This window comes from Mustela erminea, chromosome 7 (assembly GCF_009829155.1).
Source record: "Mustela erminea isolate mMusErm1 chromosome 7, mMusErm1.Pri, whole genome shotgun sequence".
Taxonomy (NCBI): domain Eukaryota; kingdom Metazoa; phylum Chordata; class Mammalia; order Carnivora; family Mustelidae; genus Mustela; species Mustela erminea.
In genome coordinates, this window is record NC_045620.1 from 26,760,577 (window position 1) to 26,832,665 (window position 72,089).

Sequence of the window (72,089 nt, forward strand, 5' to 3'; positions counted from 1 at the left end):
TCCAGTGCCATGCAAGCTTGTACTAGCGCCAACTGTTGCCTACATTGTTGTTTATGTAATGATGCAAAACGGCGGAACATAAGGATAATGAAGCTATGTCAATCTTATCTGCTTAACTCTTTCCACGGATTAGCAGCAATAGAAAGGTCATTATAAGCCACGGAGGTTATGCAAAGTCCAGAAAGTGATTGGATGCATCCGGTCGTCAATAGTTTCTGGAGAATGTCCACTTGTTACAGATGTGGTGAGAGCTACAGCCGCTGCCGTTGCTGCAGCTGCAGAGGCTGCTACAGCCGCAATAATGGCTGCAGTGATCCCAAAGTCTCTTTTATGTCTTGAGAGCAATACAGGCGAATTGTTAGGATTTGCAGAAACGGGCATGGGAATGAAAGTAGGTATACAGGAGGGAGGATGGCGGACTCATTCGTCAGTGGCATGGAGAACGGCCAGGCTTTCACTATTGCCCATTGGTGCATCTGTTGAAGGGATGCTGGTGGCGCCAGGATTGCTATCAGGCCAAGCATCAGGACGGGGCGGGCCTTGTTGATCGATTCTTCTAATCAGTCGCTCCGGGACCCAGATAGGCACTTGGGCATCCTGTGGAAAAAGACAAACAGAACCTCGGTGCCATCTTAGGACCAGGTCAGGGCCTCTCCATTGGCCCGTGAGTATATCCTTCCACTTTGCCTGGGCTAGAGTGCGTTCGGTAACCGCCGCATGCCTGTCTGCTGCAGATGTACCATTATGGTCCAAGGACAAAAAATTTAAAATGTAAAGGGTGAGAGATGTAAGATCACGGGGTGACTTGTAGTCATCCCCTATTCCCCCTTTTCTTATTTTTTGTAAGCATCGTTTGAAGGTGCCATTGGCGCGTTCAATTATTCCTTGACCTTGTGGATTGTAAGGTATACCTGTAGTATGGACTATACCAAATTGACTTAGGAATTGATGGACAGATTTTGATGTATATGCAGGTCCATTATCTGTCTTTATTTGTTTTGGGATACCCCAATCTGCGAAGCATCGTAGGCAGTGTGTGATGACTTGTTTTGAATTCTCCCCTGTGAGGGGAGTAGCCATTATGATACCCGAATAAGTGTCCACTGATATATGTACGTACTTTTGTTGCCCGAATTCAGGTACATGTGTGACATCCATTTGCCATAGGTGATTAGCTTGAAGGCCTTTGGGATTTACCCCTAAGGAAGGCTGAGGGAGTAATGTGGCACAATTCCCACAGGTCCTTACTATATCTCTTGCCTGTTCTTTGGTGATATGGAATCTATATCTTAAGGTATTAGAATTCACATGCCATTTGCTATGGAACAGCTTCGCCTGTTCTAAGGTAGGGCAAATGAGTTGGAAACGACTATTGTGGTCTGCTAGAGCATTGCCCTCGGATAATGGTCCTGGTAGGCTCATATGGGCTCTGATGTGATCTATAAAAAATCGTGCAGTGCGCAGTTGCACAACCTCTTGTAGTTGCCTTAAGATCCATGGAATAGGTGAATCACTTAAGGAGAGGATGGCTGTTTCAATATTTTTTGTTGCATTTACCACATATTGACTATCAGAAATAATGTTTAGGGGAGTGTCTGAAAATCTCTGGAGCACTAGGAGCACTACTAGTAGCTCTACTTGTTGAGCCGACCTGGCAGGAACTATGACTGGGTTCACTATTCCATTTATGATATAAGCTCCTGTGCCCTCTTTACTTCCATCTGTAAAGACAGTAGAGGCTTCTTTTAGTGGTGTTGATCTACTAATTTTTGGTAGTATGAATTCAATACCCTTTGTGAATTCTATAAGTGGGTGTGAAGGATAATGATTATCAAATTCTATTGAGTAAGAGGTGGTCAGTATCGCCCAATCATCTAGGGTAGCACATAGTAGGCGAATCTGTTCCTTAGTATACGGCACGATGCAATTGTCAGGTATGATTCCAAGAGTAGAAATACAAACAGTGATCAATTTGTTAGCTAGCATGGCTACTGCAACTGGATATGTTGTGATTATCCGAGGAAGAGTGTTTGGGAGGTACAGCCATTGTAAGGGCCCACCTTGCCATAGCACTCCAGTAGGTGAAGAAGGGGATGGAATCACTATGGCTTGGACTATCTGGTTAGGATCACATCTATCTGCTGAAGTCAAGGCAAGCCTGTCCTCCACAATTTTCAAAGCCTGTTTCGCCTCCAGAGTAAGGCTCCTAGGAGAGTCTAGACGGGCATCACCCTTCAGAATATCAAACAATGGTTGTAATTCTCCTGTAGTTATTTTCAGGTAGGGTCGGATCCAATTTATGTCCCCCAATAACTTTTGGAAATCATTGAGTGTTTGTAATTTGTCAGTTCTAATGGAGGCTTTTGAAGGTTTTACCATGGTATTGTATAGTTTCATGCCTAAATAGTCTTTGATGTTGGAAGTCTGTATCTTTTCGGGGGCTATAATTAACCCCCATGAATTTAGCTCCTTTTGTAACATTACTAAGGCTTCCGAAACTGTAGTAGAGTCAGATCCACACAACAATATGTCATCCATGTAATGGTAACACATTAAATCAGGGTAAGTCTCTCTAATAGGCTGTATGGCTTTAGAAACATATAATTGACACATAGTGGGGCTATTAGCCATGCCCTGAGGGAGGACAGTCCACTCATATCTTTGGTTAGGCTCTGCATGATTAATAGAAGGTAGGGTAAAGGCAAATTTAATTGTATCCTCAGGATGCAGAGGGATAGAGAAAAAGCAATCTTTTATGTCGACCACTATTGATGGCGTTTCTCGGTAAGGCGGTTATTATGGGTAATCCCAGCTGTATTGGTCCCATGTTCTGCATTTGCCTATTAATTTCTCTAAGATCATGTAAAAGTCTCCATTTACCAGATTTCTTTTTAATAACAAAGATAGGTGTATTCCAAGGTGAGGTAGAAGGTTTCATATGGCCCGCCTCTAACTGTTCCTGTACCAGGGCTTTAGCAGCTGATAGTTTTTCACTAGTAAGGGGCCACTGAGGCACCCAGCAGGGTGTATCTGTCTTCCACGTTATTTTCATTGCCTCAGTGGCCCTTACCGAAAATCCAGGCCTTGCCCCTTATATTCTGAGGTGAAAGGGATGGTGTCTATTTTACCTTGCTCCTGTTTCCCTAACCCTTTTCCTGGTATGTATCCCATTTTTTGCATCATAGCTATTGATCGGGGGCTGTATATAGTTTCAGTTGTCAGGCGGACGCTCATCTGTTCCAAAACGTCTCGTCCCCAGAGGGAAATAGGAATATTGCAGACATAGGGCTGAAAAGTTCCCCTATGGCCTTCGTCATCCTCCCACTCAAGGGTAGCTGCGCTTTGATCAGGACTTTGAGCGATTCCTAAACCCCTGAGTGTTTGTTTTGCTTGTGTTAGGGGCCATCTCGGAGGCCACTCTTGTTGGCTGATGATGCTCTTATTGGCGCCCGTATCCAGTAACCCTAAAAATTTCCTTCCTTGCACTTTGAGGGTAATTATGGGCCTATCAGTCATATCCAGGGTCAGGCATGTTAAGTCAACTCCCGTAGACCCCAAACCTCTCGTACCTTTTTCTTTTCCTTTACTGGGAAAGGCTTCATGATGGCTAGGGAGTATGAGAAGTTGAGCTATCTGATCTCCTGGGCTAATTGCAGTAACTCCCCTTGGTGAAGACACCAGTATCTTGATCTCTCCCTCATAATCTGAATCTATTACCCCAGGGTGAACTATCAGACCTTTGAGATAAGTGGAGCTTCGGCCAAGTAATAAACCTACAGTACCATGAGGGGGGCCCCCTCTTAGATCAGAGGCCAATGCTTGAATGCCCATCTCCGGAGTTAGGACCATTCGGGCGGCTGCTCTGATATCGAGCCTTGCTGATCCAGAGGTTGCGCGCCTTTCTCCGAGGGAGGATACCATGTCCTGGGCATTTGCGTTAGTGCCCCATATATTTGTGTTGGGCCCCGGGGCGCGGGGCCCTGCTTCCCGTTTTTTGAGTAATTGGATTGAATCCAGTTATTCGGTGGCAGGGGATTTCCTTGAATATCTCTCTGGGACCTACATTCATTAGCCCAATGATTCCCTTTACGGCAACGAGGGCACAACCCAGGTGCGGGCTTGACTGGTCTAGGAGGTCCTTTACCCTTTGGACAATCCCTCTTAAGATGACCGTCCCTTCCACAAAGGAAACAAGCCTTGGAAGAACTCCTGGTTCCTCCATTGAAACTTCTTATCCCTTGGGCTACTGCTGCTGCCACAACTTGGCCCTGAACAACTGTATCAGTGATGTCTCGACACACTTTGATATATGTAATCAGGTCCTTAGAATTCCAAGGGCGGATAGCCTCTTTACACCATTTATTTGCTTGTTCATAGGCTAATTGTTTAACAAGGGGCATTGCTTGGTCCACATCCCCAAATATGCGGCTTGCTACTTGGAGCAGACGATCTACAAAGTCAGCATAGGGTTCATTAGGCCCCTGCAACACCTTGGAAAGTTGTCCCTGCAAATCGCCAGAACCCTGTATGGTCTTCCAAGCCCTAGTGGCTGCAGCTGCTATCTGTACATACACCCCTGGGGGGTATCCAATCTGATTGTTTTGTCCCACAAATTGACCTCCTCCCATGAGCATGTCAATATTCCAGTGGGGATTCCCTGACGCGGCGTTACGCCGGGCAGTTTCTGAGCTACACTCTTGCCAAGCAGTTTTCCATATCAAGTATTGTCCACCAGACAGAGTTGCTTTTGCCATGTTAGTCCAATCGTCTGGGGTAAGGTTCATGCTACCGACTGCTTCCAAAAGTGAAAGTGTATAAGCAGCCTGTGGCCCATAAGTAGTGACTGCTTCCTTAAACTGTTTAATAAGTTTGAAGTCTAGTGGTTGATGAAACCTCTGTTGATTTTGATCTTCTAACACTGGGTATGCAAGAGGGGAGGGTTTAGTAAAGTCCGTAATGTCCCTCCATCCTGCATTTCTACATTCTGGACAACCGCATGCCCCTCGGGAGCATGAAGTGTTATATGGTGGCGGCCATTCTGCAGGTGGCGCTATAGGCCTACATTCAGGGGTAGGAATTCTTGACCTTCTGACAGAGGGCGCTAGGGAGTCATATTTTTTCCTGGCTTCTTTGTATGTCTTTCCCTTTAAAGGTTCATTAGGGACTTCCTCTTTTAACTTTAAGTGTGTCATGGCTTCGCCAAGCTCATCTTCAGAGGAGCTCTCCTCTGAATTTTCTCCCCCTCTGCTAGATCCTGCCTTAGAGGCTTCTCTGACCTGCTCCTCGATAACATTTTTAACCGTTTTATGGTTAGAGTCTAGCGGAGTGCCGTCAGCCTTAAGCACCTTCGTCAGTAATCCTCCCATCTTAGTAAACTTTGATCCCATTATTTCTTGTCCTATGCCTAGGAACCCTTTTACTTCTCGTCCTATACTTAGGAACTTTCTCACTTCTCGTCCTATACTTAGGAATTTTCTCACTTCTCGTCCTATACTTAGGAACTTTCTCACTTCTCGTCCTATACTTAGGAACTTTCTCACTTCTCGTCCTATACTTAGGAACTTTCTTATCTGAAATTTTGTGCACACTTACCGGATCGTTGCGTTCACTGAGCACTCCTCGGTGTAGGTTTCAGGTTTCCCAGGTTTCAGCACCACTTGTCGCTCTCGCCAGCAAGAACGACCAGGAGACCTCAGCGAAGCAAGCTTTATTTCTGGGTAGCTGTTGGGATCTCTCTCTCCCCCGCCCGTGCATGTCTATATATACCAAGATTGCACAACCAATCACTCGCAGCCACATAGATACAAAATCTTAAGTTCCGCCTACTGGCTCGCATCCAGCCGCCATCTTAATGGCGTGTTTACTTTCGGGCACCGAAAAAGTCATGCGGCGCCCGAGGCCCCCACGGGCCCAGCCGGAGCAGCTCCGCATCGTCGCCACCTGGCAGCAGCGATGGCTTGAGGCAGCGGCGGCGGCCGAGGCAACGAGCGGGCACGGCGGAGCCCAAAAGCATCACCGCGCATGCGCTACAAGCCGCTCGGGCACCGACATCTTTGATTTTGTTATTAATTGGTTTATATAGTTTGCTGCTCCCACGTTGGGGGCATAGATATTTAAAATTGTTAGATCTTCTTGTTGGACAGACCCTTTGAGTATGATATAGTGTCCTTCCTCATCTCTTATTATAGTCTTTGGCTTAAAATCTAATTGATCTGATATAAGGATTGCCACTCCTGCTTTCTTCTGATGTCCATTAGCATGGTAAATTCTTTTCCACCCCCTCACTTTAAATCTGGAGGTGTCTTCGGGCTTAAAATGAGTTTCTTGGAGGCAACATATAGATGGGTTTTGTTTTTTTATACATTTTGATACCCTGTGTCTTTTGACAGGGGCATTTAGCCCATTAACATTCAGGGTAACTATTGAGAGATATGAATTTAGTGCCATTGTATTGCCTGTAAGGTGACTGTTACTGTATATGGTCTCTTTTCCTTTCTGATCTACCACTTGTAGGCTCTCTCTTTGCTTAGAGGACCCCTTTCAAGATTTCCTGTAGAGCTGGTTTGGTATTTGCAAATTCTTTCAGTTTTTGTTTGTCCTGGAAGCTTTTAATCTCTCCTTCTATTTTCAATGATAGCCTAGCTGGATATAGTATTCTTGGCTGCAAGTTTTTCTCGTTTAGTGCTCTGAAAATATCATGCCAGCTCTTTCTGGCCTGCCAGGTCTCTGTGGATAAGTCAGCTGCCAATCTAATATTTTTACCATTGTATGTTACAGACTTCTTTTCCCGGGCTGCTTTCAGGATTTTCTCTTTGTCACTGAGACTTGTAAATTTTACTATTAGGTGACGGGGTGTGGGCCTATTCTTATTGATTTTGAGGGGCGTTCTCTGAACCTCCTGAATTTTGATGCTCGTTCCCTTTGCCATATTGGGGAAATTCTCCCCAATAATTCTCTCCAGTATACCTTCTGCTCCCTTCTCTCTTTCTTCTTCTTCTGGAATCCCAATTATTCTAATGTTGTTTCGTCTTATGGTGTCACTTATCTCTCGAATTCTCTCCTCCCCTCGTGGTCCAGTAGCTGTTTGTCCCTCTTTTGCTCAGCTTCTTTATTCTCTGTCATTTGGTCTTCTATATCACTAATTCTTTCTTCTGCCTCATTTATCCTAGCAGTGAGAGCCTCCATTTTTGATTGCACCTCATTAATAGCTTTTTTGATTTCAACTTGGTTAGATTTTAGTTCTTTTATTTCTCCAGAAAGGGCTTTTATATCTCCCGAGAGGGTTTCTCTAATATCTTCCATGCCTTTTTCGAGCCCGGCTAGAACCTTGAGAATTGTCATTCTGAACTCTAGATCTGACATATTACCAATGTCTGTATTGATTAGGTCCCTAGCCTTCGGTACTGCCTCTTGTTCTTTTTTTTGTGTTGAATTTTTCCTTCTTGTCATTTTGTCCAGATAAGTGTATATGAAGGAGCAAGTAAAATACTAAAAGGGTGGCAACAACCCCAGGAAAATATGTTTTAACCAAATTAGAAGAGATCCCAAATCGTGAGGGGGGAGAAAGGGGATAAAAAGAGGTTCAAAAGGGAAGAAAGAAAAAAAAAGAAAAAAGAAAAAAAAAGAAAAGAATTTAAAAAAAACAAATAAGAAAAATATAAAAAAGAAAAAATATATATATTAGATAAACTGGTTAAAAAACATTAAAAAAGAAAAAGGTAAAAGTTAAAAAAAAAATTTTACCAGAAGGTGAGAAAAAAAAAACAAAAAATGAAAAAGAAAAAAATTAAATTAACTGCAAGACTAAAAAAAATCACAGGGAAAAATCCATGAGTTCCGTGCTTTGCTTTCTCCTCCTCTGGAATTCTGCTGCTCTCCTTGGTATTGAAACCGCACTCCTTGGTAGGTGAACTTGGTCTTGGCTGGATTTCTTGTTGATCTTCTGGGGGAGGGGCCTGGTGTAGTGATTCTCAAGTGTCTTTGCCCCAGGCGGAATTGCACCGCCCTTAGCAGGGGCCGGGCTGAGTAATCTGCTCGGGTTTGCTGTCGGGAGCTTTTGTTCCCTGAGCGCTTTCCGTAGAGTTCCGGAGGACGGGAATACAAATGGCGGCCTCATGGTCTCCGGCCTGGAGGAGCCGAGAGCCCAGGGCCCCACTCCTCAGTGTGCCCTCAGAGAACAGCACCAGTTACTCCCGTCTGCCTGACCTCCGGCCGCGCTCCGAGCTCACTGAGCCTGCGACCGGTTCAAGGTAACACCGAGCTGTGAGCTTACTGTCGGCTCTGTCTCTGTAGCCAGCTTTCCTGTTCCAATACCCACAAGCTCTCTGACACTCAGACACCCCTGATCCTTCTGTGACCCTGCGGGACCTGAGGCCACACTGACCCCGCATGGGCTTCGCCCCGGTTTAGCCTCTGGAGCGATGTCCCTCAGCGGAACAGACTTTTAAAAGTCCTGATTTTGTGCGCCGTTGCTCCGCCGCTTGCCGGGAGCCGGCCCCTCCCCCCGGGGTCTATCTTCCCGTCGCTTTGGATTCACTTCTCCGCCGGTCCTACCTTTCAGAAAGTGGTTGTTTTTCTGTTTCCAGAATTGCTGTTCTTCTTCTCTTCGATCTGCCGATGGATTTTCAGGTGTTTGCAATCTTTAGATAAGCTATCCAGCTGATCTCCGGCTAGCTGAAGTAGTCTCAGCCTGCTACTTCTCCGCCATCTTGACTCCTCCCTCATTTGTATAGTTTTTTTTTAAGATTTTTAAAATTTGTTTTTTACCTATTTTCAGCATAACAGTATTCATTATTTTTGTACCACACCCAGTGCTCCATGCAATCCATGCCCTCTATAATACTCACCACCTGGTACCCCGACCTCCCACGCCCCCCCCCGCCACTTCAAACCCCTCAGATTGTTTTTCAGAGTCCATAGACTCTCATGGCTCACCTCCCCTTCCAATTTCTCCCAACTCCCTTCTCCTCTCTAACTCCCCATGTCCTCCATGCTATTTGTTATGCTCCACAAATAAGTGAAACCATATGATAATTGACTCTCTGCTTGACTTATTTCACTCAGCATAATCTCTTCCAGTCCCATCCATGTTGCTACAAAAGTTGGGTATTCATCCTTTCTGATGGAGGCATAATACTCCATAGTGTATATGGACCATATCTTCCTTATCCATTCGTCTGTGGAAGGGCATCTTGGTTCTTTCCACAGTTTGGTGACTGTGGCCATTGCTGCTATAAACATTGGAGTACAGATGGCCCTTCTTTTCACTACATCTGTATCTTTGGGGTAAATACCCAGGAGTGCAATGGCAGGGTCATAGGGAAGTTCTATTTTTAATTTCTTGAGGAATCTCCACACTGTTCTCCAAAGAGGCTGCACCAACTTGCATTCCCACAAACAGTGTAAGAGGGTTCCCCTTTCTCCACATCCCCTCCAACACATGTTGTTTCCTGTCTTGCTAATTTTGGCGATTCTAACTGGTGTAAGGTGGTATCTCAATATGGTTTTAATTTGAATCTCCCTGATGGCTAGTGACGATGAACATTTTTTCATGTGTCTGATAGCCATTTGTATGTCTTCATTGGAGAAGTGTCTGTTCATATCTTCTGTCCATTTTTTGATATGATTGTCTATTTTGTGTGTGTTGAGTTTGAGGAGTTCTTGATAGATCCTGGATATCAACCTTTTGTCTGTACTGTCATTTGCAAATATCTTCTCCCATTCCGTGGGTTGCCTCTATGTTTTCTTGACTGTTTCCTTTGCTGTGCAGAAACTTTTGAATTTGATGAAGTCCCAAAAGTTTATTTTTGCTTTTGTTACTGTATAGTTTTCTAAACCTGCACTAGTAGGAAATGTGTTGCTAAAGTAGCACATCTCCCAGAATAATTCTCCCCAAACCTTCTCCAAGAAAAATGGCCACTGAGATCAATGGACTAGAGACATCTTCCCAAAGAGCAGAACAGAGAGAATACAAACTAAAGAATTCTCTACACTGGTAGGAAAGAAACCCTTGCTGTTGTCCATCAGGATGATGCTATATGCTATGTTATCTCTACCTTTTCTCCTCCTTGCTGATTCTAAATGAAATTGTATTTTAGTTATTCTATTATTCTCCTATCACTGTATATTGCTTGTCTGTGAGTAATTAAACTTATCTAAGATATGGGGATGAAAATCAGCTACCCTTTGGATGGACTGAAGTGATAGACACAACACTCAGAGATCTTAGACTTAGATGAATGCAGTAAATGGAATAGCCCTCATTATTTAAATTACTTTATTCATACTTAGAAGTGAACACATGTCTACCCTGGTCTAGCAGGGTAGAGAGCCAAAGTAGAGAAAGCACAGATTATTCTCACCAGCAGTCTACAGCCTACAGAAGGCATCACATGGGATGAGATAGAACATGCTGTGTCTCTGAATTCCATGTGGGAGTAAAGTGGGTAACTTCAAATTTCCTGTGCCTACCTACGTGGTGCAAAGTCCACAGTTCAGGCGTTTAGGAACACACTTCATATCATACCATCTGTTCTAGTTTGGTGCATAAGAATCCAAGTCTCTGAGGAAGGTGACATAGTGTGCAACTTACTGGACAAAGAGCTTTGTCTGCCACCTCTTATGGGAAGTCTGGCCATGAAGCTCCTCCTGATCATTGCAATTCTGCTGTTCCAGAAGTCCAAAGGTAATCCAGAGCTTTCCGGAAATAGAGTATTTCCAAGAAGAAAGGGAATTTCATACTTCATGGTAGTTAGGAGATAGGGCCCCTTGGAATGCTTGAACTCTACCCAGTGTTGCCAGAAATTTCCTCCTCCTGATGCCTTCTACCACAGCACAGTTCTTTTATTTTTTTTAATAACCACTGTACTGTTCTTAAGAAGTAGTATTTACAAAGTTGAAAAGAGGCCATAGGGCACCTGAGTGGCTTAGTGGGTTAAAGCCTCTGCCTTCAGCTCAGGTCATGATCTCAGGGTCCTGGGATCGAGTCCCGCATCAGGCTCTCTGCTCAGCAGGGAGCCTGCTTCCTTCTCTCTCTCTGCCTGCCTCTCTGCCTACTTGTGATCTTTCTCTGTCAAATAAATAAATAATCTTAAAAAATAAAAAAAGAAAATAGGCCATAATTTTCTTCTGAGAAGGTGTCATTATAAAAAGGAATGAGCCCAATATCTAGGAATGCCTTTATTTATTTGGACACAGTTTTTATTTACACCCAGCCATGTTTTCATCCACTCCAACATATATTTTAGTCTACAGAGTATAAATAGTGAAGGAAGCACAAACTTTGGAGTCAGGTTTAAGAAATATGCTTTCAATGTCTACTAGTTTGTCAACCTCAGATAAATGGTAAAGCCTCTCTAAGCCTGTTTCCTCATTTATGGAGGTAATGACACATGGATCCTGGAGGCTTTACTAAATAAGATTTGTAAGTCATCTAGCATAAGGCTTGACACATACTAAGAACTTAAAATTTAGTTTTTCTTCCTCTTTCAAAAGCAGGTCTCTTATATTTGACTCTTCTTACAGAATTAGTAATGGTCTGTCCCTGGCCCATCAAACTCCTAGGAATCAAAGAAAGGAGTTCTAGAATCTGGAGTTAGAGGCAGCATCTTTGCTGGCCTCAGAAAAAAAAAGAAAAAAAAAAACCTGATGCTCTTGGTGGAATCCATCTAGGCTCTATCTCAGGGGACTGTACAAGCCCAGAGCCAAAATCTGAACATCTTAACTCCGTAGATCACTGAATGTATTTAGGATCACTAAAGAAAAGAATATATATCAAGGGGAGCAAAGTTCTGGGACTGAGAAATTCTGCTTCTAGAGGGGGAAGGAAAATGAGGACTCAGAGAGAGTTAAACAAGTCCAAGATTATTGTGATGACACAGAAGCCAAAGAAAGATATGCAGTGGCAAAAACGTACAATGCTGAGAATTCAAAGGGGAAAATTATAAAGGAAAAAATAACTGGACAATAAGACAGTCATTCTAGACCATGGTAATGAGTATGAACCCAAAAGCATAATCTGACTCATATATAAATACATAGGAACAAATTGTTCTCTGGGCACTAGAGGTGGGGCAGTAGTAAAAAGGTAGTGCCCTGGGAGCATTCAAATGGAGATAGATGTGTTGAGGTTCCCAGATGGGAGTATACAGTTCCATAGCCTGAAATCAAAGTTTTAGTTCCTTCATTTTTCAAAACAAGATCTGATGCTCTCGACGAAATCCATCAGATATAGGATGGAAATTCAAAACCCAAGAGAAAATAAATATGAGTGATCAATTATACATAAACACTGAGGTTTACCTTCTCGGAGCATCCTTCTTAGGATCTTATTATGAGTATATGCCTGTGGATCTCCCATACACTTAACCTCTATAAACATCATCTGTCTTCCCCATTACCAAAGTTTCCTTTTAGTTTCAAACATTAATCTTGGCCTTTTCTTTATATGCACAGTAGCTGAACAACTTAAGAGATGCTGGGGTGAATATATACAAGGATATTGCAGGAAAATATGCAGAATAAGTGAAATACGTCAAGTACTATGTGAAAATGGAAGATATTGTTGCCTCAATATCGTGGAATTGGAAGCACGTAGAAAAATTACAAAGCCACCTCCTCCAAAGCCAAGAACATATGCAATGACTTTCCCTCAATATGATGATACACTTATAGAAGATTATCTAAGACCGAAGGCAAATTCTACATAAATCCAGCATAATTTTCCTTTCCTTTATTTCTCACCCTACTCCAATAAAGGTGAAGATCTCCACATCTTTTCCTTTCTTTTTCCTTGACCCCCCCCCAAATGACCTTACATCAGATTCTAATAAAGCTGTCTGTTTTCTGACTCGTTTGTTCTTTAAGAGACTGAGCACTCAATATACCAAGGGATGAATTGATAAGGACAATTCAGAATCTCCCCCCTTGGAAATGGGATATAATCAGCACACTAAAAAATCTGTAACATGGAAGACTGGAACAAGAAACTCAGGAAAGTTGTCATGGAATTCAAGAGAGGGAAAGGTGAAACCAAGTATTCAGGGAAAATCACAAGTGAGTTTAAGATTATAGTGGTGACTTCTGAAATGTGTAGGATTTCAACCAGTGAGTGTTCATGAGAAGACAGTTTGCATGAACAGAATAAAATCAACAAATGTGGGGCACCTGGGTGGCTCAGTGGGTTAAGCCTCTGCCTTCGGCTCAGGTCATGATCTCAGGGTCCTAGGATCGAGCCCCGCATCGGGCTCTGCTCGGCAGGGAGCCTGCTTCCTTCTCTCTCTCTCTGCCTGCCTCTCTGCCTACCTGTGATCTCTCTGTCAAATAAATGGATAGACTCTTTTTTTAAAAAATCAACAAATGGGAAGAAATTGTAACAAACAGGACATTTCAGGAAAATATACATGCACTTTGTTTGGTTGATGAATGGAGTTCCCAATCATGGAGCTCTATGAGGAAATCTAATTTCTTCAGCTTCTGTGTAAAAGCAGCAAGCTGGAAAGATAGAATTTCACTATCTGGAGCACGCTATATAAGGTATAGGCAGAAATAAACATGTAACTCCAAGACAGAAGTTTTTAGTTGTTCCTTTGTTGTTGATGCTTTGTATGTTACCACTAGTAATGGATCCTTTTGGTGATTGGAGCTCTTTGGAGTTTGGAGGAAATGTAAAGGATTTAGAAATTGGTTTCAATTGCAGTATTGCATGAGACTTTATTGCCATCTAGATAAGCAAGATGGCATAATGATAATCCATGTAAATAGTCCACCTAACTCTTAAAGATATAGCTTCTGGATATGATTAACATGAAAAATTTCCTTTTCAACTACATTTCGCACTCATTTACAGTTTTGTTTCTTATGTCATTTCACCAAGGTAACATCCACCACACAGATTTGTGGCATTTGTTCTCTTAATTACTTCTTACCTCCTTTTCTAGGGTTGGGGCAGAGAATATACATGATGAGCCCAGAGTATCTTGTAGTGTCAGAAAGCAAGGAAGTGCTTTAAAAATCAGAAGGCTGGGCAAGTTATTGAGACACATAAGTCACACTGAATGAATTTTGAGTGACCAAAGTTGGGACAATTTGAGCAATAAAATAACATAGCTTTGTATTATAAAACAATATAGAAATAAATATCCATGAGTCCATACAGATCTGAAAAATAACTAAACAAAATAAATTGGTGAGAAAAGACAGATTTCCTGTACAGAAGAACTCCAAGTAATTTATGTTGATACTCCCTCCTCAAGGAGGTGGAGCTTTGCCTCTCTCCCTTCAGTGAGTGCTGTGTTTAGTGACTTGCCTCCTAATGGTAGAGTATGGAAAGTGGCAAAAAGGTAATTTTACAATGGATAACCTTCAGATTCTATGGAGAAATCATGTTCATAGCATGAGCAAGTGAAATGATGTAATAAGAATGGCATTTCGCCTTTGCTGTCTTCCTCCCTAAAATCCATAACCCCAGTCTAACAATGAGAAAAGTCTTCAGAAAAACCCCAATACAATGGCATTCTGCAAAATATCTAACCAGTACTCCTCAAATCTGTCAAATTCATCAAAAACAAATTTCTGAGAAACTGTCAAAGACCAGAGAAAGATAAGGAGACATGACAACTAAAGTAATGTGATATCCCAGATGAACTCCTGAATAGGAAAAGGACAGTAAGGAAAAACTAATGAAGCTGGAATAGTGTAGAGCTTAGTTAATAGCAATGTACTTAGCTGTGACAAATGTACCATGGTATGTAAGATGTTAATAATAAGGGAAACCAGTTGATGAATACACAGAAGCTCTCTGTACTATCTTTGTATCTCTTCTATACACATAAAACTGTTGTTTTTTTTTTAAGTTCATTAGATTTTAAAAATTAAACACAAAATCAGTTTGGTCATACTCTCTTTTTCTCATATTTATCTAAGAGATTCTCATGTTATTTCTTTATTGAATGTTTGATAGAATCCACTGAGATTCAACTTCTTATAGGAAATTTTAAAATTATAGGTTAGGTTTCTTTAAAAGTTAAAGGACAATGGCAAATTTTTAGTCAACTCATATTTTTGCTTTTATTAGTTCTCCCATTTTATTAAGGTTTTTAAACCTGTATCAGCCTAAAATAATTATATTCCTTTTCTTTTTAATGCCTATAGGATATGTAGTGATGTCTCCTTTTCCATTTCTGATATTGTTTATTTATAACTCTTCTATTTTTTTTTCTTGGTAAGTCTATTTACTTATTACTTTGAGTATTCTTTTAAAAAACAAATTTTCTTTGCTAATTTTTATTCTAGTTTCCAGTTCTTTAATATCTTCATTAGTGCTTTTTTTTCTTTTTTTTAAAAGATTTTATTTTTTTATTTGACAGAGAGATAGAGAGCACAAGTAGGCAGAGAGGCAGGCAGAGCTCCATTCAGAGCGAGAGGGAGAAGCAGGCTCTCCATAGAGCAGGGAGCCCAATCTGGGGCTCGACCCCAGGACCCTAGGATTGTGACCTGAGCCAAAGGCAGCTGCTTCACTGACTGAGCCACCCATGCGCCCCTCGTTTTTCAAAAACTTCACATGCTATAAAATTCACTGTTTTAGGTGTATAATATAATGCCTTATTTCTACTCTTTTGGTTTTAATATGTTCTTATTTTTTCTAATATTAGGTGATGTTAGGTGATGTTTATCTCTCTTAGTTTTAACCTTTCTTCATTTCAAATATGAGTATTTTATAAACATATATTTTTATCCCCATCAAATATGAGTATTTTAAAGCTATAAATGTCCTCCTATACACAGCTTTAGCAGTGTCCCAGAAGTTTTTGGCAAATAGTACCTTCATTAATATGTTATGAACCTTCTCACTTTACTTAGGTAAGTACACAAATAGAACCTTGATGATATTAAGACAATGAAGACTAATTTTCTCAATTAGTTATAGTTACATATATAGTAAGATTACTTTGATGATATATAAACCAAGTCAAACAACACAACTTGAAAAAAAAAAAACCAAAAAATAACCTACACAGAAACTTTTACACACTTGTCCCTCACACAATTTGTTCTCAACACGATCCTCTGTCTTGCCATGAGATTTTGTATGGCTTAAAACTGACAATTACTTTTTTTTTCTTTTTTTTTTTAAATTAAATTAATTTATTTATTTTCAGCATAACAGTATTCATTATTTTTTCACTACATCCAGTGCTCCACGCAATCCATGCCCTCTATAATACCCACCACCTGGTACCCCAACCTCCAATCCCCCCGCCACTTCAAACCCCTCAGATTGTTTTTCAGAGTCAAGAGTCTCTCATGATTCACCTCCCCTTCCAATTTACCCCAACTCCCTTCTCCTCTCTAACTCCCCATGTCCTCCACGCTATTTGTTATGCTCCACAAATAAGTGAAACTATATGATAATTGACTCTCTCTGCATTGGCCTCTGTTATGTTCTTCTAGCCCTGGGTCTCTTAAATCAGTAAATTTTAAAAATATATACTTTTTTATTTACAAAATTTGCCAATTATCACCATCATTTTTTTTTTTTTACTCTCTCTGCTGGACTTATTTCACTCAGCATAATTTCTTCCAGTCCCGTCCATGTTGCTACAAAAGTTGGGTATTCATCCTTTCTGATAGAGGTATAATACTCTATCCCCAGGGGTACAGGTCTGTGAATCACCAGGTTTACACACTTCACAGCACTCACCAAAGCACATACCCTCCCCAATGTCCATAATCCCACCCCCTTCTCCCAAACCCCCTCCCCCCAGCAACCCTCAGTTTCACTCGACAGTTTTTTAATCATATTCATATTGTTATGATTTCCATAATCCCATAATTATTTAATATTCAAAATATATAAGGAAATCATACAACTCAATAGGAGAAATTCAAACAACCCAATTTTTAAATGTACAGAATACCTGGATGCACATTTTTCCAAAGGCATACAAATGACCAACATGTACAAGAAAAGGTATTAAACATCACTAATTATCAGGGAAATACAAAACAAAACTATAATGGGATATCATTTCACTCCTGTTAGAAGGACTACCATCAAAAATATGAGAGATCCCAAGTACTAGTAAGGATATGGTGAAAAAGAAATCCTTGGGTAACTGTCTGTGGAGAGTCAAACTGGAATAGCCACCATGGAAAACAGTGTAGAAGAGAACTATTATAGAAGGTTCCTCAAAAAATTAAAAATACAGACAGTTAGTAGCTGCATTTGTGATGAACATAGTAAAATGTATAGACTTATTAAATCACTAAGTTTGTACATCTGAAACTAATGTAACATTGTCAACTATACTCAAAATAAATTAGGTAAATAAACCTAGCAAAATTCTATATATTATTATAAAAATAATAAAATAAACAAATTTTAAATTAAAAAGAGCTACAATATTGCTAGATCAACAACTACTTCTGGGTATATATGCAAAGGAAATTCTAAAACTATCTTAAAAAGACATCTACACTTCCATGTTCACTGAAGCATTATTTACAATAACGAAGACATGAAAACAACCTAAGTACCTGTCAAAGGATAAACGAATAAAGAAAATGTGATACAGATGTAAATATAGATACACACACACAACGGATTATTACTCAGCCTTAAAAGAAGAATAAATTTCAATTTTAAAGATACAATTCAAATCCAGAAAACCGGGGGGTATAGCTCACTGGTAGAGCATCTTTAAAAATAAGGAAATCCTGCCTTTTGCAACAAAGCAGAGAGGCCTCAAGGGAAATATCCTAAGTGAAATAATTCACAGAAAAAGGCAAATTCCATATGATCTCATTTATATGTAGAAACAGAAAAAGCCAAACTCATAGTTACAGAGAAGAGAATGGTAGTTTCCAGGAGCTGGAGGGAATGGAGAGATGCTGGGTACAAACTTTCAGTTTTAAGATGAATAAGGTTGGGGCACCTGGGTGGCTCAGTGGTTAAGCGTCTACCTTAGGCTCAAGCCATGATCTCAGGATCCTGAAATGGAGCTCCGCATCAGGCTCTCCACACAGCAGTAAATCTACTTCTCCCTCTCCTTCTGTGATCTCTCTTGCTTTCATTCCCTCTCTCAAATAAATAAAATCTTTTTAAAAATGAATAAACTCTGGGGATATAATATAATATACAGCATGGTGACTATAGTTAATAATACTGCGATACATACTTGCAAATTGCTTCGAGAGTAGATCATAAATGTTCTCACCACAAAAAATAATAATAAAAATGATGTGAGGTTATCGAGGTATTAACTAACCTTATTGTGGTAATCCTTCTGTAAAATATACATGCACCAAATCATCACATTGTGCACCTCAAGCTTACACAATGTTAGCTGTCAATTCTATCTTTTGTTGAATCTTTTTTTTTTTAAGATGTCTGTCAAAAATATTTGACAGAGATCACAAGTAGGCAGAGAGGTAGGCAGAGAGAGTGGGAGAAGCAGGCTCCCTGCTGAGCAGAGAGCCAGCTTCGGGGCTCAATCTCAGGATCCTGGGATCATGACCTGAGCTGAAGGCAGAGGTTTTAACCCACTGAGCCGCGCAGGTGCCCCTGTCAATTCTATCTTAATAACACTGAGGAAAAAGAGAAACTGGGCAGTAGGAGGTACCTGAAGAGCATCTCAAAGAATGACGCATGTACCACACAGACAAGCTAGAATTTAAATACCTGCCACACAAAAGACATCAATTACCTCACAGAGCAAGAGCGTGGTGCAGTGTTGCCCAGTCACATAAAGAGAAATTTACTCTTTCCTTCTCCCCTCCCCAGTGACAGTAATCTGTGGAAGATGGAGTAGAATAGGGTAGGGGGGAGTCCCTGGCATAGTTGATACCCAGAGTGGGTCACTTTTCATTGTCATACAACAAAATCTGTCTACAATAATTGTATAAAATTAGTAATAATTTCCTTGATTTATTTTTTAATTTTAAAATAAGACCTAAAAGAAGAATAAATTTCAATTTTTTTTTAAAGAATAAATTTCAATTTTAAAGATACAATTCAAATTCAGAAAAACAGGGGTATAGCTCAGTGGTAGAGCATTTGACTGCAAATTCAAAAAAATACTTCGTATATGAATTGAAATTAGTAATAACCATGCAAAAATATTACAACTTGCATTCTCTTTCACCATTTGAATAAACATAAATTTGGTCACATAGAGTGACAGAACTGAATTAACTAACTCTAGTACTATTCCTTCACCTTTACAATCACTCTGGTATCACTGATGAGTTCAAATCCACTATTTACAGAAACACATGGTACTTGAAGGTTTGGAAACATGAATGGGACCTGAAGCAAGTTGAATCACTATGAACTGATTTTTAAAACAAACACGTATATCTGAATCCACCTGTGTCGATGCAGGCTGTAAAACCTGGAATTCTTCAATTAACCTCCCTGTAGAATACAATATATATTAAAACATTTTTAAATGTGCGAATTTGGTGTGCACATATTATTAAAACATATATGTTATTTAGAGAACAGTCTGAGGACTGACATTACCAGACATACAGATTTACTATAGAGCTAAAATCAAGGCAGTGTCGTATTATTGAGAAAGATAAGTAGACCAATGGAACAGAATAGAGAGCCTAGAAACAGACCTACATAAATATAGTCAACTGATCTTTGACAAAGGAGGGAAATCAATTCAATGGAGAAAAGATAGTTCCTTCAACAAATTGTGCTGGACAACTGGACAGCCACATGCAAGGAAAGAAAAATGGAGTAACAGGGATTGTGGGCAGAGAACAGGACGAAGGATTATGTTGGAGACATAGGCAGAGACCAACAGACTAATAGGCAGAGATTAACAGATCATTTTAATGTTTAACTGAAGAGGAATAGGAAGCCATTAAGTATTTTAAGCATGCAATGATGTGGTCAGGTCTGCACTTTTTTAATGGTTCCGTACTGAGTACATAAAATGCATTGAAACTGGGAGTGGATAGGGAGAGAAAAAAAAAAGGTATTACAGTGGGCCAGGAGAGAGGGGGTTTGGACCAAAGTTAAGATAGCAAAGATTGCAAAGTGGATAGATTTGAGAGGTATTTTTAGCTGTAATTTATAGTAGTTGCTTATTCATTGGATGTGTGTTGGGCCCCAAGAGGCTAAGATGGCGCCGGGTGGCCTTCTCTTCCGGATCGGGAACCCACATGGCCGACCACAAAGGCGCCAAAGTGGCGGTTTCGGTTTCCCATCAGTTTCGTTTCCTCGAGTCTCCACCCCCTGCAGGGCATGTCTCTCCCAACTCCCGCTGACACGGCACATCCCCATTGGCCCCCACTTTGCTGACCTCACTTCCCTTCCCTCACCCCATATAAGCCGCTGCCCTGCTCAATAAAGCGAGATCCTGCTTCGACAGACCTCCCGAGCCCGGTGTCTTCTGTGGGTGCGTTCCGGGTTCGCGACACTCGCCATCCCGCTCAGCCCCAAGGAGAGGCCTCCGGCTGGCCCAGGCGCCTCCTCCCCTCCGCGGGGAGCCCAACAGATGTGGTGGGAGGGAGGATGACTTTATGGTTTCAGCCCACAGTGACATGAGAAAATGAATGACAATAATGTCATTTCCTGAAGGATAGTATGTGTCCTTGTGTTGTCTCATTATCACAACACCAGCTTCTGATTTAAGCCCCTTAAATGAGTTCTGGAAGCCATGGATTGAACCAGTGGTACAGTTTAACAATTATGGCACATATAGTTGAAAAGTGAAGCTCAGTGAGATCCTGACAACACACCAAGCGGACAACAGGATCCTACATTCAGAGTACACAGTAAGTCTGTGGAAATCATATATAAATCCTCCTTTGTTTCACTGACAATAGACGGTACTGATCCTGCTTCCTTAAAATACAGTCACCCAAGTCACCTACAGTCCACAGACTTGCTACAATTGCATGCCCCAAATTACTCTCTCCCTCTCTTAAACCCATTCCTAGAGGGAAAGGAGACTATATCTTCTCTATAGCTGGAGATGTGGTGTGATCAGGGCTGAGATGGCTCTGTAGCTGAGACATTGCCCTAAGAAATATTGATCTTTTCCTTGAACTGTAAACCAAGAGCACTGTCTCCCTGTTTTCTTCAAAAAACAAGTACTGTAGGTTATAGTGCAGTGTCTTCTCACTGTACACCTGTACTGTCTCTAGTGGTATCTCTAAGTCTAGGCCAATTACTCTGCTTCTGTCCCTGAAAATCTACCTAGCTGCACCTGCATGAAAGGAAGAGGTACTGCTCCTGAATTCTTATCTAAAAACTGGTGTAATGGACAACTATCAGGTTTTTGGCTTCTCAACACTTTTTCAACACAATTCTTATTTTAGTTGTAGGAATGGGTCCGTACAATCCATAGTAGCTCCTAGGGTATAAGCATGTGACCTGGGCTATTTATTACCAATAATGGTGTCATGAACATTCATGTACAATCTCTGGAAGTATGTTTTCGTTTTTCTTGCATATATAACTAGAAGTGCAACTTTTGGATAATATAGTAAATCTTTGTTTAACATTTGAGGAACTACCAGAATGTTTCCCAATATGGCTGCACCATTTTATATCCCACCAGCGGGGTATGAGTGTTCCAGATTCTCTACATGCACATTAAAACTTGTTATTATCTGCCTTTCTGATTATGGCTATCGTAGTGAGTATGAAATGGTATATCATTATGGTTTTGACTTGCATTTATCTGATGACTAGTGATGTTGCATTTTTTTCATGTGTGTATCGGTCATTTGTATATCTTCTTTGGAGAAATGTCTCTCAGATCTTTCATCTTTTTTTTTTTTTTTTTGCTTTTCACATGGTATATGTTTATTAGTTTGTACAAATACATTCTCATATTATAAAAGCAATTTAGTGGAAGAGTCTTTTTGATACTTGAATCATTTAAAGTAACACAAACAGAGCCACACATTTTTTTTTAAATATTTTATTTATTTATTTGACAGACAGAGATCACAAGTAGGCAGAGAGGCAGGCAGAGAGAGAAGGAAGCAGGCTCCCTCCTGAACAGAGAGCCCGATGCGAGGCTCGATCCCAGACCCTGGGATCATGACCTGAGCCGAAGGCAGAGGCTTAACCCACTGAGCCACCCAGGCACCCCCACACATTTATTTTTTATTTTTTTAAAGATTTTATTTATTTATTTGACAGAGAGAGATCACAAGTAGGCAGAGAGGCAGGCAGAGAGAGTGAGAGGGAAGCAGGCTCCCTGCTGAGCAGAGAGCCCAATGCAGGACTCGATCCCAGGACCCTGAGATCATGACCTGGACTGAAGGCAGCGGCTTAACCCACTGAGCCACCCAGGCGCCCCACATTTTTTTTTTTAATCTTCATTTGGATAACAAAAAGAGACACACTAAACAACAAAAAAGGTTTTCCTTTCTTACAAATGACACTAAAGGGGACCCAATTCAGTTTTCTTTTTAAAAGCCTCCAAGGGACGTCTGGGTGGCTCAGTTGGTTGAGCAGCTGCCTTGGGCTTGGGTCATGATCCCAGCGTCCTGGGATCAAGTCCCACATCGGGCTCCTTGCTTGGCAGGGAACCTGCTTCTCCCTCTGCCTCTGCCTGCCATTCTGTCTGCCTGTGCTCTCTCTCCCTCTCTCTCTGACAAATAAACAAAATCTTTAAAAAAAAAAAAAAGAAAAGAAAAGAAAGTTACAGGACGAGTGCCTGGATGGCTTAGTGGGTTGGGCCTCTGCTTTCAGCTCAGGTCATGATCCCAGGGTCCTGAAATCGAGCCCCACATCCAGCTCTTTGCTCAGCAGGGGGCCTGCTTCCCCTCTCTCTGCTTGTATCTCTGCCTACTTGTGATCTCTCTCTCTCTCTGTCAAATAAATAAATAAAATATTTAAAAATAAATAAATAAATAAATAATTTTTAAAGAAATAAAAGCCTCCAAAGACAAAAGCAACTTAAAATCTAATTAAAATGAATATTACTCAGCCATCAGAAAGGATGAATGCTTACCATTTACAATGACATGGGTGGGACTGGAGGGCATAATGATGCTGAGTGAAATAAGTCAATCAGAAAAAGACAATTATCATATGGTTTCACTCTTATGTGGAATATAAGAAACAGCACAGAAGATCATAGGGGAAAGGACTAAAGACTGAATGGGAAGAGAGGGAGAAAAACCATGAGAGACTCTTAACTATAGGAAACAAACAGGATTGCTAGAGGGGTGGTAGGGAAGGTGGGGTAACTGGGTGATGGACCTTAAGGAGAGCATATGATATGATGAGCACTGGGTGTTATACATAACTGATAAATTATTGAACACCACATCTCAAACTAAAAAAATAAAAAGTTAAAAATAATTTAAAAATTTTAAAAATAAAATGAATAAACACTTTGTTTCCTAAACTGCCAGTCTCCAGCACCATTTTGTGTTTTCTGTTCTTTCAATGCACGTTCTTGTCTGTTTCTTTTCTTGCTCTTTTTCCTTGTCCAGCTGCCCCATTTTTATCACCTTCATAATCGTGATCACATTTCATTTTCTTGCCCTGAAACTGAACTTTTCCTTTACCCATCCTAGACAGCTTTATTTCCTTTTCTTTATCCTTTAAATCTGAGACCTTTAGGCTTCCTTTTGTTTAGGGATTCTTGCTGATTTATGAGTTTTTTCAATGCTTCTTGTTCCATTTCTTCCTTTAGTACATCCCAGGTCACTTTTTTTTTTTAAGATTTTATTTATTTACTTGATAGAGAGGGAGCACAAGCAGGCAGAGACAGAGGGAGAAGCAGGCTCCCCGCTGAGCAGAACACTCAACGTGGGGCTTGATCCCAGGATCCTGGGATCATGACCTGAACCGAAGGCAGACACTTAACTGACTGACCCACCCAGGTGCCCCATCCCCAGGTCACTTCTTTGTTCCTTTATTGTACATTACCGTTATTTGCACCTTTGGCTTTATCCAATGCTTCCTTAGTTCTTTCATCAAGTAGAATTATTCCCTCTTTTGCTCCTCTAACAAAGTCTATCCATTTTATTTCACCATGATTTAAGAGAAAGATGCGCAAATCTTCTCTAAAGGTCTCATCATCTAAGTTCCCCCAAAATTTCAGCAAGCATCCAATACTTTTTTTTTAATTTAATTTTGTGTGTGTTTCAAAGTTCATTGTTTATGCACCACACCCAGTGCTCCATGAATCTGTGCCCTCATTAATACCCACCACCAGGCTCATCCAACCCCCCATCCCCCTCCCCTCCAAAACCCTCAGTTTGTTTCTCAGAATCCACACATGGTTTCTCATGATTTATCTCCATCCAATCCTTTCTGCTAGAGATTTCATTTCAGCATTTCCTGCTATCTTTCATTTTTCTTCTTGATCTTGTTTAGCATATAGTTTACTTCACTTTGTTTTCTTTCTTCTTCCTCTTTTTCGTCTTCCTCCTCTTCCCCACCTTCCTCCTCCTCGGCATCCTTCTCCTCCTCTCCCTTCCCCTTTTATTTCTCTTCCTTCTGCCTCTTTTTTTTTTAAGATTTTATTTGAGAGAAAGTGAGAGAGATCATAGAAGGAGAAGGAAAAGGAGAAGCAGACTCACCACTGAGGAGGGAGCCCAACACAGAACTCAATCCCAGAACCCCAAGATCATGAACTGAGCCGAAGGCAGATGCTTAAGCAACTGAGCCACCCAATCACTCCTTCCTCTTCCTCTTCTGCTTCTGTTACTTCTCTTTCTGAAGCAGTCAAGTCCCTGTCTTTTGGCCAGGGGTTCTAAACAAACTTCTTAGATTCAATTCTATCAAACACAGCATATATTGATCCCTTAAATACTGCATGCAATGATCTTTTCATCTGAATATTTAGTATTTGACCTTTATCCCTTTCCACTATTATGTCATCAAGCACTGAATCAGTTGGGAAGCTTTTAATGTAAACACATCCTTTTTTTTAACATCATTTTTATACTTATCCATTACTTGCGGGTAAGGTTTGCTTGGTGAACTTCTGATTTTAGTTTTAGCTTCATTTATTTCCATGAGTCCTGCCTTTGATTTGCTCAGTGCTTCCACTATTACATTAAAGTTAAATAGGTAGATGAATTTTATCATTATATTTAAAGGTAACCAACCCTCATCTGGTTTGATCTGTGCCTTTAAAGTTTTATCACGTGGCAAATTGAATCACCAAAATCATACTCAATTTGATGAGTTTGGCCTCCAAAGCAGCCATTTTTTTTTTCATTATCACCATTTTCCTCCATTTTGGCTATCTTTAAGGTCCTGCTCCACAGAGCCAAAATCCCTAACAGTGACAGCAGATTACAATGTATTGACTTCCCAGCATTACCAGCTGGCCCAATGTGCAAAAAGATAAAGGTTATTTTCCGTCCATTTTTTAATTGGGTTGTCTTTTCATTATTGAGTTGTAATAATTCTTTATATATTCTACATACAAGTCCCTTATCAGATAAATGATTTGCAAAAATTTTCTGCCATTCTGTGAATTACCTTTACACTTTCTTCATGGTGTCCTTTGAAGCCCCAAAGATTTTAATTTGAATAATGTCTAATATTCACTGTACACTTTTTAACTTTTTAAAATAAAGATGGGGAGACAAGATGGCAGGGAAGTAGGAGGAGGCGCCATTTCAACCTGTACCCTAAAGTGAGCTGATTACCTACCAAAGAACTCTGATCACCCAAGAAATCAGCCTGAGATCAGAATTATACACGTCTGGATCTCTACAGGGGCAGAAGATGCCAGTGGGCAAGTAAAGCAGAGTGAGAATGTTGGACTAATATGAGAAGATAAACAAAAGGGGGAGGGAGCCACCAGAGGTGACCAATTGGAAAGTAATACCCCAGCATGAGAGTGCCCTGCATCTGGGGACCAGCATGAACTTGGAGTCTGGTTGAAAGCACTCAAAAAGAGCAAAGGATCGTGGGGGGAAATTGTGGGAATCGGGGTAATAGGGACAGGGGCTTAAGTCCCCAGACCCAGGTTAGCCACCCCTGGCACTGAACTAAAGAGAATGCAATGGAGAAACCAGGTCTTGGTCCCTCAGCCGCCAGTGCGCCCAAGAACATGTGGGGTCCGGTTTCCGTGAGGGGCTGGGAGCCGTGCCATATGGCAGAACACTGCGCCGTGCTATCAGAGCCTGAGACGCACGCGCCCACACCTCCCCTGAGAGAGGTGCGAGAAGGCCCAGTCTGGTGCTCTTAGACCGGCGCCATGCTATCAGAGCCTAAGATGCGCGCACCCCGCACACACACCCCCTGGGAGAGGTGCACGCAGGCACCAGCCTGGTGCTCTCAGACCCAGAAAGACCAGGCACTCTCAGCCCAGGCCAGCAGGAAAATCTCAGTGTGTGATCGCTGCTTGGAACCTCTCTGGAGGTCTGGAGCAGCCCAAACAGCTGCCGCTGCCGTTGTTTTGGGTACAAGCAGGAGCTCCTGTGTCCCCAGGGACCGCGACTCAGAACCTGCTCTGCCAGCAGCAGAGGGGGAACTTATGCGCTCTGTAGCATCCACAGGGGAGCAGACTGAGGTTTCTCTCTGAAAGGGAGGTCGGGGTGCAGTTTGCTTTCCTCTAAACCTCCAAAAACCATCAAAAGCTGTCAAGGCGAGAGAAAACAAATGAACAAACATAAAAACCTCCAGAGAACAAAAGCCTGAAAAACCAATTTCCTCAGAACCCACCCCCTTGAGGGAGGTGGGAGGACTTAACTCAGGGAACATCATTGACTGAAAACCCACGTGGCAGGCCCCTCCCCCAGAAAACCAACCAGGAAAAAAAAAAAGAAAAAAAAAGAGACGACAAGAGAACCACCACCACTACTTCATAGATACAACTTTTATTTTTAACTCGTTCCCACAATTCTGGTTCATTTTTCTTTATATAGGTAATTTTTTACCATTTTTACCTATTTACCATCACAGTGAGATGTCCAGTACATCAAATTCCATAATAACTTTTTAACCTGAACTTTTTGATATATATACCCGTGTTTTTCTTTTGCTTTTCTATTTTTTAAATTTTTTTTAAATTTTAGTTTACTCTAGTTTATTCTTTTTTATTTTTATTTTCTAATATTCATATAGAGTTAAACTTCAAGGTAATCCCCTTTCCCCAATCAATGCTACCCCTATAGGTAAACCAATTTTTAATCCCCCTTTATCTTAGGAAAGTTGAGTCCTTTAACAAAGATATCAAGATACACCCAGGAAGAATCAAAATAACCTTCCTCTCACACACTGAGAATTTATAACCACTCTCCCATCTTTTTCTTCCACCAGTGTTTCTGTGTATTTATGTTTGTCCTGATGGTATATAAATCTTATACTTGGGGTTCTTTTTGATGAGGTTCTTCCTTTTTTTGCTTTTATATATATACATTTTTTTCTCTTGTCATATACTTTTATCAGTCTTTTTTGTTTGTCTGTTTTTGTTTGTATACTTCATAAATCTTACCTTGGGGCCCATTTGGGCTGAACCTTCTCTTTTATCTTCCCTTTTTTTCCTGTCTCTCTCTCTCTTTTTCTTTTCTTTTTTCTCTCATTTGGGTGGGGAATCCTGATTGCTCAGAAGCATTGCAGGGTGCACCTTGACTGCACCACAGTCGATACATCCAGCTACATCTGTTCAGTCATCTCCCACCAAAATGACTAGGAGGAGGAATGCCCAACAACAACAAAAATACAGAGGATGGACTTTCTGCAACAGAGCTAACGGCTATCAACATAGACAATATGTCGGAAAGAGAATTCAGGCTAACAATTATCCAGGCAACAGCTAGGTTGGAGAAAGCCATGGATGACCAAACAGAATTGATTAGGGCAGAACTGAAAGCCACCAGGGATGAGGTTCACAATGCTCTCAATGAGTTCCAATCTAATCTAAATTCTCTAAAAGCTAGGGTACCTGAGAGTGAAGATAGAATTAGTGATCTGGAGGACAAACAGAGAGAAAGGATCAGGAGGAAACCTGGAACAAACAGCTTAGAAGCCACAAAAACAGAATCAGGGAAATAAATGATGCCATAAAACATTCCAAAGTCAGAATTTTTGGAATCCCTGAAGACGAGGAGAAAGAAAGAAGTTTAGAAGATATAGTGGAACAAGTCCTCCATGAAAATTTTCCCAATCTCACGAATGGAACCAGCGTTCATGTACTAGAGGCGGAACAGTTTCCCCCCAAGATTATAGATTCTTGAAAGTCCTCAAGACACCTAATAGTAAGAATGAAGAATTATAATTGTAGGCAGACCTTCTTGAAAGCAACTAGGACAAAGAAGCTCCTTATGTACAGAGGAAAGCCCATCAGAATAACGTCAGACCTGTACACAAAGACCTGGCAAGCCAGAAAGGGCTGGCAAGATATATGCAGGGCACTAAATGAGAAGAACATGCGGCCAAAAATACTTTATCCAGCAAGACTGACATTCAAAATGGATGGAGAGATAGTTTCCAAGACCAGCAAGGCTTTAAAGACTATGCAACCACCAAGCCAACACTGCAGGAAATATTAAGGGGGGTTCTATAAAAGAGAAAAAATCCTAAAAATATCATTGAATAGAAATATAGAGACAATCTACAGAAAGAAAGACAGATTTCAAAGGTAACACGATGTCAATAAAAATGTATTTATCAATAATCACTCTCAATGTGGATGGCCTAAATGCACCCATAAAACGACACAGGGTTGCAGATTGGATAAAACGACAGAACCCATCCACATGTTGTCTACATTTTGAACCTAAAGATACACCCAGACTGAAAGTGAAGGGATGGAGAAGCATCTTTCATGCCAATGGGCCTCAAAAGAAGGCTGGGGTAGTGATTCTCATATCAGATAAATTAGATTTTAAACTAAAGACTGTAGTCAGAGATACAGAATGACACTACATAATCCTTAAAGGGACTATCCACCAAGATGATCTAACAATTGTAAATATGCACACCCCCAATATGGGAGCAGCCAATTACATAAGAAAACTATTAATCAAGATAGTCATATTGATATTAATACATTAATAGTAGGAGATCTTAACACGCCTCTCTCAGTAGTAGACAGATCATCAAAGCAGAAAATCAATAAAGAAACAAGAGCATTGAATGACACATTGGACCAGATGGACCTCACAGATATATACAGAACATTCCACCCTAAAACAATACTCATTTTTCTCAAGTGCACATGGAACATTCTCCAGAATAGACCACATACTAGGTCACAAATCAGGACTCAACTGATACCAAAAGACTGAGATTATTCCCTGCATATTCTCAGATCACAATGCTTTGAAACTGGAGCTCAATCACAAGGAAAAGTTCAGAAGGAACTCAAACACCTGGAACCTAAAGACCACCTTGCTTAAGAATGCTTGGATCATACAAATTTTAGGATTATTTGCTCCAACTCTTCCAGTTCTTTGAAAAATACTGGTGGTATTTTGATCGGAATGGCATTAAAAGTATAGATTGCTCTAGGCAGTACAGACATTTTGATAATGTTTATTCTTCCAATCCAAGAGCATGGAATGGTCTTCCATCTTTTTGTGTCTTCTTCAATTTCTTTCATGAGTGTTCTGTAGTTCCTCGAGTACAGTTCCTTTACCTCTTTGGTTAGGTTTATTCCCAGGTATCTTATGGTTCTTGGTGCTATAGTAAATGGAATCGATTCTCTAATTTCCCTTTCTGTATTTCCATTGTTGGTGTATAAGAAAGCCACTGATTTCTGCACATTGACTTTGTACCCTGCCATGTTGCTGAATTGCTGTATGAGTTCTAGTAGTTTGGGGGTGGAGTCTTTTGGGTTTTCCATGTAAAGAATCATGTCATCTGCGAAGAGAGAGAGTTTGACTTCTTCATTGCCAATTTGGATACCTTTTATTTCTCTTTGTTGTCTGATTGCTGTTGCTAGGACTTCTAATACTATGTTGAACAAGAGTGGTGAGAGTGGGCATCCTTGTCGAGTTCCTGATCTCAGCGGGAAGGCTGCAAGCTTTTTCCCATTGAGGATGATATTTGCTGTGGGTCTTTCATAGATAGATTTTATGAAGTTCAGGAATGTTCCCTCTATCCCTATACTTTGAAGCATTTTAATCAGGAACGGGTGCTGGATTTTGTCAAATGCTTTTTCTGCATCAATTGAGAGGACCATGTGGTTCTTCTCTCTCCTCTTATTAATTTGTTCTCTCACATTGATTGATTTGCAAATGTTGAAACATCCTTGTAGCCCAGGGATAAATCCCACCTGGTCATGGTGGATAATCTTTTTAATGTGCTATTGGATCCTGTTTGCTAGGATCTTATTGAGAATCTTAGCATCCATATTCATCAGTCATATTGGTCTGAAATTCTCCTTTTTGGTAGGGTCTTTGCCTGGTTTGGGGGTCAGGGTAATGCTGGCTTCATAAAAAGAGTCTGGGGGCGCCTGGGTGGCTCAGTGGGTTAGGCCGCTGCCTTCGGCTCAGGTCATGATCTCAGGGTCCTGGGATCGAGTCCCGCATCGGGCTCTCTGCTCAGCAGGGAGCCTGCTTCCTTCTCTCTCTCTCTCTGCCTGCCTCTCAGTGTACTTGTAATTTCTCTCTGTCAAATAAATAAATAAAATCTTTAAAAAAAAAAAAGAGTCTGGAAGTTTTCCTTCTGCTTCAATTTTCTGAAACAGCTTCAGGAGAATAGGTGTTATTTCTTCTTTGAAAGTTTGGTAAATAAAACTGGGGGCATCACGTTACCTGATTTCAAGCTTTACTAAAAAGCTGTGATTGCCAAGACAGCATGGTACTGACATAAAAACAGACACATAGACTAGTGGAACAGAGTAGAGAACCCAGATATGGACCCTCAAGTCTACGGTCAAATAATCTTTGACAAAACAGGAAAAAATATACAGTGGAAAAAAGTCTCTTCAATAAATGGTGCTGGGAAAACTGGGCAGCTATATGTAGAAGAATGAAACTCGACCATTCTCTTACACCGTACACAAAGATCAACTCAAAATGGATAAAAGACCTCAATGTGAGACAGGAATCCATCAGAATCCTAGGGGAGAACATAGGCAGTAACCTTTTCAGTATCAGCCACAGCAACTTCTTTCAAGATACGTCTCCAAAGGCAAAGGAAACAAAAGCGAAAATAAACTTTTGGGACTTCATCAAGATCAAAAGCTTCTTCCCAGCAAAGGAAACAGTCAACAAAACAAAGAGGCAACCCACGGAATGGGAGAAGATATTTGCAAATGACAAAAGGTTGATATCCAGGATCTATGATGAACTCCTCAAACTCAACACACACAAAACAGACAATCATATCACAAAATGGGCAGAAGATATGGACAGACACTTCTCCAATGAAGACATACAAATGGCTATCAGACACATGAAAAAATGTCCATCATCACTAGCCATCAGGGAGATTCAAATTAAAACCACATTGGGATCCCACCTTACACCAGTTAGAATGGCCAAAATTAGAATGGCCAGTTAGAATGGCCAAAATTAGCAAGACAGGAAACAACATGTGTTGGAGGGGATATGGAGAAAGGGGAACCCTCTTACACTGTTGGTGGGAAGTTGGTACACTGCAAGTTGGTGCAGCCACTTTGGAAAACAGTGTGGAGATTCCTCAAGAAATTAAAAATAGAGCTTCCCTATGACCCTGCCATTGCACTCCTGGGTATTTACCCCAAAGATACAGATGTAGTGAAAAGAAGGGCCATCTGTACCCCAATGTTTATAGCAGCAATGGCCACGGTCGCCAAACTGTGGAAAGAACCAAGATGCCCTTCCACAGATGAATGGTTAAGGAAGATGTGGTCCATAGACACTACGGAGTATTATGCCTCCATCAGAAAGGATGAATACCCAACTTTTGTAGCAACATGGACGGGACTGGAAGAGATTATGCTGAGTGAAATAAGTCAAGCAGAGAGAGTCAATTATCATATGGTTTCACTTATTTGTGGAGCATAACAAATAGCATGGAGGACATGGGGAGATGGAGAGGAGAAGGGAGTTGAGGGGAAATTGGCAGGGGAGGTGAACCATGAGAGACTATGGACTCTGAAAAACAACCTGAGGGTTTTGAAGGGGTGGGGGGTGGGAGGTTGGGGGAACCAAGTGGTGGGTATTAGGGAGGGTACATATTGCATGGAGCACTGGGTGTGGTGCAAAAAACAATGAATACTGTTACGCTGAAAATAAATTTTAAAAAATATATGTGAATAAAAGAAAAAATACACACATACACACACACAAATAAAGATAGGTTTTGTGCAAACTCTGGGTGATATTCTGTGTGTCTGCTGGTCATTAATTGCATGTTACTTAAAATGTTTTTTTGAAGATGGAGGGAACTTTCTATTCTTAACCAAAGGATATAGATACATTGCTAAATTTATATTTTATTACTTCAAATTGGTTAACTATATTTTACTTTCACTACAAATTGTAATTTAATTTGTAGAAGTTACAAAAAATTCGCCTTCCAACTTTTACCCGGTTGAAAGTAAAAAAAAAAAAAAAAAAAAATGCTCAAAGAGAGCTATCATATCATTTCTGTGCTTCCATTTTTCCATTAGATAGGGATTTCAGATGTGCCTAAGTCTTACTCATCCTGATTCTTGGACTCAGGAAATACTATTTAAAGACGTCTGGGCTTGGGGCACCTGGGTGGCTCAGTGGGTTAAGCCGCTGCCTTCGGCTTAGGTCATGATCTCAGGGTCCTGGGATCGAGTCCCGCATCGGGCTCTCTGCTCAGCAGGGAGCCTGCTTCCTCCTCTCTCTCTCTCTCTGCCTGCCTCTCTGCCTACTTGTGATCTCTCTCTGTCAAATAAAAAAAAAATCTTTAATAAAGACATCTGGGCTTTTCATATTTATCTGACATGCATTATTTGGAAGGATTTTTTTAATATCTGAATTATTATCCCTTATAATTATTTTCCACTAACCCAATTGTGTTTCCTAATATTTATTAGCTATTTTTTAAAAGTTTGAAAAGTACCAAAATGAGGTAATAAGTACCTACATATTCCTAAGTGTCTCCAAGTACATGAAGCTAACTTAGAACTTATATGTGAATACAAAATATCATCATAAAGTTGCTTTGAACATGGCCTCTATTAAGTACCTGGGAATTTCTAAAACTAGTTGTTGAAGTGGGTCTGAATCACTGCCACTGTCATTATCCTATTCTTCACTAATTAATTTTTACTAATGAGCAAACCCTGTTTGTACCTCTGTGCCTGAAAACTTTCCCTACATATAATTTTCATATCTGGGATATGAGGTCATAGGAAACATATACCAACTCAAGCCCATTTTAGAAAAGAAGGACCTAATTATAAGAAATTTTAGCAAATACATGAAGCCTAAAGGACTAGAACCAGTAACTAGAAATCTCTCTCCCTCTCCCACTTTCCTTCTCTCTCCCTCCCTCTCACTTTCCTTCACTCCTTCTCTCTTTCCCTCCATCTTTTCCTATTCATCAGTTTACCAGGACCCACCTTGGAAAACTGAAGAAGTTCAATCTCTATGTACACATCTGTCATCCATCCCGGTCCAGTTACTTGTAGCCAAAATAATAAGGTTTTCTGGCCTTCAACTCTCTTGCTGGAGCCCATTGAAATAAGCTCCCTGAGAAAGGCTGAGCAAATTTTCTAAGAAGGTATGAGTGTGGATATAAAATAACTAATTTAATCTCCAGCACCTTTCATGAGCATTATCCAAGACCCCCAAAAAGGTGGGTGATCCCAACTGCTGCGACTTAGTAGAAAAATCTATCTGAAACATTCCAGCAATTTCAAAATGTCCAATGAATAAGATTTTGAAAGATGTCCTAAAAAAGATTTGAGAAAAATAACCAATAATACTGCCTGTGCCAGAAAGGTATATAATAAAAATATAGGATTTCAATTTAAATTTGTGTATAAAAATAAAGTCAACCAAAAAAACATGTGCCTATCAATACTGACCGCATTCACTCTTCTGTGAGTATGAAGGGGGTATAAAAAGGATAACAAGGAAAAGTCAAAGCAAAGATTAGTTCCACCCATTCAAAGCAGAATTCAAAGCTTAATTTGTTTGTTCCTTTCATTATACCTCTCTCCCTGACTCTGCAACACTTTACTGGTTGATCTCATACTAACTAAGCCAAAATGGATTCTTTTATCTAATTTATCAAGGGACTCGTGTAGAGTAGAGGACACATGTAAATTAAAGACAGTGGGCAAGACCCATCTTCATATCATAGTGACAAAATGGACGCTACTTAAAAATGCCTCTGGTAACCCATAGAGATAGAAGACTGAAAAAGAGGAGCTTATGAAGTGTTGCAATAAAGAAAGGGCTTTCTTATGTGGGTATCTTGATAATTAGACTGAAATAGTCCTAGATTAGTTTCCATGGTGAATTCATCAACAAACAATTTCTAATTCTATTATTTAGTCTGGTCTTTGTTTCCTATACACTTCTCCAAGATTCTTAAAAGCCACAACTACTAAAAGGAAGGTCTTTGTAGGCTCTTAAAATGTTGCCATAGCTATCTAAATATTTGTCTCCCTGTCCTCCCAGTGAAATGAGATGCACATGGTGAGCTGTACGTGGAGGAATAAGGCCCCTTGAGTTATCTCAGATGAGCAAAAGGTAGCTCCGCAAAGGTTATTTATGACCAGTACCTTAACCAAGCAACATCAGTGGATGGTACCACAAAATGTTCTGTTCTGTTCATCTAGAGGGCATCGTGACTTACTAAGATTTTATCTAGCTCATGAGGAGCTTCTTAAATATGTCTCTCTCATTTATAAGGCTTTAAATTTCATAGTATTTTATTTATTTATTTACTTATTTTTCAGCTTCATTGAGGTATAACTGACTCACAAACTTTAAGATATTTAAAAGGTACATCATGTTGTTCTGATATATGTGTATGTCATGAAAGGACTCCCTCCCCATCTAGTTAATTAACACACCCATCACCTCCCATATTTACTTGGTGGTTTTTGGTTTTCTTTTTGTGTGTGTGTGAGAACATTTAAATTCTATTGTCCTAGCATATTTTAATTACACAATACAGTGTTCTAAACCATGGTCATTGCATTTCACATTAGATCCTCAGATTTTATTATAACTGAAAGCTTGCAGATTTCACAGTGTTAACAAACAACTGAATATGTAATGTTTTCAAGATTCTAAGAGTAATATTGTCTAAAACTTGTGTCGACTGAGTGGTCTGATTGCTATTAAAAAGGAAATGGAGGACACACATTAAATAAGCTTCATATGATGTATAGATATCCCCTGCTTTTTTAAAGTTTGTAGTTACACCACTTCACTTTTACAAAAGACCCACATTAGTACCTTTTTTCATTACCTGCAAGAAATCTGAAGAAGATACTGTCTTTTGCATAAAATGCCAAAAAGCAAAAATGGCACTCAGTGTATGTTTTGCAGCAAACCATTACAGAGGCCGTGGGTACTCTGAGCAGCAAGAGTGGCCTCACCAAGCTCCTTCCCCAGGACTGTACTCGGCATCCCAGCACCAAGCCACCATAGCTTTGAGCTGTGTCTGTGAGCATCATTGCTTTATCTTGACTTACTTTGGGCATCCCTTAGCAAGATGTGTCCTAAGGTATCAGAAAAGCCTAAGAGGTTATTTTTCGGGTCTGGAACACTCAAAAAATTTTCCATGATATAAATTCATGGTAAGTGCTTCTTCATTTTACACAATTCTGGCCTATGAATGTTCTCATAGAATCGCTCTACTTTTGGATAGTAGGGGAAACCTGTATTGGAATTATCACTAGGTATCATCACTGCCCATTAGAGCTGGCCAATAAACGTTATGAAATGTTCCAATGACTTGCCTTCTTTTAATGAATTCTCAGTTGTTAGCAATACCCTTATTCATCCTACACACACAAAGTTGGGACATTTAGATCTGCTTACACCCAAGAAACTTCATTTAAAAGAGGAGTAGTACTTGAAATGCTATGAAATATAGAAAATGGAGGAGCTAACTCCCACTTATACCAACATTTTCATTTCATCTCTGTATCACCCATCTTACCAGTATAATGCCTGGAACATGATTATCCATTTATAGTTAAAGTGTTTTTTTAAAAATGAGTGAATACATTAATAAATAAATCCAGAGAAAAGCATAAAATTTTATTACATGGAGAATCAAGTTCACAGAAGAAGTAGATAAATTTCTTACTCCTGGCTGTCAAAGGAGGTGGTACTTTTGATTTAGGAAGAGTGGAGACCAGTGAAGCAAATGCTCAATTTATAGTTGCACTGTGAGAAGTGTGGTGGTGGGTAAAATGACATAGTCTATCTTCCCATCAGGCTGTGGTAAAGAGAAGGGTGACTCTGGAGCTTTCTTGTGTTTTTTTATTTTGACTTCATTTACACAACATAATTTCCCATTTAGACATGCCACCTCATATATTTCCCCCATTTCACATTTCTTCCAGCAGTAGCCTATTATATTACTAAAGCATTTTCTGGGGCATGCTGTATCTGTGCACAGGAAACATTGAATGAAGATTAGTTTCTAAGACAGAGTAGAAGTAGTATGTGGTACCCACAGGTTTGGCCTCCTGTGCTTCCGAAGTGAACCTTATGCTGATAAGAGAAAGTTAAGAGCCTCCTCCTTGAAAATCATCCAACAAGGGTGCCTGGGTGGCTCAGTCGGTTGAAGCCTCTGCCTTCGGCTGGGATCATGATCTCAAGGTCTAGGATCGAGCCCCACATCAGGCTCTCTGCTCAGCAGGGAGCCTGCTTCCCCCTCTTTCTCTGCCTGCCTCTCTGCCTACTTGTGATCGATCTCTCTCTCTCTCTCTCTCTCTCTCTCTGTGTCAAATAAATAAATAAAAATCTTAAAAAAGAAAATCATCCAACAAATTAAGAACATCAAAAGTCCATGCTCCTAGCCGAAACTCAGTTGGCTCTGAGGACATTAGTACTTACATGACAAAAAGGAAGAGAGAACAATTCATGGTTATCAATTGGAGCTATGTCCCACTCCTGGACTCTGGAAAATCTGACTCTGTCTTCCATACTCCGAAGTCAGCACTCCCTCAGCCTTATTCTAGCTCAGTGTCCCCATAGAGTACCAACTTGCCACCACAGCACTATTCAGAGACAAGTTAACTTTTAAAAGAGTACCACAAACAGGACTTTTTAAGTTAAGAGAGAAATAGGGTTTCACACTCACTTATATGAAGAGTAGAAATCTCCCTTTGCCAAGGCCAAGACTTCATGGGTCTCAGCAATAAATGCTGCTGAGAAATTCCCTTATTCAGCTTCTATGTCTTCATGACCATGATCCTCCTGGATTCAGTCTCAATCTCTCTTTCCTTCTCTCTCTCCATCCTCCTTTTTTTTTTTAAAGATTTTATTTATTTATTTGACAGAGAGAGACCACAAGTAGGCAGAGAGGCAGGCAGAGAGAGAGGAAGGGAAGCAGGCTCCCTGCTGAGCAGAGAGCCCGATGTGGGACTCGATCCCAGGACCCTGAGATCATGACCTGAGCCGAAGGCAGCGGCTCAACCCACTGAGCCACCCAGGCGCCCTCCATCCTCCTTTTTGATCTCAGATAAATGTGTTGCCCACGGATCAAACTCAATTCCATGTGTACCCATCTCCCTAGAGATCCAAACTGTCACCTATTTGGAGTATTGCACTGAGGTCCTAGATCACCTATTTCACATTCTTTTTTTTTTTTTTTAAAGATTTTATTTATTTACTTGAGAGACAGACAGTGAGAGAGAGCATGAACGAGGACAAGGTCAGAGAGAGAAGCAGACTCCCCATGGAGCTGGGAGTCCGATGCGGGACTCGATCCCGGGACTCCAGGATCATGACCTGAACCGAAGGCAGTCGTCCAACCAACTGAGCCACCCAGGCGTCCCCCTATTTCACATTCTTTATGTGCCCTTGTACACAAATTTGGACAAGCTCCTGGAACAAAGGGAAAACAAAGACATTTCCTCATATGAAATTCAATCATTATGAAACTGGGTCATTATACTCAATTGACAGATGAGAAAACTTAGATTCAAAGGGAATAATCAGGGGTGTCTGGATGGCTCACTCAATTGAGCATCTAACTCTTGGTTTCAGCTCAGGTTGTGATCTAAGGGTCCTGGATTTGAACCTGTGCTGGGCTCTGCACTCAGCAGGGAGTCTACTTGAGGATTCTCTCACTCTCCCTCCACCCCTCTCCTCATGCTCTTGCTCTCTCTGTAAAATAAATAAATAAATCTTTAAAAAAGGGAATAATTAGCTCAGTTCATACAATGAATCAATGATCAAGATACATTTTAACCTCACATCTACATGATTCCAAAGCTTTTGCTCTTCTCATTACTGTTGTAAAGGCAGAGTTTAAATGGAAAAACAGATGGTAGGGTTCCTGAATGAAAACTGTATTCAACATTATAAAGATAATTCTAGATGCTGGGCTCATGCCTACGTTTGGAGAGGATGTCTGAGAGTACAGCCCTGATGTCTTCTTACCTCTTACCTCCCCAAATACTTTCTTCTAAGACACAGGCTTAAGGAGACTGGGTACTTTTGATGATATTGGCAAGATATCAACAATCTCAAGGGCCCTGACCCCACTCCTACAAACAGTAATATCTCCTAGGATTTTATGGTACATTTGGACAAGTTACCTGTTGGTACCTCAAACTGCAGAATAATGAGAACCAGAAATAGCTTCATGTTTACAGACTTCCCAAGAGAAAGTGGCAGCACAATTTCTTTGTCTAGTGATCTCTGTCACACAGAGTTTTTCAAGGTGAGACAAGAGCTTTTGGTGCTATCAGCATTTTGAGCTCTCATTTTAACCCACATGGGTGGACTGGAAATCAAAGTCCATACCACCTTCTTTCCCATATATGGAGGTCATAGTCACAGAAGGTTCCATTACCTTACACCTACTCTTCTTTGCTCGAGATAAGAGCTCCCAAACAAATAAAAAGAAAAAGAATAAGAGCTCCCAGAGAGCAGGAACATTGATTTCTCCACCTGGGCCATCAGCCCAATTGAATCAAGTCTGGTAGGATATGTTCTTGTTTGTGTGAATCAGTCCTAGTTTATTCCTCTCATTCCAATATCCCACCCAGCTAATGCCACCATTTACTCACAAAAGTTACCCATTTGGAAGATTAATTAAATCATGAACTAATCAAGGGAGACACATATGCACATCCAATAATAATTACATTTTTTTGAGATTTTATTTATTTATTTGAACTAGGGGGAGTTGGAGATGGAGAAGCATGCTTCCCACTGAGCAAGGAGCCCAATGCTGGGCTTGATCCCAGGACCCCAGGATCATGACCTGAGCCGAAGGCAGACATTTAACGACTGAGGCACCCAGGTAACCCAATAATTACACTTTTTAATGTATGAAACTTCCAGAAAGCCCTCTGGGAGTAAGACTGCATTTAGGTTTAGCTAGATAAACTGCTATTTTTTCAGAGTCTCCCATAAGGTCTTCCCAGTTCAGCCCAGTTCTACAAATGAAGTCTTTCAAAAGATCAAATCTCTTTAGCACAGTGTTCAACTCATTATGAACTGGTCCCTGCTCACCTTTCCTAGGCATTTTACAGAACCATTTAACGTTTCTACAAATTAGTGTAGACACCTCAACCCAACTTGTTACTTCCATAACCTGTTTCTTTGCACATTTAAATCCCTCTTCACAAATTTATATCATGCTCTCCCACTTATCCATTAAATTGGTCCCAGTGAGCTCCCAATTTTCCTTCAAAACTACAATCAATCATCTCCACATCTATGAAATTTCCCTTGATACAGCTAAACAGAGCTGCAAACTCCCTTCTTTATGTCAACACTGTACCTTGTCCATATTTTTCTTGACAGTCATAATATGTCATGTTCCAATTATTTGTTCATCTGTAATAAGCTATGAGCCCCTCAAGGGCAGGCCACTGGTTTCATTCAATTTGGAGCTCTTTTATGTGCATGTGTGTGTGTGTTTGTGTGTGTGTTATGTTAGTTACCACTGAGTAATATTCCATGGTATATATACACAGTCTCCTCATTTTCAAAGTCTTTTGTGACTAAGTAATAGATTTCCCCTTGAGTAGGCTAAATTGAATAATTTGCTGCATTTTAGTCATGGTCATTTAAAAAAAAAAATCACTCATCAACATTTGTTACTGCACATCCCAATGTGACCCACAGTCATACAAATTGCTTTTAATACCTTACTTTAAATGTGTTTCATTTCTTAGAAATAATCTCTGAATTCTAGTTAAGATGTTATCTTCCCAAACTGTTGAATAGGCTGAATCCAGGCAAGAAATAGGACTATTAATACCCTCTTATAAAGACTGGAGGAGTTAAGCAAAATTCTTTTGTTGTTCTTCATTTATGGATGTGAGGAAGCTGAATTAACATTTAATGCTAGAAAAATCAGAAACTCAGATAAACAAAAAGGTGGAAAAAACCACCCATAATCTTACCTCTGTTAACATTCTGGTGTTTAGCCTTCTAAATATTTCCCTCCAAAAGAAATTTGACAACTGTATGAGAGGTAAGATAAAACAAAGTAGGCTTGTTTGCTTTTCAGTTACTCTGTTTAAAATAAAGTCTGCTAGTCAACACTCCCTGAGCACACATATAATAATACTCAAACAAAGTCTACACTCACTCTTCCAATTCAAGAAATGGGCCGGGGCGCCTGGGTGGCTCAGTGGGTTAAAGCCACTGCCTTCAGCTCAGCTCATGATCTCATGATCCTGGAATCGAGCCCCGCATCAGACTCTCTGCTCAGCAGGGAGCCTGCTTCCCTCTCTCTCTCTCTCTCTCTCTCTGCCTGCCTTTCTGCCTACTTGTGATCTCTGTCTGTCAAATAAATAAATAAAATCTTTAAAAAAAAAAAAAAAGAAAGAAAGAAATGGGCCTACTGGCAAAAGAGACATGACCAGTACAGAGGAACCACATTCAGCTGCCTTTACTAATCCAGCATTATGCCTAAATATATGTCATCAGATAGTTTCAGGAAAATAAACAATATAAGAGAAGAACTTAAATGAACAATAAGGATAAATGACCTCAAAGTAAATAAAGCTAATAATGAGGACAGAATAGAATTATTAAAAATCATAAAATTTCGGGCACCTGGATGGCTCAGTTAGTTAGACAACTGCCTTCAGCTTGGGTCATGATCCTGGATTCCCAGGATCCAGTCCTGCATCGAGCTCCCAGCTCCACAGAGAGTCTGCTTCTCCCTCTGACCTTCTCCCCTCTCATGCGCTCTCTCACTGGTTCTTTCTCAAATAAATAAATTAATTAATAATCCTTAAAAATTTTTAAATTTAAATTTAAAAAATTAAAATTATAAAATTTGACTACATAAAATGCTTAACATATTAATAACAAAATGCATGCAGGAAAAGGTTCAAACCAGTAGAAGATTAAAAGATAATCAGCATGATACGCTCTAGTTCCATCCATGTTGTCGCAAATGGCAAGATTTCATTTCTTTTGATGGCTGCATAGTATTCCATTGTGTATATATACCACATCTTCTTGATCCATTCATCTGTTGATGGACATCTAGGTTCTTTCCATAGTTTGGCTATTGTGGACATTGCTGCTATAAACATTCGGGTGCATGTGCCCCTTTGGATCACTACGTTTGTATCCTTAGGGTAAATACCCAATAGTGCAATTGCTGGGTCATAGGGCAGTTCTATTTTCAACATTTTGAGGAACCTCCATGCTGTTTTCCAGAGTGGCTGCACCAGCTTGCATTCCCACCAACAGTGTAGGAGGATTCCCCTTTCTCCGCATCCTCGCCAGCATCTGTCATTTCCTGACTTGTTGATTTTAGCCATTCTGATTGCAACATGGGGGCTTAAGTGGGTAGGAGAAGAATAAATGAAACAAGATGGGATTGGGAGGGAGAGAAACCATAAGTGACTCTTAATCTCACAAAACAAACTGAGGGTTGCTGGGGGGAGGGGGTTTGGGAGAAGGGGGTGGGATTATGGACATTGGGGAGGGTATGTGCTTTGGTGAGTGCTGTGAAGTGTGTAAACCTGGTGATTCACAGACCTGTACCCCTGGGGATAAAAATATATGTTTATAAAAAATAAAAAATTAATTTAAAAAATAAATAAATAAATAAATAAATAAAAGATAATCAGAGTAAAATAAAACTTATAAATGCACTATATACTATAAGAGGATTAATATCCATAATATATAAAGAATGTTTACAAATCAGTAACAAAATGACAAATGACCTAGTAGAAAACAGGCAAACAATATCATAGAAACAAAACATGTATGCATCTCTTGCAGAAGGTTGATATAATTTAGATACATTATTCATTTTAAAAGTCTGTTTTTAATCCATAAATTATCTCACAAAATAAATTCATTTGGGTAAGACTGTGGGACCCAACAGGTTGCAATTTGCTATATGTTACTGTTCCTTCTCATTCCACTGTACTCTTGAGACCTTACTAGCAATGTGTCATATTTTATGAAATGTGCATTTGGATCTTTTTTGTGTGTGTTTGGACAATAATTGTAAAACCCTACACAAAAAGTATATCAATGTCTCATGTGATAATTAATATTGGCTCATAAGCAATATTTTCTTAAATACTAAAGATATAAGTGCTTTAAGTAGCTTTAAATATGCCACTCAACTATTTTTCTCCTTTTTTCTCTGGAACTACTAAAAGATTAAGATATATGAAATAAATGATGTTACCGTTTTCTCTTCCTGTTGCAGTGTGTTTCAGATCATTTTATAAAATCAAAATGAATCTGGGGCACCTGGGTTGTTCAGTGGGTTAAGCCTCTGCCATCAGCTCAGGTCATGACCTCAGGGTCCTAGGATTGAGCCCCGCATTGGGCTCTCTGCTCAGCAGGGAGGCTGCTTCCTTCTCTCTCTCTTTGCCTGCGTCTGCCTACTTGTGATCTCTCTCTGTGTGTCAAATAAATAAATAAAATCTTTTTTTAATTTGTTTTTTAATTTATTCGACCGACAGAGATCACAAGTAGGCAGAGAGGCAGGAGAGAGAGAGGAAGGAAAGCGGGCTCCCTGCTGAGCAGAGAGCCCGATGCGGGTCTCCATCCCAGGACCCTGGGATCATGACCTGAGCTGAAAGCAGAGGCTTTAACCCACTGAACCACCCAGGCACCCCAAATAAATAAAATCTTTTTAAAAAATCAAAATGAATCTGAAGTTTTGTTTGTTTTGTTTTTGTTTGAGCCATGCAGAGTTTTGTTAGGGGTGTAGATAAAACTTTAAGGTTGAACATCTGGTACAAATAAGAACATGTGTTATCTGGGGCTTGAAGTCTTATACCTAAATTTCACAGTGCTTTAAGATTCTCAGAAGGGGGGCGCCTGGGTGGATCAGTGGGTTAAGCCGCTGCCTTCGGCTCAGGTCATGATCTCAGGGTCCTGGGATCGAGTCCCACATCGGGCTCTCTGCTCAGTAGGGAGCCTGCTTCCTCCTCTCTCTCTCTACCTCTCTGCCTACTTGTGATCTCTCTCTGTCAAATAAATAAAATAAAATCTTTAAAAAAAAATAAAAAAAGATTCTCAGAAGGGAACCCATATATTCCCATGTGTATCTGGTGCTTTGGTATAAGGAATGTTCCAAATCCACGGCCGGTCTTTTCTTCCATACAGTTCTGGAGCCAGGTCATATGGCACAGGAAAGACGGCCACTGGCTCCTTGTTCCCTGAGAAGAATTTCTGTTTTACTTTGAAGCTGTCCAGGCCAAATGCTGATGGCAGGAAAAGGACCCCAAGCTCATAGGAATGGATCATCAGATGGATGCTGTTCTTCTCTAATGCTCCCCAGGTGGCCTTGGACAAATTCCTTGTGGCAAGGAACCAAGCAATTTGAAGCCTGGAGAATGTCTCATATATGTTTTAATATGTGGCATAGCATTGCTGTGGCCAAATATGTCAGCCAACCATTTGTGAAAATAGGAAGGGAGCCAATTCTGTTTTTCAGCTGTCTGGATGTTATAGGGAAGAGACATCCCAGCTGGATATTCTTCTAAGTTGGTTCACACATTTTCCACAAAAGGATAGATCAAGTGAAGAGGAAGGGCACTTTTCCCTGGGGTACTGCTTTCCTTCCCCAGCTTCACCAAGCCTTCTTTAAACTCAGAACACAACCATTTCGAATCGTCAGCTCCCACAGACCCAATGCTGAAAACTGACTTACTATCAGCAAAGAATCTCCTTGAGACATGGATGAGGCATGCTCTTTCAGAAGCTTTCTAAGCCTAAAATGTCCCCAATTATCTTTCTGACTTCCTTGAAAGCATCCTGCAGTTGATCCAATAAGATAAACATTGGTTTCAGAGAGATCATGCTTGTGGATGTTATTTATCCACTTATTGAGTGAAGGAGCATTATAAGCCATCAAGTAGCTGATGATACCAACTTTAAAATGTGTTCTGATTCTCCAGATCTGTGGGTTTCATGGATAATTCATGGGTGTAAGGGTCTCAACCATATTCCCTGAGTTTTCTGGTGCCAATTAGCATGGATAAGGTTGGAGGTGTGTATGACAACCCAGAGGACTTCTTCATACAATAGTAACATCATTTTCCTGCAAGAGGGAAATGTTTTCATAAGGCCTGGCCTAGATATGTAAGTGAGCCTTAGCTTCTCATTTATCTCCATGCACAAGCAGTATTGGTTTCTGAACTCTGGTGGATACTGTTTTATGAGCCTGCCCATATCAAAGCAGTAGTTAAACCGAGCTGAAGATACAAGTGCCCCAAATAGAGGAGATAGAATATCCTTGATGTGGAGGGCTCCAGAGTTATAACTTGGCTTAATTCCGGAGACTCAGTGAGGTAAAATTGGGAGTCCCTTTATCCAACATGTCCCAAATGTCTTGGCCTTGCCCTGAGGTTTCATACTCCTCTTTCTCCTCTTTTAATCCATGGTGGGCAGGAGGACTGTGATTTCTAGTTCTTTGGACAGCACTGTCTTTGGAAGAAGAGATGCTGCTCTCCTCTTTGACCACTATGTTTTTAGCCTGCTTCTGCTGTGTTCCTGGTTGCAGCCCATTGTCACTGCTAGAGAGACACCAACCTAGATCTTCCTGGGAACTACTCTTCTTTTGGGAGGTGAAGACTTCTTCACATTTGGAGAGGTGAAACTTGTCAATCTGTATTGCTTAACTTCACAAGTATTGATTTTCTTCTATGGGCAGCTTTCCTAGCCTCAGAACAGGTGTATCTTGGTTCATTTCCTGCTCCCTGCCCAGCATGGGGGAGGGGAGAAGTAGAGACTTGTCTAGTTTTGGCTTTTCCTCCTCACTTTCATCACTATTGGATATTGTCCACTTCCCATAATCACCTTCCTGAGACATATTTTTATTTATTTTTTTATATTTTATTTATTTATTTGACAGACAGAGATCACAAGTAGGCAGAGAGGCAGGCAGAGAGAGAGGAAGGGAAGCAGGCTCCCCGCTGAGCAGAGAGCCCGATGTGGGACTCGATCCCAGGACCCTGGGATCATGACCTGAGCCGAAGGCAGAGGCTTTAACCCACTGAGCCACCCAGGTGACATATTTTTAAAACTTTAAGAGCTTGGGGTGCTCTCTGCTCAGTGGGGAGCCTGCTTCTTCCTCTATCTCTCTCTGCCTGCCTCTCTGCCTACTTGTGATCTCTGTCTGTCAAATAAATAAATAAAATCTTTTAAAAAAAATTTTTTTAAATAAAACTTTCAGAGCTGGTAACAGCTGAATTCGCATCTGAAATTCTGGCAACACACAGGTCTGTTTTTGTTATTTTTTGATAGTTAAATAGTACCATGAAAGGTAAATCTACAATAGAAGAGATATCACTTGTGACTTTGATGCAGCATTCCATAGCATGTCAAAATGAGAATTTTCTTCAGGTGAGGCGTATGTGTGTGTGTGTGTGTGTGTGTGTGTGTAGGGCTACCCATGTCTGTCTGATTCTTCCAGTCTTTTATTGATGAAAACTGTTCAGGTCAGAGGAACATAAGATAAAAGAAAAAGATCATATGTTAGTAATGAGAAATAAATGGTAATTGATAATTAGGGACATTAGTCCTGATGATGATTTTTTAGATATGACACAAAAAGCACAAGTAACAAAAGCAAAAACAAACAAGTGGAACTACATCACACTAAAATACTTCTGCACAGCAAAAGTAACAATTTAAAAAATGAAAAGGGATCCTATGGAATTGGAAAAAATATTTGCAAACCAGATATCCAATAAGGAATTTCACCCAAAATATATGAAGAACTCATACAACTCAACAACAACAAAATCTGACTAACAAATAGGTAGAAGAAATAGACATTTTTCCAAAGAACACATCCAAATGATCAAAAGGTACATAAAAAGATATTCAACATCTCTAAACATTAGGAAAATGCAAAAAAAAAAAAAAAAAACCAAACCCACAATGATATATCATCTCATATCTGTTGGAATGGCTATCAACAAAAAGATAATAGATGACAAGTATTGGCGAGGATTTGGAGAAAAGGGAGTCTTTAAAAATTGTTGGTAGAAATGCAAATTGGTTCAGTTGCTATGGAAAACATTATGAAGGTCCATCAAATAAGTAAAAATAAAACTACCATATGATTCAGCAATACCACTTCTGGGTTCATACCTAAAGGAAATGAAAATAGGATATAAAGAGAGAGGTGGCCTACAGTTTTCTGTTCCTGTAGTGTCCTTATCTGGTTTTGGTGTCAGGGTAATACTAGCCTCATAGAATGAGTTTGAAAGAGTTCCTTCTTCTGTTTTTTGGAATAGTTTGAGAAAGATAGATATTAATTCTTCATTGAAAGTTTGGTAGAATCTACCAGTATAGCCATTTGGTCCTGAAATTTTATAATATGTATCCATCTAAAAAAAAATACAAACACTAATTTGAAAAGATATATGCATCTCCATGTTCATTGCAGCATTATTCACAACAGCCAAGATATGGAAACAACCTAAGTGTCCAATGATGAGTAAATGGATAAAGAAATTGATAAAGAAATTGTAAATGGATAAAGAATTGTGCATACACACACACACACACATATACACAGTGGAATATTATTCAGCCATAAAAAGGAATGAAATATTGCTATTCATGACAACACAAATGGACCTTGAAGGCATTATGCTAAATGAGGTAAGTCAGACAGAGAAAGACAAATACCATATGATCTCTCTTCCATGTGGAATCTTAAAAAAAAAACTCACAGATACAGAGAACAGATTGGTGGATGCCAGAGTAAAGGTGTGAGAGGTGGAAGAAATGGGTGAGGATGGTCAAAGATAAAAAGAAAAAGAAAAAAATACAGCATATCACTGACCACCATCACCACCAACAAAAAAGACCAGAGGTTTAAAAGATGAAAAGATAGGGCCATGCCAAAAGCTATAAAAATATGGGGCTCCCATTCCAGTCTGGGGGGGTCTCATGGAATACAGGTCAAAGAAAGCTCCCCAATGAATATGCATATATATATATATATATATATATATATATATATATATATATATACACACATATATATAGGCCTCAAAGGATGCATTAGATTGTTTTTCCATAATGAAAACAGCTTTATTCCATATGAAGGGATAAAGAAGATGTGTTTATATGTATACATACAATGGAATATTATTCAGTCATGAAAAGAAGGAAATCCTGCTATTTCTGACGATGTAAATGGACCTTGAAAGCATTACACTAAGTGAGAAAATTCCAATAGAGGGATAAAACTACTGCATGGTATCACTAAAAAAAGCCAAAGCCAAACTTGTAGAAACAGAGAGTAGAATGGTGATTACCTGGGACTGTGTGTGAGAGAAATGGATTGATAAATAAATCCTGGCGATCTACAACACAGCATATTAAGTATAGAAGAGAATACTGTATTATATACTTCAAATCGCTGAGATTAAAACTTAATAAATGAATCTGGGTAAAGGATATGGGGTATTTTGCAGTATTTTTTTTTCTGTAAGTTTGAATTTGGTTTTTTTGTTTGTTTGGTTTGGTTTTTTTAAAAGATTTTATTTATTTGAGAGAGAGAGCGTGAGCATGAAAGGGGCAAGGGGCAGAGGGAGAAGCCGGCTCCCTGATGAGCAGAGGGCCTGATATGGGACTTGATCCTGGGACTACCAGGATCATGACCTGAGCCGAAGGCAGTTGCCCAACCAACTGAGCCACCCAGGTGCCCTAAATTGTTTTATTATAGGGGCATCTGGGTGGCTCAGTTGGTTAAGCATCTGCCTTCGGCTCAGTCATGATCCCAGAGTCCTGGAATTGAATCCCTCTTTGGGTTCCCTGCTTCATGAAGAGTCTGTTTCTCCCTCCTTCTATCCCTGCCCCGACCAAATGCACGAGTGCAAGCACACTCTCTCTCAAATAAAACAATAAATAATTTTTTAAAAGAAATTGTTTTATAAAAAATTTAAAATGTAAAAAAAGAGCCAAAAAATGGCAATTATAGGACAATACAGAGGTGTTTGCTAACAGTACAGCAGTAATCATATTACAGTACATAAATGTACAATTTAAACTTATACAGTGTCACTGTATACCTTAAACTGATACAATATCAACTGCACGTCAATAAAAAATAATAATTTTTAAATGTACTAAATGTTTCTCTTTCTAAAGGCCTTAAAAGATGTGTAGAAGTCTATACAACCAACTTTTAATCTCAGTGTCTTCTGAAGAGGGCGATGAGAAAGTTTTCAGGGATAAACTAAACAGATCACTGGTCTGTGAATCAGTGAGGACTCAAATTCTCGACCTTGCTGGATGATCCCTGGATAATTCCCATTTCTTTCTTTAGCTTCACTCTTCCTATCTGTAACATATAAATGTTAGATTTGGATGTCCACCAAAGTCCTTGTATTCTAAGCCAGGAGTTCAACTTATCCCCAGGGATGAAAATTTCCCTTTGTCCTTTTAGGAAAGACCTACTCTATAATTTGAGGGTACGTGAGATAATTGGGAGGGGAGGTTGTGTCCACACCCACAAACAATGGTAACTGGAACAGATTCCAGATGTTTCACCCTCTGCTATTTCCTCCACTAACCACCCCCAAACCCTCCACCCCCATCCCCCACTCCCCAGCTCCACTTTCTGTTCTCAGCTTCATTCTCCATTGTCTCGTACCTGTTCCTATGGGACTCTCTTCCCTGGCCTCTCTGTCACCCATCGTGTACTCCAACAGCCACAGTGATTCTTTTTTTTTATAGTTTTATATATAATCCACTTTGTTTCTAAAGTGGCAAAGTTCTATATGATTTTATACAGAAACTAAACTGATCTAGAAGTATATAACTAGAAAAGTGAAGGCCACAAACATTGCCCATAGCACTTAAGAAAATAAGATCTACAGTAAAAATGAGACTGGGACTCACCCTACAAGAAACACCGGTAAAACATCCTGTCAGTCCTCCAGAGGGTGCTCTAGGACATTCAATGTGCTCCCTGATGTGATAATAGGTTATGGTAAAGCATTATGTTCCTGAAGAATGCATTATGCCAATCTTTTCTTTTTCATTAATCTTTTTAAAAATTATGTTATGTTAGTCACCATACAGCACATCATTAGTTTTTAATATAGTGTTCCACGGTTCATTGCTTATAACACCCAGTGCTCCATGCTATCCCTGCCCTCCTTAATAACCATCACCAGGTGAGCCTGGTGATGGGCATTACATCATTCTATTACATCTGATGATCTATCCTAACAAGCCGTATTATGCTGTGCAGCAGCACAGGGACTGGGTTCCCATTAGCTACACTGCAGAAAGGCACTGCCACAATTCACACACATCAGTAAGCTTCTTTCTACATAGATCCACATCTCCCACTGTAAGGAGACCTTAACCCCGATCATTTAACAACTTCATACACCTTCTTTATGTTTCTCATAAATAGATCAATGAGATCCAGCCTGTTGGTGCCAAAGCAAGGAAGTCATAGGAATGACTTAAAAGTCTTTTTTATTTTTTTTAAGATTTTATTTATTTATTTGATAGAGACACAGCAAGAGAGGGAATACAAGCAGGGGGAGTGGGAGAGGGAGAGGCAGGCTTCCTGCTGAGCAGGGAGCCCGACACAGGGCTCGATCCCAGGAAGCTGGGATCATGACCCGAGCCAAAGGCAGAGGCTCAACCCACTGAGCTACGCAGGTGCCCTTTAAAAGTCTTCTTAAAGTCTTAATTCTTAAAAGCCTATTCCTGAAAGTGACACCAATCATTTCTCCTCACATTCCATTGGTAAGAACAAATCACATGACCACACTTAGATGCAGGGGGCATGGGACTTTGGCAACATTTCCCAAGTGACAATTATATACTATGGAAGGGGAGGATGCATTTCAGGGGAAAGCTGGTCAGAGTCGCTACAGGTATGGCAGAGGGCTAAGATACAGAGAGCTACAGAAGAGTTGAAAGATGAGGAGCAGCTAAAAGAAAGTGTCACACATCTGTTAGAGAAGGGCATAGACATCAGATGATATAAGAGTCAATACTCTTCTTGTTTCACGAATAATAATCACCAAAAAGAAAGCACAACTCTTGTTATATATCCAAGCATTCAACAAGAAAAAGCATTTTTGTACCAAAGTAATTCAAAAGTCTAAATGCATTTTTCTTCAAGAGTCTAAATTTAAAAAGTAATTATGTGGCTAAGTAATCAAGACTCCATCCAGTCTGGGATTCCACAAAATGCCAAAGTATTGTACTAAAATGGTGTTTTCTTTATATTTGCTATTACAATGCAAAAAACCATTGTTCCTTGTCCCAAAACAACAAAAAAAAGAACTTGAAAAGCATTCAGCTTGCTTTTGCTGCTATTATGTAGTTTTAGAAAGCTATCTTGTTTCTGACACGTACACCATTTTCTCCTCTGGGGATTTAGAAGAGCACATACTTTGCATCCACTCCACAATTACCTGTGCATATTTTCAGTAGCATGCAAGCTTCACAGGGAGCTTAGGGGAACTCTCTCCTAAAGCTTTGCTCTCTGGACCATGGCAGAAGTATAGGTATGCAAGTGGTTGCAGATCATGCTGTGCCCTGAGGTGAAGACCCATTAGTATGACTAGGAAAGATAAGTCACAGGTACAAAGAGTTTGGGATCTGTCTGCCCAGACAGAGGAGTTATCAGAGGCCCCCTGAAGATTCCATTGTACTTCCCACTCGGGACTACCTTGATCCCTGAAATCACCCTACTCATGTGACCTAGATGAAGGAACTGATCTTGCTAAGCTCTCCTTCTTAAGGTCTTTTATCTTCTAGTCTCTTCAAGTTCCTTAACCTGTCTGTCCTGCCCAATTCTTTATTCCTCATTTTATTTCATGGGAGAATAACTCTGTTAGGCCTCTAACAATAACAACAGGAGAGAAGAAAGGAATAAAAGGCAGCTTTATGGCATCAAGCAGTAGTGAGCAAATATTCTGTGGACACCAACCATGTGCAGACTGCTACTTAAGTTATCACACTGAAAACTTGTAACACTTTGAGTTTGATGTCATTGCCAGCACTTTTTAATTGAGGAAAGTGAGGCTCAGAGGTTTGGTATGACTTTTCCAGGGTCTCATTAATGCATCAGCAGTGCAAGCTGAATGAAATCCATTCTGCCTAACTCTACCTTCTGTAATCACACCCAGAAACATCTTTAGCTCCCTGATTTTGTTATTATAGAAAACTTCTTGAATTCATCAAGATGTGTACTCCCTTGACCCAAATAAATTCCATGCATCGATCAGACTTTTCCTTCTTCACTTTTCTTTATCAGTGTCCATTCCATGATTCATCACTTCAATTGCTTTCTTGCCAACATCTTAAGAATCCAAACACTATTATTTTCTGCACCTATCTGTAAGGAAAAAATTCAACCCCAGATCCTTTTTTTTTTTTAAAGATTTTTTTATTTATTCTTTTGAGAAAAACAGAACAAGTGAGAGCACAGCATGGCTGGAGGGGAATAGGGAGAGGGAGAAGCAATCTCGCACTAAGCAGGGAGCCCAGCATGGGGCTCCAGCCTACAACCCTGGGATCATGACCCAAGCAGAAAGCAGACACTTAACCAACTGAGCCACTCAGGCACCCCAACCCTAGATCATTTTAAGTATTTGCTTTCTTCACCAAACAAACACAAATCCCAACCCTGATAAGAATGCTGGAGAAAATCACAAAGATGTACAGATTAACAATGTCTGAATTTGTCACTTTCGATATTTACACAGCACTCAGCAGCAGCCTTTTGACTGCCATTCAAGAGACGGCTTGATGAAAGTAAAAGTAATATCTGGTTTTGCTCATTATTTCAAACCATTTTGAATGTAAACTCCATGATGTTGGGAACTGCCTGTGGTACATACTGCCAGCCCCTAAGACATGATATATGCTTAATAAGTATCTAATGAAGACATTAAATGAAAAAGAGCCTTAAGTGGTCAACAATAGTCCAGGATTTAAACAACCTTGCATTGGAAGTTACAATTAAGCAGAGACTTGAGAGAGAAGTAGGAGTTCGCTCAGGAGAGGAGATGGAAAGCATAGTATTAAAGGGAAATTGAAAGGCATTCCTAAGATCCCTCCTTCCTACTTTACACACAGTGTTCTAAATATTCTCTCTATTCAAAGCTCTTCTATTCTCTCCATCCCTGTTGTCACTCTTATGAACATACTCAATTCAGTCTCTACCTTGCAACCAAATGCACTTCTGCTGTTGAAGTAAGCAAGATGGTAGAATAGGAGGCTCCTGGATCAAGTCCTCCTCACAGAAATACAAATGAACAAATATCCACAAACAAGACGCCTTTTGAAAATCCCAGAACTTGGGAGTGCGGCTGAAGCATGTCCTTTGAAGCACAAAAAACAAGAAAATCTACTTTAGAAAGATAAGAGAAGCAGGTTCACTTTGACCATATCACCCCTCCCCAGGCCAACAGAATGCCACACCAAGAGTGATCTTCTGGGCCTATGATTTCTCCAGTGGAGAAAAGAGGACCAGAAGCAGACATTCAGCCTCTCCAGCATTTCGGGGTCACTCCCTGGAAGCCTACTTCTATCTTGGAGAATACTGGGACAATTGAAAGACTAGGTACCTGCTTGATCATGGTACACAGTCAGGGACCTTGCCCAACCACAAAGAACAGCTAGTGACTCCACTGAACCAGAGAGAAAAGCCATCATTCCCAACCAACCACAGAGCACAACATGCAGCCCTGCCCAATTGCAGGCCACAGCCAGTAGCCCCAGCCAACTATGAAGCACAGCCTGCAACTTCACTTAAAACATAAAGTGAAATTAACTTCACTTAACATAAAATCCAGCTAGAAGCACCATTTCACAAAGTACAAATTGCAACTACAGAACCCAGTCAGTGGGTGGGAGCCCAGCCAGCAGCATTACCAAAGCTCACAGCACAAGCAGAAGCTCCATCCAACCAGAGACCCTATAGCAAGCCCCACCTGCCAGTGAAAGTATGAGCTAACCCATCCAGAACCCAGGGCTGAACTGAGTCTTGAAGGTCTTTCCATCCAAACTGAAACTGTATAGACTAAAAGAGATGACAGCTTCCTCAGATGCATAGACACCAATACAAGGATACAAGATCACAAAGAATCAGGGAAACATGACACCCCTAAGAAAACTAAGATTCCAATGACTGATCCTTAAAAATAGAGATACATGAACTGACTGACAAAGGATTCAGAATAATCCTCTTACAGAAGTTCAGTGAACTACAAGAAAACATAGACAACTAAACAAAACTAGGAAAACAATACTTAAAATAAGTTTTAAAAAATCACTTTTAAAAAATTCCTAGAGGCATCTGAGTGGTTCAGATGGTTAAGTGTCCAACTCTTGATTTCTGCTCAGGCAATGATCTCTGGGTTGTGAGATCAAGCTCAGCATCAGACTCCCACACCGGGTGTGGAACGTGCTTAAGATTCTCTCTCTCCCTCTCTCCCTTTGTCACTCCCCACTCCAAAACACCCTAGAGCTGAAGTATTTCATGACTGACCAAAGGCACGATCCATGAAAACTTAATTAAAATTAAAAACTTCTGCCCTGCAAAAGACAATGTCAGGAACATGAGAAAACAAGCCACAGATTGGGGAAAAATATTTCCAAAAGACACATCTGATAAAGAACTGTTATCCGAAATATACAAAGAATTCTTAAAACTAAATAATAAAAAAATAAACGACTCAAGTAAAAAAATGGGCAAGGACTGTAGCAGACATTTCAACAAAGAAGATACACAGATGACAAATAAGCATGTGAAAAGATGTTACACGTCGTCAGGGAAATTCAAGTTAAAACAACAGCGAGATATCATTACACACCTATTAGAATGGCCAAAATCCGAACACGGACAACACCAAATACTAATGAGGATGTGGAACAAAAGGAAACCTCATTCATTGCTGGTGGGGATGCAAAATGGCACAGCCAATTTGAAAGACAGCTTGGTGGTTTCTCACGAATTTAAACATACTCTTACTTATGATTCAGCAATTGTGCTTCCTCACAAAGGTATCCCCCACTTCCCCAAAGTTCAGTTATACCACTTAACTTGTACAAAAGACTTCTGATTGAATCATCAAACTAAAAAGCTCCTACTCAAAAAAGGAAACAATCAATGGAGTGAAAAGGCAATCTATGGAATAGGAGTAAATATTTGCGAACCACGTAATCGGATAAGAGCAGTATCCATTAATATTGTTTCTACTAGGGGCGCCTGGGTGGCTCAGTGGGTTAAGCCTCTGCCTTTGGCTCAGGTAATGGTCTCAGGGTCCTGGGATCAAGCCCCGCATTGGGCTCTCTGCTCAGCAGGGAGCCTGCTTCCTCCTCTCTCTCTGCCTGCCTCTCTGCCTACTTGCGATCTCTCTCTGTCAAATAAACAAATAAAATCTTAAAAAAAAAAAAATGCTGTTTCCACTAACCAAAAGAAATCTTAAGAGGATTCTTACTTTTACAAAAAAAGGCAAAAAAGTGAAAATAGCTTTCAGCATTTGTTTTGCAGCAAGCTGTTAGAGAGGCGGCATGCACCCTGAGCAACGATGGCAATGCTGCCAAGCCCCTTCTCCCACATCTACAGTCAGCCTCTCAGCATCTCAGCATCAAGCTGCCAGAGCTTTAAACTGGATCCGTGAGCATCTGTGCTTTACCTCGATTTCTTCTGTGCATTCATTGACAAGACGTGTCTAAAGATCTCAGAAAAGCCTAAGAAAGGTTACTTCTAAGGTCTGGGAACACCCTCAAATTTTTCCATATAAATTAATGATAACTGGGGCGCCTGGGTGGCTCAGGGGCTTAAAGCCTCTGCCTTCGGCTCGGGTCATGATCTCAAGGTCCTGGGATCGAGCCCCGCATTGAGCTCTCTGCTCAGCAAGGAGCCTACTTCCTCCTCTCTCTCTGCCTGCCTCTCTGCCTACTTGTGATCTTTCTCTGTGTCAAATAAATAAACAAAATCCTTAAAAAAAATTAATGATAACTATCTCTTCACTTTACACCGTTTCATCTCACAAAAGGTTTCATAGAAATGCTCCAGTTTTGGAGACTAGGGGAAAACTGTGTTTACCTAAAGGAGTTGAAAACTTATGCCCACACAAAAACCTGCATGTGGAAGTTTAAATCAGCTTTATTCATAATTGCCAAAATGTGGAAACAACCAAGATATACTTTAGAAGGTAAAGGGATAACAACTGTGATATATCCTGACAATGGAATATTATTCTGTGCCAAAAAGAAATGAGCTATTAAGCCATGAGCAGATACAGAGGAAACTTACATGCATATGACTCAGTGAAAGAAGCCAATTTCAGAAAGACACAAACTGCATGATTACAACTGTATGACATTTGTTAAAAGGAAAAAACTATGGAAACAAAAAGATTAGTGCTGTAGGGATTGGGATGGGGGGACGGATGAGTAGGTGGAGCATAGTTAAGTATTTAAGGCAGTAAAATTATTCTATGATACTAGAATGATGAACCCATGTCAATACATTTGCCTAAACTCATAAAAAATATAACACCAAGAATAAACCGTAATGTAAACTATGGGCTTTTGGTGATTATTATGTACTAACTGTAGCAAGTAAAGCACTCTGTCAGAGTTTGTTGATAATGGTGGAGACTGTGCAAGTGCAGGGGCAGGGAGTATATGACAGATCTCTGGATCTCCCCACCCCCAATAATTTTGCAATGAACCTAAAATTTAATTTAAAAAATAAAGTCTTAGGGTCCCTGGATGTTTCAATTGTTTAAATATCCAGCTCTTGATTTCGGCTCAGGTCATGATCTACAGGTCAGGAGATCAAGCCCCACATCAGGCCCCATACTCAGCATGAGTCTGCTTGAGATTCTTTCTTCCTCTCCCACTGCCCCTTCTGCTCATCCTCTCTCTTTCTCAATCTCTCTCTCTAATGAATAAATGAATGAATGAATGAATGAATAAATATATAAATCTTTAAAAAAAAAAAAGAAGGGGAAGAGTGGAGAGGAGCAAACAATTGCCAAAATATCAAACTAAAAAGCTCCTACTCAAGGAAACAACCAATAGAGTAAAAGGCAATCTATAGAATAGGAGTGAATATTTTTGAACCATGTATCTGATAGGAAATTAATATCCAAAATATTAAAGGAGCTCCTACAACTCAGTACCAAAAAAAAAAAAAAATTAACCTGATTTTTAAAAATGGGTAAAAGACCTTAATAGAAATTTCTCCAAAAATATACAAATGGCCGAGAAGTATAAGAAAAGGGTGCTTGACAACACCAATCATTAGAGAAACAAATGCAAATTAAAACCACAATGAGATTATCACCTTGTGCCTCTTAGGATGTCTATTATCAATAAAACAAAGTTAACAAGTGTTGGCAAAGATATGCAAAAATTTGGAACCTTTGTACATTGTTGTTGGGAATGTGAATTGAGTCACTATAGAAAACAGTATGGAGATTCCTCAAAAAATTAAAAATAGAATACCATAACTATCTACCAATCCTATTCCTGGGTATATATCTAACGGAAGTGAAATCACTGTCTCAAAGAGATATCTGTATTCATATTCACTGCATATTATTCACAATAGCCAATGCATGGAGTAATCTAAATGCCCATTGATGAATGAATGGCTAAGAAAATATGGTATTTATATATACTAGAATATCATTCACTCTTTTTTTTTTTTTTAAAGATTTTTATTTATTTATTTGACAGAGAGAGATCACAAGTAGGCAGAGAGGCAGGCAGAGAGAGAGGAGGAAGCAGGCTCCCTGCTGAGCAGAGAGCCCGATGTGGGACCTGATCCCAGGACCCTGAGATCATGACCTGAGCCGAAGGCAGCGGCTTAACCCACTGAGCCACCCAGGCGCCCTCATTCACTCTTAATATGAAAGGAAATCCTTCCATTTGTGACAACATGGGTGAATCTGGAGGACATTATGCTAAGTGAAATAAGCCAGACATAGAACAGATGCTACCTGATCCTACTGAAATAAGGAATCCACATTAATCAATCACAAAAACAGAGTGTAAAATGGTGGTCACCAGGGACTGGAGGGAAGATGAAATGGGAGAAATTTTGGTCAAAGTGTACAAAGTTTCAGTTATGCAAACATGAGTAAGTACTGTATAGCACAGTCAGTGAACATAGTTAACAATACTACAATGTACACTTAAAAATTTACTAAAACAGGGGCACCTGAGTAGCGCAGTGGGTTAAGCCTCTGCCTTTGGCTCAGGTCATGATCTCAGGGTCCTGAATGGAGCCCTGCATCGGGCTTTCTGCTCAGCAGGGAGCCTGCCTCCCCCACACCCCTACCTGCCTGTCTCTCCCTGTCAAATAAATAAATAAAATATTTTTTAAAAAATTTACTAAAACAGTATTTATTTATTATGTTTTTAGTGTTCTTATCACTAAATAAATTTAAAAATAGATTTCAGGGACACCTGGATGGCTCAGTTGGAGGACTGTGTGACTCGTGATCTCAGGATCTTGAGTTCATGCCCCATGGTGGGTGTAGAGATTACTTAAATAAATAAAACTTGTAATTTTAATTAATTAAAAATAATAAAAAATAGATTTTAAATGATAAAATACTAAATGTTCAAATGTAAAAATATAGATTTTAAATGTAAGAAGATTTTAAATAGATTTTAAATGACTTTTGGAGGTCATACATGGTTATGACATGATGTTGATTGTGATGATGGTTTCATAGGTGTATACCTACCTATCTCCAAACTCATCAAATTGCATACATTAAGTTTATACAGATTTTGTATGCCAATAATATCCCAACAAAATGTTTTTTTTAAAAAGCCATTTTCAGATAAAGGAAAACCAGCATACCTGCTCTAAAAAAAATGCTGAAGAAATTTCTTCCCAAAAAAGGTGGTGGGTGGGAGGGTGAAACAGGGGGAACTGGAACTTCAACAATGAAGGAAGAGCAACAGAAATGGTAAATATTCTGGTAAATATAATAGACTAGTCTTTACTCTCTTAAGAGCTTTAAGATATGTATAGAGTAAAGATATGTATATGAGTAAAGACTAGTCTTTACACTCTTAAGAGCTAATAGACTAGTCTTTACTCTCTTAAGAGCTTTAAGATATGTATAGCAACAGAGAACAATGACTATAACATGTCTCATGGGGCTTTTATTATACATAAATGTAACACATATGACAACCTAAAGCGGGTAGTATAATGGGACTTATATAGTGGTAAGAATACTACATTCCACTTGAAATGATAAAATATTAATTCTATGTAGATTATGAAAAGATAAGTTTATATATTGTAATCCCTGGAGAAATCACCAAAATACTCTACGGTCAAAAAAAACTAAAAAATTTAAAGAGATACTAGAAACGTGTTCAAATAATCTAAAAGAAGGCAGGAAAGGTGAAATAGAGAGATTTAAAAAACAGAGAACAAGCAGAAAACAAATACTAAAACGGTAGGCCAAAATCCAAATTTACTGATAATCAAAGTAAAGGATTTAAAAACACAAATTAAAAAATAGATGGATTTTTTTCACTAGATAATTAGTGACCCATAAAAGATCCAAGGCTTATTTTAGTATTTTTTAATTGTCATAAAGCAGACATGCTCCTTCCATAGTCACACTGAATCTACAGCTACATACAGAACAATTTCTGCAGGAGCCTGGGACTAGCTGAATAACTCCTACACATTGGACAAATGGACCTACACACTGAAGTAGGTAGGAGAAGCTCAGACACAATCTCCCTATAAATGCCGCCCGCCCCCCAGCATGGTAGGCATCTATTTTAACACACATCCTGGAGACTACTGAAATACTCTCCAGAGACTGGAGCTGGTGAGTGCCATATTTGTGTTATCCCTCTGCTTCTCTTCAGCTCACCCATATCCCCCAGAAAAGAGCTTGTATAGCATCTGCCCCCCCAGTTTTTGCTGCTGCTGCCCAGTGGACACCTCTAGACTGCCTGCCTCTAGCTGCCAGCAGGACTTACACTTACAGATCCCACAGGACAAGAAGAGAGAAAGAATTCTTAACCTACTACCAACACCAAGGCAGAGAAGACAGGCAACAGACTGAGGTGCCCAGTCTCCCTGTGAAAGGGGTCTATTAGCTTCAGAGCTGCAGCTAAGAAGCAAGTATCTAATTAAACACACATCTAAGAACCAACAGTAATCCTCTCCAGAGACCTCAGAGAAAGGCACTTATCTTTGCTCTCTCCCTCCGCTGCTATACAATACCATTATTGCCAAGAGGGGAGTTTATACACATGAATTGTGCCTTGTTTTTACAACTGGTGCCCCAGTTTTTGTGGCTGCCACCCAGGGGACAATTCTTGATTGCCTGGCTCTGATGACCAGCAGGGCTTGTATCCATGGGCCCCATGGGATTGCAACAAATGGAGAGACAGTTCTTGGCTAGCTACCAACCCCACAGAGCACAATGCAGAGACAGCAAACGGAAACACATGCCCAGTCTTTCTGTGAAAGAAGCTTATTTCTTATCTTGGAGCTTCTGGTTTGGAAAACATCTAGAGGTTTACTGAGGTGCTCTTTGGGGATAGGCTGGTGGCCTCCATCTTTTTACTTTGCCTCTGCCTCATTCTGGGTCACAAGTATCTCCAAGGGAGAAGCTTGTATACTCACGGTGCACCCAGATTTTTGCAGCTGCCACACAGGGGACATCTCCTATCACCTGGCTCTGGCAGTCAGTGGGGCTTGTGCTCACAAGGCCTGCAGCACTGTTACAAAGGAAGAATTCTTAACCTGTTACACCCTCTCTCCTAAAGGGCCCAGCATCGTGACAACAGACTGAAATGCATCCCCAGTCTTTCTGTGAAAAAGGCCTATTAGCTTCCTTCACAGCCATAGCCTGGAGATAGGCTTCGAATTAAACACACATCTAGGGGGCAACAGCAATCCTCACCGGAGACAGGAAGACCAGCAGGTACCATCTTCATATTCTCCCTCTGACCTGCCCCAGGTTATCAGTGTCTCAAGGAGCTTGTGTATATACATCTGTGCCACAGATTTTATGTCTGCCACCCAGAGAACACATCTCTTGAGAGCTTGGCTCTGGTGGCTGGTGAGGCTTGTGTTCACAGGTTCAGTGAGATGGTATAAAAAAAAAAAAAAAAAAAGAATAGCTTTCAAATGGCCAATCACCAGCCCAGTACAGAGGGAGCAGACAGGAATGCCCATCTCCCAGTCTTCTCCTAGAAAAAGTATACTCAGATATTTTAAAAGCTGCTGCTTGAGAATCAGGCTTCCAATCAGCCTGAACCTAAGTGCTAACTGAGATCCTTCCCTTTGGAACACTAACAGGTCTTGTCACACCTCAGCTATTGGTAGCCACTAAAAATAAAGTAACCTGCTTGGACAATCATGATGATTTGAGAGTCAAAGCAAGGGTAGGTTTGAACAATAAGGATCATCTCTTACACGAGGCAAATCCTTCAAGACTGGGAGAGGTGGATGTTTTATCTAATGCAAAGAAACCAACACACAGAGTCAAGGAAAATGAAGGAACAGAGGAATATGTTCCAAACAAAGGAAGAGCATAAAACTTCAGGAAAAAGATCTTAGTGAAACACAGATAAGTGATTTACCAGATAATGAGTTCAAAATAATGGTCATAAAGTTGCTCACCAAGCTCAGAAGAAGACTAGATGAACAAAGTGAGAATTCCACCAAAGAAATAAAAAATATTAAAAATCACAGAGTAAAAGTCACAGAGTTGAAGAATATAATAACTGAAAAATACAATAGAGGGTCTGAAAACAGACTAGATGCAGTGAAAGAAAGGATCAGTGACCACAAAGGACAGCAGAAACTCACCCAATCAGAACAGCAAAAAGAAAAAAGAATGAAAAATAAAGAAGAAAGCTTAAGGGACTTATGAGATAATATCAGGCAGACCAACATTCACATTATAAGGGTGTCAGAGAAGATAAAGACAAAAGGACAGAAAATTTATTTGAAGAAATAATGACTGAATATTTCCCTAACCCTGGGAAGGAAACAGATATCCAGATCCAGGCAGCCCAGGGAGTTCCAAAATATATGAACCCACAGAGACCCACACCAGGCACATTATAATTAAAGTTTCAAAATGTAAAGACAAGAAGAGAATCTTAAAAGCAGCAGAAGAAAATAACTTGTTATCCACAAGGACTCACCATAAGACTATGAGCAGATTTTTTTAACAGAAACTACAAACCAGAGTAAAGAGGCACAACATTTGTAAGACACTGAAAGACAAACTGCCAGCTGAGACTACTCTACCTGGCAAAATTGTCCTTCAGATTTAATGGAAATATAGAGTTTTCTATATAAGCAAAATCTAAAGGATTCATCACAAGTAGACCACCCTTACAAGAAATGCTAAAGGGACTTCTTTAAGCTGAAATGAAAGGGAACTAATTAGTAACAGGAAAACATGAAAGTATAAATTTCACTGGTAAAAGTAAATATATAGTAAAATTCAGAACAATGTAATGTAAAGGTGATGGGTCAATTACTTATAAAGCTATATGAAGGTTAAAAAAACAAAGGTAGTAAAGTAACATAACCATAATAATTTGTTAATGGATACACAAAATAAAAAATATAAATTGTGACATCAAAAAAAAAAAACAGATAGGAAGGGGAGAGAAATTGTAGAGTCTTAGAATGCATTTGAGGACGCCTGGGTGGCTCAGTCATTAAGCATTGGCCTTCAGCCTTTGGCTCAGGTCATGATCCCAGGGTCCTGGGACTGAGCCTCACATCGGGCTCCCTACTCTGCAGGAAACATGCTTCTCCCTCCCCCACTCCCCCTGCTTGTGTTCCTGCTCTGTCTCTCTCTCTGCAAATTAATAAATAAAATCTTTTTTAAAAATGCTTTTGGGGGGACGCCTGGGTGGCTCAGTTGGTTAAGCAGCTGCCTTCGGCTCAGGTCTTGATCCCAACATCCTGGGATTGAGTCCCACATAGGGCTCCTTGCTCTGCGGGGAGCCTGCTTCTCCCTCTGCCTCTGCCTGCCATTCTGTCTGCCTGTGCTCGCTCTCTCCCCCTCTCTCTCTCTGATAAATAAATAAAATCTTAAAAAAAAAATGCTTTTGGGGGTGCCTGGGTGGCTCAGTGGGTTAAAGCCTCTGCCTTCAGCTCAGGTCACGATCTCAGGGTCCTGGGATCAAGCCCCACATCAGGCTCTCGGCTCAGCAGGGAGCCTGCTTCCCCCTCTCTCTCTGCCTCCCTCTCTGCCTACTTGTGATCTCTCTCTCTCTGTCAACTAAATAAATAAAATATTTTTAAAAAATGCTTTTGAATTTAAACTGTTATCAATTTAAATTGGCTGTTATCAGATATTTTATGTAAGCTTTCATGGTAACCATGAACTAAAAACCTACAATAGATACATAAAAGATTAAGAGAAAGGAATCTAAGCATAACACTATAGAAAATCATCAAATCACAAAGGAAGAGAACAAAAGGAAAGGAACCAAGGAGTAACAAAACATTCAGAAAACAATTAACATAAAGCGCATGTCTACTGTGCTCACTTCGGCAGCACATATACTAAAAAAGTGCATGCCTACTAATAATTACTTTAAATGTAAATGGACTTAATTCTCCAATCTAAAGACATAAAGTGGCTGAATGGATGTAACAATTAGACCCAACTAAATGCTACCTACAATGGACTCAATTCAGATGTAAATAAACATACTGGTTGAAAATGAAGGGATGAAAAAGAATACTTCATACTAATGGAAACCAAAGGAAAACTGGAACAGCTACACTTAGAAAAAATACACTCGAAGGCTAAAACAGTAAGAGACAAAGAAAGTAACTATATAAGATGAAGGAGTGATCCAACAAGATGACATAACGTTTCTAAATGTCTATGCACCCAACATAGCGGCACCTAATAGATAAAGCAAATGCTAACAGACTTCAAAGGAGAAATTGCAATACAATAATAGTAGGAGACTAATAAGTCACCTTCATCAATGAATAGATAATCTATATTAAAGATCAATAAGGAAACATAAGGGTCAAACCAGACATTAGACCAGACAGATTTAATAGACATGTGCTGAACATTTCATCCAAAATCAACACACTATACATTCTTCTCAAACATATATAGAACATTCTCCAGGATAGATCATATGTTAGGCCACAAAATAAGTCTTAGTAAACTTAAGAAAACTGAAACTATATCAAACATCTTTTCTTTTTTTTAAGATTTTATCTATTTATTTATTTTTATTTTAGAGAGAGAGTAGAGAATGTAAGCAGAGAGAGAGGGAAAGAGAAACAAGTAGACATTCAGCAGAATGTAGAGCCTGACACAGGTCCAATCTTACACCCCAAGATCATGATCTGAGCTGAAATCAAGGGTCAGTCACTTAACGAACTCAGTCATCCCAGCTGAGACCCCCTCAAACATCTTTTCTGACTGTAATTGTATAGAAACTAGAAATTAATTACATGAAGAAAACTGGAAAATTCACAAGTAAATATAGCTTAACCAACATGCTACTGAAAAACCAATGGGCCAAGTAAGAAATAAAAAGAGAAATAAAAAAATGCCTGAGACAAATGAAAAGGAAAATACAACATACCAAAACATATGGGATGCTGCGAAGCAGTCCTAAGAGGAAAAATCATAATGATACAAGATTATCTTAAGAAACAAGAAAAGACAGGGCACATGGGTGGCTCAGTGGGTTAAGCCTCTGCCTTCAGCTCAAGTCATGATCTCAGGGTCCTGGGATAGAGCCCTGCATCGGGCTCTCTGCTCGGCAGGGAGCCTGCTTCCCGCCCCCCTCTCTGCCTGCCTCTCTGCCTACTTGTGGTCTCTCTCTCTGTGTCAAATAAATAAATGAAATCTTAAAAAAAAAAAAAAAAAGAAACAAGAAAAGTCTCACATAAACAACCTAAGTTTACAATTCAGGGAAATAGAAAAGAAAATAACAAAGATTAGAGTAATTAAGAATTAGAGATTAGAGAAATAAGAATTAAAATAAGAATTAATTAGAGAAATAAGAATTTTTAAAATATAGAATAGATCAAAGAAATTAAGAGCTGTTTTTTGGAAAAGATAATTTGTTTATGGACAAATCTTCTCACCAAGAAAAAAAGAGATTTAAATAAAATCAGAAATGGAAGAGATGTTATAACTAAAACCAAAGAAATTAGTCTGACACCAAAAGCAAAGGCAATAAAAGCAAAAATAAATAAATGGGACTACATTAAACTAAAAAGCTTCTGCACAGCAAAGGAAACCATCAACAAAAGGAAAAAGCAATCTACCAAATGGGAGAAAATACTTGAAAATCATATATCTGAGAGGATTTAATATCCAAAATATACAAAGAACTCATACAACTCAACAAAAACAAATGTGATTAACAAATGGGTAGAGAATCTGAATATATATTTTCCTAAAGAAGATGTACAAAGGGCCAGGAAGTTCATTAAAAGGTGCTCAATATCACTAATTATCAGGGAGATGCAAATCAAAATCACAATGAAATATCACCGCACACCTGTTAGGATGGCTATTATCAAAAAGACAAGAAATAACAAGTGTTGGTGAGGATATGGAAAAAACAAGGCCCTTGTGTACTTTTGGTGGGAATGTTAATCGAGGCAACTGCTATGGAAAATGGCATGGAGATTCTTCAAAAAATTACAAACAGATCTATCACATGATCCAGAAATTCCACTTCTGGGTACTCTTCTGAAAAAAAAAACAAGAACATTAACTCAAAAACATAGAGATTATGCTGAGTGAAATAAGTCAAACAGAGTGAGTCAATTATCATATGGTTTTTGCTTATGTGTGGAGCATAAGAAATAACACGGAGGACATGGGGAGATGGAGAGGAGAAGGGAGTTGGGGGAAATTGGAGGGGGAGACGAACCACGAGAGACTGTGGACTCTGAAAAGCAATCTGAGGGTTTTGGAGGGGCCGGGGATTGGAGGTTGGGTGAGCCTGGTGGTGGGTATTATGGAGGGTATGTATTACATGGAGCACTGGGTGTGGTGCATAAACAATGAATTCTGGAACACTGAAAATAAATTTAAAAAATAAATTAAAATTTTTTTAAAATGCATGCATCCCCAAATTCATTACACCATTATTTACGATAGCAAGATATAAAAGCAATGTTTAGTGTCCATTGATGAATGAAGGACGAAGAAAATATTATATATATAACAGAATACTATTTGGCCATTAGAAGGAAAACAGTGCCATTTGCAACAAAATGGATGGACACTGAGGATATGCTAAGTGAATTAAGTCAGACAGAGAAAGACAAAAACCACATGATCTCACTTATATGTAGCATCAAAATAAAAGATGAACTCACAGATACAGAGAACAGACTGGTGGTTGCCAAGGTACAGAGGAGGAGCGAGTGGGTAAAACAGGTAAAGATCGTCAAATGGTACAAATATCCAGTTACAAAATCATTAATCCAGGGGTGTAATGCACTGCATGGTAACTATAGTTAATAATGCTGAATTTTATATTTGAAAGTTGCTAGAGAGTATTAAAAGTGTGGTGATGGGTGTTAACTAGACTTACAAACATAATCATTTCACAATTCACACACATATCAAATCATTTGTTGTACACTTGAAACAAATATGTGTCAGTTATATCTCAATAAAAAAAGAAGTTAAAGTTATGCCAGGAGCTGCCTCCAACAAACTCATTCAGCATGCATGCACTGAGCTCTAATGTTGATCCAGTGCCCCTACTAAACAGTCGAGATTGCTTAGACAGAGACAATCTTCCAAAACTTGATGGTTATAGCAATTTCTATGCTTCTGACTCTCCCATGTTAAGTGCCTTGGGCATAATTAGCTGACAAATAGAAAAACAAATATATTATTCTTGCCATGCTCACTTATTGCACTCCTGGGTATTTACCCCAAAGATACAGATGTAGTGTAAAGAAGGGCCATCTGTACCCCAATGTTTATAGCAGCAATGGCCACGGTCGCCAAACTGTGGAAAGAACCAAGATGCCCTTCAACGGACAAATGGATAAAGAAGATGTGGTCCATATACACTATGGAGTATTATGCCTCCATCAGAAAGGACGAATACCCAACTTTTGTAGCAACATGGACGGGACTGGAAGAGATTATGCTGAGTGAAATAAGTCAAGCAGAGAGTCAATTATCATATGGTTTCACTTATTTGTGGAGCATAACAAATAGCATGGAGGACATGGGGAGTTAGAGAGGAGAAGGGAGTTGGGGTAAATTGGAAGGGGAGGTGAACCATGAGAGACTATGGACTCTGAAAAACAATCTGAGGGTTTTGAAGGGGCAGGGGGTGGGAAGTCGGGGTACCAGGTGGTGGGTATTATAGAGGGCACGGATTGCATGGAGCACTGGGTGTGGTGAAAAAATAATTTATACTGTTATGCTGAAAATAAAAAATAAATTTAAAAAAAAAAAGAAGGGATGCAAAAGGCTTACAATTTCTTTCACATCTTATATGTCTTATGTTTCCCCCAAGATCAAGAACAGGGAATGTATTGCATAGAAGTGTTCAGGAAAGGCTGTTCTCAGACAGCATCAGTGAAAACACAACTGCTAGGAGCTTTGGCTGCACTTCACTGCTCATGGCCTAAGGCCATGAAGAGGCCAATAAAGGCTGGAGCTCAAGAACACCAACCCAGATCCAAGGCTTCCTCTCTGGCACCCAGCCATGAAGCTCCTTTTTCCTATCTTTGCCAGCCTCATACTACAGTACCAGGTGAACACAGGTAATATAGAATCCTGCGTTTTTGAAGGGGTCGGTGTTAGGAAGCAGGGATGTGGCTGTCCATGACAATGGGAACCCAAGTAATGTTGAAAAGAGGAGATGCCCAAACTGATGGCTGAAGAGTTTAACTATTGCCTCAGTCATGCACCATCCCCCATGCATCCCATAAGCCCCAACCACCCTAGACTCTGTCTGATGGGGATACACAGAGAGTTACAGAGAAAGCAGGATGTTTTCTGTGTATTCAGAAACTATCCAACATATAAAGGCTGCTTTCCTGCCCTCTATATCATTATCATCTGGGACTCAGCCAAATCTATCTCATTTCTGCTCTATTTCTAGTTTAAATCATCTTTTTTTTTTTTTTTTTTTTTTTTTTATTTAATTTATTTTTATTTCCAGCATAACAGTATTCATTATTTTTGCACCACACCCTGTGCTCCATGCAATCCGTGCCCTCTATAATACCCACCACCTGGTACCCCAACCTCCCACCCCCCGTCCCTTCAAAACCCTCAGATTGTTTTTCAGAGTCCATAGTCTCTCATGGTTCACCTCCCCCTCCAATTTCCCCCAACTCCCTTCTCCACTCTAAGTCCCCATGTCCTCCATGCTATTTGTTATGCTCCACAAATAAGTGAAACCATATGATAATTGACTCTCTCTGCTTGACTTATTTCACTCAGCATAATCTCTTCCAGTCCCGTCCATGTTGCTACAAAAGTTGGGTATTCATCCTTTCTGATGGAGGCATAATACTCTATCCCCAGGGGTACAGGTCTGTGAATCACCAGGTTTACACACTTCACAGCACTCACCAAAGCACATACCCTCCCCAATGTCCATAATCCCACCCCCTTCTCCCAAACCCCCTCCCCCCAGCAACCCTCAGTTTGTTTTGTGAGATTAAAAGTCACTTATGGTTTGTCTCCCTCCCAATCCCATCTTGTTTCATTGATTCTTTTGAAGCAAACGTTCATATTAGTTTATACCTTGGTATAACAAGGAGGAAGTCCTTACCCTTGTGCTAAAAAAAAATCTCCTCTAAGGATCTAGTAAATAAGTCTATGTTCTCCCTCACAACTTTTTCAGATTTTTACAGAGTTTCATCCTTCTTCTCAGGGTTTGTCTTCTTGGAAACCCCCAAATCACTCATCAGGGCATCTAGGAATACATTTTGGCAAAAGCCTGAACCAGATGATTGGTAACTGTTTTTTTAGAAAGAATAGAGAAGCAAATTCTGAGAATTTGTTTCAGAACAGAAGAATCACCCTGATATTTAGAATAACTGACAATGGGTCAGGGAAGGGAAAGTGAAAGAGTCAATATATTTCTAATGTTTTTATCTTGGGACCTTAAGAGAAGAGCAGTAACATAAGCAAGTGTGGCTGTGTCATCTTGGGTAAAGTCTCTTAGCCACTTTGAGCCCCTAATTCCACATGGGTGTAGCAGTTTAATCAATGTAGCTGCTTGAAATATAAGAATTTTACTATTTTGTCTCTGGAGAGAAATGAAATTAAAATGTATGTGAATATTAGGTCCTATATAAGCTTCTTGCTATTCATGGGAAATCAGTTGTTAAGATTACAGAGTGAGGGAGAACTTTCTTGATTCAGAAAAAAAGGTGAGGCACTGGGATGAAAAAAATTCAGCAGATGCACATGAAATACTAAAAATGAGCAGAGAATCTGGAGCTGTAGATAACCATGTGGGAGTTACCTTGATAGAGATGAGGCTAAGGCTGTGATGATGAATAAGGCCTCTGAGGAACAGAATGTCCAGAGAGACTACAAAAGACAGAACACCATGCCCCAGGAACCACAGGTCAAGCGGTTGTCAAGGAGAGTGAAGTCATGGACCACTAGGTTTGGCAAGAAGTCAGCACTGCTGAAAATCCTACTGATCCCTTTTGAAAGTCTTCCTTGGATTAGTTTTATGACAGGCTTTGTTCTTGTTGGTATTTTCTAGGATCATGAAGAGAGATAGTGATGCTCTGTAAGTGTCTAAGGGTCTAAGCTGGAGGTCTAAAATCTTATCCTGAAGAAAAAAAAAAAAGTGTTCCTTTTCTCCTTTCCTCTATGTGCTCTAGATTTTTAAAGTTACTCAATGAGGGGGACTAGAGAGATTTATTTTGGGTTTTAGGGGTGTACAGATCCACCCCTTTGGATTTTAGGGGTATACAGAGACTTTCTTGGCCATCCAGGTGCTTCCATCAACATCCCTAAACACTGCACTTATCATTAATAAACATCCTCTTATTCTATGCCTCACCCTTTAGCAGTCTTAACATCATATATAGTTAGTAACCTTAGCCCAATGGTTTTCTCTTTTCTTTGTGCAGAGTACTTTGGCTTGAGAAGATGTTTAATGGGTTTTGGAAGATGCAAAGACCACTGTGGTGTGGATGAAAAAGAGATACAGAAATGCAAGAAGAAAAAATGTTGTATTGGACCAAAAGTGGTTCAAATGATAAAAAACTACATGCAAAATGAAATGTCCCACACACTTGGAGAGAGCTACCAAGAACACCTACAAACTACCAAGAATTCTGATGCTGAGATACAAACAAAAAATAAGATTTTACCTCTTCTCCCTCAAATCATGAGCATCAACCATTTTGCCAACATCAACACCCTCATCATCCCAAACACCACCAATGTAAACTCTGCCATCACCAGCCCTGTGTTCTCAGGAAAGACTTCATATACTGCTATTTCTACCAAGAGAGACACCAAAGAAAGCAGAAACTTAGCTGCTGACTTCCCACCACCAGCACCACCACCCTTAGACACTACCAACGACATGACTGGAGCTGGAGGAAGCAGATGAGCAGGGATGTGGGCCTTTCCCTTAAAACACCAAGTTCTTCTCTTCTTTGCTAGCTGTAACATGAAACACAGATCTGTTTCCTCTGTCATCAGTCATTCAATAAATACTATTTAAGCACTTATAGTTTATATAATGTTATCATTCTTACAGAAACATCACAGAGGAGGTGGAACTGGAGAGGAATGGAACTTTAGTTTGCATGTCCAAGAAAAAGCAAGCACCAGGAATGGTGAGGGTAGCATTGAATTTGGCTCATGGATAGCTCAGATTAGGGCTCTAACAAGGGTTTATGGTTCTCATAAGATGTGCTTTCCTTGCGGTAACGGGGGGGGAAAAAAAGAGACATTATTTTTTTTCACAGATTTTGTAGAAAAGTCCCAAATACAAAAACAGAATGTGGGGGGTTAAGGGGGGGCAAGTCTACCTTCCCCACTAACCCAAGAGCTTAACCTAGTTCATGGAGCCACTTAAGGTAAAAATACAGGGGAAAAGTGGAAGGGAAGAGCAATAAAGGAGAAGCATACGATTTCTATCTCCAGCCCAAAGCACTTCCCAAGGCACAACAGGCAATAGGCAAAGTGGTGCTTCCAAAAGATACATAATGCAGACCACAGATGCAAATCATATAGGTCATTTTGAATTTTCTAATAGCTACATTTAAAAAAGTAAAACTAGATGAAACAAATATTAATAATAAATTTTATTTGATGCAATAAATCTAAAATATTATCATTTCAACATATAATCAATATAAAAAATATTTGAGTTTTTTGCATTCTGTTTTTGCACTAAGTTTTTGCAATCTCACATGTATATTATAGCACATTTCAATTCATACTGGCCACAGTTCAAGTGCTTAATAGTCCCATGTAGCTAGTGGCGACTATACTGGACAGCATCAAGTTAGAGACTTTCAAGCATCTACTGAGCTGTTAGGTGAAGGAGATGATGCTAATCAAAAGCCAGCCATGTTTCTAAGGGCTGTGGTATAGAATGTATCCATATATGAGCATCTGTTAATCATTCACAAAACAGAAATGTAAACATGGCATTATATCCCAGAATCTACTTTCTTCTATCCCACATCACATTTCTTTTATTGCCCAAATTAAAACAGCACAGACCCCTATTCCACTTTTTGAGCATGTTCCTCTCTACTACCCAGTACCTCCCTCAATTTAGAGACTACCTTTCCTTAACCTACTGATTCTTTACTACACTGTCACTCTAACCAAGGCAAAGATTTTCCCACAATCTTTTTAAAATATGTTCCTGCAGACATTTCTCCAAAGAAGACACACACAAATGGCCAACAGACACATGAAAAATGCTCCACATCACTCAGCATCAGGGAAATACAAATCAAAACCACAGTGAGATACCACCTCACACCAGTCAGAATAGCTAAAATTAACAAGTCAGGAAATGACAGATGTTGGCAAGGATCTTTTGGTGGGAATGCAAACTGGTGCAACCACTCTGGAAAACTGCATGGAGGTTCCTCAAAAGTTGAAAATAGAGCTACCCTACAACCCAGCAATTGCACTACTGAGTATTTACCCCAAAGATACAAATGTAATGATCTGAATGGGCACCTGCACCACAATGTTTATAGCAGCAATGTCCACAATAGCCAAACTATGGAAAGAGTCTAGCTTTATATCAACAGATGAATGGATAACGATGATGTTACACACACACACACACACACACACACATACATACACACACACACACACACACACACACTGGAATATTACTTGGCCGTCAAAAAGAACAAAATCTTGCCATTTGCAATGCTGTCGATGGAACCAGAGGGTATCCCACCAAGCAAAGTCAGAGAAAGACAAATACCATAAGATTTCACTCATATGTGGAACTTAGGAAACAAAACAGATGAACATAGAGTAAGGGAAGGAAGAATAAAATAAGATGGAAAC

At 39.9% G+C, this 72,089-nt stretch overlaps 3 protein-coding genes and 1 pseudogene across 3 annotated transcripts; 2 read left to right on the forward strand and 2 right to left on the reverse strand.

Annotated features, from left to right (window-relative positions):
• Positions 1 to 10,635: 10,635 nt before the first annotated feature.
• On the forward strand, positions 10,636 to 12,707 carry DEFB127 (defensin beta 127). Its single transcript, XM_032351096.1, has 2 exons — positions 10,636 to 10,684; positions 12,454 to 12,707. The coding sequence occupies exons 1-2, from the start codon at positions 10,636 to 10,638 to the stop codon at positions 12,705 to 12,707; spliced, it is 303 nt and encodes a 100-aa protein (XP_032206987.1).
• Positions 12,708 to 36,253: 23,546 nt separating this feature from the next.
• Positions 36,254 to 38,697, reverse strand: DEFB128 (defensin beta 128). The gene is made up of 2 exons (XM_032351097.1): positions 38,649 to 38,697; positions 36,254 to 36,489 (listed from the first exon to the last, which is right to left on the reverse strand). Exons 1-2 carry the CDS (start codon positions 38,695 to 38,697, stop codon positions 36,254 to 36,256), a joined length of 285 nt encoding a protein of 94 aa, XP_032206988.1.
• Positions 38,698 to 43,574: 4,877 nt separating this feature from the next.
• On the reverse strand, positions 43,575 to 45,370 carry LOC116595110 (annotated as a pseudogene).
• Positions 45,371 to 55,071: 9,701 nt separating this feature from the next.
• On the forward strand, positions 55,072 to 70,174 carry DEFB129 (defensin beta 129). The gene is given in 4 exon segments (XM_032353664.1): positions 55,072 to 55,177; positions 67,072 to 67,311; positions 69,662 to 70,109; positions 70,111 to 70,174. Coding segments are annotated over 4 exon segments (858 nt in total).
• Positions 70,175 to 72,089: the final 1,915 nt, after the last annotated feature.

What these genes read in the sequence shown, in the direction of transcription:
- DEFB127 (XM_032351096.1), top strand. Translation starts at nt 10,636, where the DNA reads ATGAAGCTCCTCCTGATCATTGCAATTCTGCTGTTCCAGAAGTCCAAA. An exon ending in GCTGTTCCAGAAGTCCAAAG is followed by an intron (nt 10,685 to 12,453) that starts GTAATCCAGAGC and finishes TTATATGCACAG; the next exon opens with TAGCTGAACAACTTAAGAGA.
- DEFB128 (XM_032351097.1), bottom strand. Translation starts at nt 38,697, where the DNA reads ATGAAGCTATTTCTGGTTCTCATTATTCTGCAGTTTGAGGTACCAACA. An exon ending in GCAGTTTGAGGTACCAACAG is followed by an intron (nt 36,490 to 38,648) that starts GTAACTTGTCCA and finishes TCCTGTGCACAG; the next exon opens with ATACAGCATGCCCCAGAAAA.